Here is a 72,089-nt window from a genome sequence, read left to right on the forward strand (position 1 = left end):
ACTGATTGAGCGTTCGAGGCCCAGATAGCCTTGGAGGAAAGAAAAAATTGAAAGAGCTGTCTGGTAAATAATGTGATCTACACTGGTCCACACAGACACACACTATATGTCCTGTTCAACTAGATTAGCCAAAACCGCAAGTTACAAGGCATTTCAGGGAAAGAGAGACAGCTTAGAGGGAGCTGGAGACAAGAAAATAGAGGAGGGACTGAGATGAGAGGCAGAGAGGGAGAGAGAGTCAGTGAAAACTGCATGCAAAGCTTTGTAAAGCACCAGGGATGAAACATCGCTTTTCTCATAAGATGATTATGTTGTTAAATGAGATATGGCAATACTCTTGTAAGCGCTTAATCCAAGGATCTCCAGCTGCCATGCAAATGTAGCAGATGTCAGCAGGATGACACAAAGCCGAGGAATGAGCAACCAAAATTCCCCCCAGCCACCTCCCCCCCTCTCCTTGACACCTCTGTATAAGCTAACAGGGAGGCTTCTGGTTACTCGAGCTCATTGTACAATTTCTGTCCTCATGTTCAGCGAGAATGTTGGCAAAGCGCACATCTGGTCAAAACTAACGTACTTGAAGACTGTTTTTGTTTTCTTTAACGGAGAGAGAGAAAAAAAAAATCTTTGACAAGTAGCCAAAGATTTGAGGCTTTTCTGAAGTTGCCCAAACTTGGTAATGCTTGGATGTTGGGACTAAGTTCTAAGAAGCTGCTTCTTTATGAAGTTTCTCTAAGCTTTTGCAAGCGCTTTCATGCAGCTCTCTGGGCATTCCCAGGTGGGATTTTAAGGGTGGTTGGACCGAATCAGAGTGGATTTCCTTGGGGGACATTAAAGTAAAATGTTTGACTCGCCCTCTTGGGATTCACGTTGATGACATCATGACTATGGAAGTGCAAGCGAGTGTGCCACTCCAGGCCCATTAAATCAGATAGCATGATCATTTAGTCTAATTTGCCATCAGTCCCACTAATTGCATCTGACTGTCGACTCCAGAGAGTATAATTCCCTTGAACTGGTTAAAGTGACTGGGATTGGCTGTGCTTGAACTTGTTAATGGCAGGTGTTGTGATTTGTATTGCGTATTCTTCATCATATTCTTTTAATGGCAAAGATGTAGAATTGGTGAAAAGCGCTATATCATAATTGTACTCCCTGGGGCCTTAAGGTATGTCTGTGTATCCTCTTTGTTTGGAGCCTTCTCCTGAAAGAACCACTTCTAAAGCTCTCAATGTATCATTTAAACAGGATCACTTCACTCCAAATACGAAACAAAGGTAAGATCTAAAAATTGATGTGACCATATTGTACATAGAGATCAAGCTTGTCAAATCACAGTCGTCGGAAACATTTAAGGTTCAGCCTTCCGGGAGGCGCTTTTTCCCACTCAAAAATGATGTCTCTAACTGCCCCTTTCTCTTATCCTTTCCCTTTTCTTTTATCATTCTTCTTTTTTTTTCTCTACTCCCTTCTGCGGCTCACCGAGCTTTGTGCTCATGTTTGAGTTCTCACTGGCTGACAGGTTGTCACAGATAATAAGTTTTAATTCCCCGTGTGGGACCGAAACTCACTTGCCTTGTAATTTCCTCATAATTTTATTCCCTTTTGAAGCCCTTGAATGTAGATTGGTGAGATGTCAGTTATAAACGCGGTAAGCTGAGATAGTAATTTATTCCGCTGCACTAAGACCGGACTCTTTGTCAAATTAAAGGAAGAAAGTGCATTCTTTCATGCTTTAATTTGAAGGTAACATTGTCATTCCCCAGATCCATGATCATTGCAATTTTTCAGTGTTCAACCTTTTACAAATGAATACTTGATGTATTATTTCTAACCGCTTGGTTGTGACAGACGGCCGGGAAACGAGACAACAACAAGTGATTCTACAGGGCCACAATTTTACCTCCCTGTGACCACGCTGCCATCTGTACAGTGAAACAGGATGCTACAGACTCTTGTGAGTCATATGATCTCACTCCAACCCCTGATCTCCATTTGTCCCAGCGGTAATGTGTCTAAACGCTCCACAGACGTTCTGACGGACACTTTGCCTTGAGCTCCTGTTCACCCCTTCCGCCCCTCAATGCCACTTTCTCCCCAATCCAGAATAATGAGCCTTTTCAGAAATTCAACTCAGGGATCCCAGCCCAGTGGTGTGCTTGCTCGGCAGCCCAGATTTCATTCTTCTTTCCCCTTCGCTAAAGCCCCTGCTAGCCCCCGCAGCTTCCAGGGACGCTGAAAAATCACAGCTCTGTCGACCAAGTGTGGTCGCTGTTTTAGCAGGATAAGTTGGCCGGGGGAACATTGTCTAAGTCCCACTGAATGTAAACGAAGCACCCTTCGCTGTCGCCCTGGAAGCCACTGGCCTGTCTTCTGTCTTGGATGGCTGGTTAGGCATTCTTCACCTCATAAAGGGTGCGACTAAACAAAGGTCGGCTCTTCTGAATTTATGCCCAGGCCTTCCTCATTCCAGCACAGAATTGTCACAGCAAAGTTCAGACTTTCTCATAACCCCAAGGTTGGGTAATGTGCCTTGTTTTACCACCAGCTCGACCAGGAAACCAGCAGAGGAACAATATAATTTAACATCTATACCCAGAATAATCTATCTAGGACATTTTGGTCAGACAGGTGGATTATTCCACTGAGAGCTGATGTGCATGTATCCAGAATCAGTGCCATTTTCCGTTCTCCTTATTTATATGTCATGGGTGTTCCATCGTGATTCCCTATGGATCCCATGTGATGGATGCTCTTAATGAAGGGTGTTAATTTAAAGTCACCTGCAGGCTACAGCAGTTTCATCCATAAGGCTGCATCATCGCCTATCCAATGTTCTCTCTACACTGACAGAGGAAGGCCCAGGGAGAAGTGAGGAGATGGAATTGGATTTGAAGCTCTGAGGCAGGTAATAAAAAGCAACACTCCCACACACCAAGGAATGTGATTTCCCCAAGTACCCCTGGCAGACATGTTGAATTTCTTGCTGTAATGTATAGGCGGCCAAGCTATTCATAACACAGAAAGGCCCTGGCGTGTACACTAGCCCAAGCTTGTTTTCTCATTAAAAGAGCCTTTCCTGGTCAAAAAATGCACCGGGTGAACTTTTATCAAGCAATATGTAATGTACTTTCATACCTTCATTACTTACAGTCCAGCAACCTATAAACCCTGTTGGTTTCCTTGGTAATGGCCTTTTGTATTGAGTAGCCATTTCATTTGATAAGTGACACGGAAGCCTGTTATGTAGGCACATGACTAAATGACAAGGCAGAGGGGTCCTATAAAATCTAAATCCATCATGAATGTAATGTAATTTTTCCCCTGCCATAGGAGGTAAGTATATAATAAAGTACAACATGGCAGGAGGGAGGAAATGCTTTCATGGTTTTGAACTGACATAACAGCAATAAAACTGTCAGTGTAAAACTTAAGCTTAGTCTTGACCAGAGTCACTTGTTCATTGTTACAAACTCGAGTACTGTTAAGTTTTGTTTGTATAATGTGCTCATGAATTGGTTTGATACCAAGAATTTTCCAAACATTGTTTTTTTTTCTTTTGGCTGTTGCTAATGCTAACCTCAAGAACCTTTTAATTGTGTTGTAAAATTCATTTTGTGGTTATTTGTACTAATTTGCTATGGGGTAACTATTATGTAAACCTTGTAGTTGGTCCAATATTTTGGTTCATAACCAAATACCTCCAAAACTAGTAACGATCAACTCTCCCTATGCTGTTCTTAGGTCAACCGCGCTAATTAGCTCATCTTTTAAGCATGCTAACAAACTAAACTTTTAATCATTTAAGCAGTGTCATTTTTTAAGGGACAATGTATAGTATAGTAGTATAGTATTGTAAAGTAGTAGTCTATAGCTGGTTGTTAAAGTAGAATGGGACCCCGACAGGGTGAGCATTGTAATCTTGCTCACCCTGAAGGGGTTCCTTCATGATCCCAAACCACTCACTAAACCATTACCCACTTTTTAATCTAGTCCTTACTTTGGAAACCAATAATTTAAAACAAAATGGTTATTCAAAAATGTTTGTTTTCTTCCAGTAGTAGTCTGTTGAAGTACAGTTAGAGCTTTGTCCATAGCAACGGTTAACTCTGTAGCCTTCTCAAAATGAACTTAACTGACTGTTATTACTCACATTAAACAATGTAAACAGATCTGTATGAATTCAGTACAGCATTTGATTGAGTTTTTCTGACTTGTCACTGTTAGTCTGTTCACATTTTCTCTTCCATACAGCAGTCTTTGAACACCACTTTATCCCAAAGCACATTCCATTAAGTCAATGGTAAATGGAGTTTTGTTAGTGCTTTTACCACTGCAGGTCACCCCTACACATTTATACACAGTGATGGCAGAGGCTGTTATGTAATGTGTCCATAAAGTATAAACTAATCCATTCATACACATGCCATTGACACAGCAGTAATAAGAATGGCTGTGACCATGTAGTACATTTGCTTTATCTTATTTGGGTCAGCATTTAAGGGGGACTTAGGGACTTTCTTTTGTTTTGTTCATTGCCATTTGCATCATCTTTCTTTTCTTGTCTTTAAAAGAACTTTCCCTGGAGGCTCATGGATGTAATGAACTAAAATCAATCAGCTAGACCAGCAAATAGCAAATAGATACCAATCAGTGCTTTTTTTCCCCCGACATTCTTTGTTGTACTGCATGCTAGCCCAGGTCCTGAGTTGAATAGGGAAGTGAGAGGGGAGTTTCTGAGCCTCTGGATGGCATGCTGAACATAGCCGGCAGCAGATGTCTGTCCTGACTAAATCTGACCTTGCGAAAAGGCAGCATATTTCAGTTTCCCCTTCGGTGGCTCCAGAGTTGTGTCCGGGGAGGGTTTTGGAGACCACGCAAACGGGTCCTCAGTAGCTTTCTATTCAGGCCTCTAAAGCAGCATGGATGGCCCTAGGCTGGAAATAAGCTCCATGCCTGTCTTGCTGACACTGATCCGCCTTCCCTTGCATGGCTACACAGTCTAAATAAAGCAACCACGTCAAAACAGGGCACAGAGGTTGGAAAAAGTGTAAGTTTCCACTTTGTGTCATCTCAGAAATGATGGGTTGAATGTAGATGTTCCTGGGAATGACTAAATCACTGACACAGTATGAAATTTCTCTCTCACCACTTTTTAGGGGAAAGTGCAGTAAGTACAGGGCAGCCATTCTCCCACGGCTAATCCTCCATTAGACACTTGGTGAAGAAACATCATTAGTTTATTTTAATGTGCCAGGATGGAGGCTGAGTGACACTAATGGGGGACTGCATTTAAAACTAGTGTCAATCTTGGCACCGTGACGGTTCACTGAACAGCACATTAGCGCTAAAAGTATTCAGCTCTTTAGGTATACCTTATTCTCTTGAGCCTATATGAAAGGGGGGATGGGCCATTGGTGGATTTTAATATTTATAATATGGTGGGGGGGAAACTAGGAGGAGATATTGAGACACAGACATCCTGAAGTAGAGGCAGGGAATGTTTCAATCCTTCCTTGAAACTTCAATCCTAAAGATGCATTAGCAGGAGTGCTGAATGGATTCTCTTCTTTCAATCCAAATATCCACAGTCAGCAAGGAGGATTTGAATCGAAAACGTGACCATCCCTCACTCGATCAAAGGGAAGTACTTATGGGATGCCAGCACAGCAGAATATAGTTGTAGTACAGGGATGTTGCGGAGAAGATTAATGAACAGTTTACAGCATCATCATTATAAATTCCGATCGTTAAAGCAGTGTGATTAAGTTGAAAATAGTAGTGGACAAAGCTATTGTAGATCTCTCATTGGTGGATGGAGTCCTAGATGTTGTAAACCAGCTTTTTATGTGTGAACTGTTTGACCCTTTTTTTTTTTTTTGTATAACCAACTCTCTCCCTTTCAAGAGGCACCAACAAAAGATAGGGTGCGGAGGAAATAAGAGATGGACTTCACTGCCATCACTCCGAAAACATGTAATAACCAGGAGGTGACAGGGGTCAAGTGCCGTCATTCAGTCTTCAGCCCGAGACAATTTGATACAAAAGACAGATAGACAGTGAGTCATTTTACCTCTTGACATTATTGCAAAAGAGGTGGTCTTCACTGCTCCACTTGTCACAAGTCATGCATCAAAGGTCGGGCTTCCCCAGGGTTATAGCCCTCTAAAAAACAGCGGTGACAGGTGATGGTTTTCAATGTGTTATGTAACCGTTATATGAAGGACCCCGGAGAAAAACACCATTCATTTTTGGAAAAACCTTAAGCTGAAGTGCCAGTTTGATATTAACCTTGTTAGGTTTGTTTTCAGCTTTGTTATTTATCTGTTTTGTGAGCAGGGTTATGTAATAACTTCAGGCCATGTTTATGAAAAACTTTTTGGAAGTGTGTTGTCTATGCAAAGTGGGAACCCCTATAAAATGGTAGACCAAATCCAGATAGCACTCATAAACAAAGTGTTTTAGACTGAAACTCTCAGTTCTTTTTAAATCAAGGTGTGCACCTGTATACAGCTGCCTCATTAAACTATTGCTGTTCACTGGCGCATGCTTGGCTGTGCTGGCTTACATATGATTTTTTTGGTCATCTGTGTTTTGCAACCAGGCAGCATATTCAGCATATGCTGATGAAGTGCAAGTGCAATAGTTTGATGAAGTGTAAATGAAAAAACTGCCTTTTTTTGGGATAACACATTCAGTCCATGCTGTTTTCTAGTTGCAATGCAAAGCCTTACTTATTTTTATTTTTCTTAGGCAAATCTTTGAAAGTAACTTTTTTTCATTACGATAGGAGAGGGCACAGTAAGCGGTTAGCTAGCAGGGGTCAGAGGGCTAAGGGTCATGGTTCACTTATTCATTGTTTCGGTATATCTTCACCCCCGGAATGAATAAAGTTAAAATACAGACATTGAATTAAGAGGATGTTCTCAGAAGAATGAAAGGTCCCACATATAATTTGATGAAAGCGACACGCCATACAAATTGAATGCAGAGAGAGAATTAATAATTCAAACCCTCAGAAATCCTTCCTGAGACAGAGGGGGAGAAAACACAGGAATAAGAAATATGATCCCTGGTGTTTGCTCAGTACCCCTTTTCTTTTCTTGTCTTATCTCTTTTGCTTCTCCTTTTTTTTTTTTTTCCAGTTACAGGTTTCATGAAATCTGGGACACTGAGATCTATATATGTTTAGAATTCCTGCAAATGCAACCCCTCCCCCTCCCCAAACCAAAAAAAAAGGATTGTTTCTTCTCGATGAAAAAAGAGGAACACTGAAAATTCATCTTCTCCATTCCTATAGAGACAACCTTTGATGCCGCAAGATGAAATTGCCACGTGAAATAAATAGGGTTCAAGTTAGGGTCAAGTTGAAATTGCTCTTCACCCGTCCAGTATGTATGTACTCAAGAAAACACAACATGCTCTTTGTATTTGCATTGCTTTGAGGATTCCATTGAAGCTGTACCTGTCAGCCGGTCTTCAGGGGTTAATAACCCAATCTCCTGCAATCGAACTCTCATAAGTGATTGAGCAAAGGTGGAGTGACCTTACCTATCTACTAGTGGAATATATCTGATTTGTTTATTGTTTTCATTCTTCCTTGGCATCCTCCATCTGTACTTGTTTTTGATTTGCTTGGCCTCTGGTAAGCTGCTCGGAGATGCCCTTTCCAAAGTGTCCTCAATGGGTGCTGGCACTGGTCTGGGGACTTTTTGCAGGGCCCCCCCGTCTAGGGTCGGAAAACCCTTCGGCTGTGATTGTCCTTGTGATGCCTGAGGATTAGTCTGCGTTTTCCTCTTACCCACCCTATGTCTCTCTTCTTTTCATTCAGACGCGACTGTAAATTGTCACTGTGCCAAAGCTTGCTCATACAACGTCGCACCCTCAAACCCTCAGGACATGCTGTCGGGGAAGGCCCGCATTCACACTCAACACACACTAACGCACGACTGTTTTCCCGCCAAGCAGGATTTGTAGTATTTTCCCCCATGAATCTTGTGGCATTCGCCCGATAAGCTCCATCCTGCCAGTTTCTAGCTGCCTGGCACTGAAATGTGTGTGAAGCCTCTGAGACCTCCTCTATCATTATTCATGAACATCATTATTTTGCAACTGTCTGCGCTCTTTCAATGAATTTTTCCTCGGCGCCAAACTGTAGGCGGCCTCTAGTATCAGCATGTAACACTCAGATTCTTTTGGTTTTCACTCCAGAAAATTAAGTATGTGTGAACCATCCTTAAAACCTGCTGCTGACAAGCATTTGCGTAAAATCTTTCTAACACGTTATCACACCCCTCCCACCCCTCCCCCCCTTCAACCCCTTTAATTGGTTTAATGTACAGTGAAATAGGGCCGGATGTTTTCTTTTCAACTGAAACTGTGGACAGATCCTGCCTCTCTCTCCTCGAATTGCTGTCAGGTTCACTTAGAAGCTTAGGTAGATTGAACAAAAAAGGATCCTTTAAGCTGAAAATCCAATCCGAAGTGGGCTGGTAAAGTATTCTTTGATAGCTAAATGATGCATGAACTGTGGAATAAGTCAAATGCTGAGGTTAAAGCAAGGACAATGTGCTTCTTTTGCAGAGCTAGGCACACATTAAACATTCAATTTTCAGAGAAAATATCCCTCTAACTAAAAATGTTTCCCTGTTTGAATCAAAAGCCCAATGAGGACATCGTATTTCCAGTTGTATTACTCATCTACTTGTGTTGTAGGAAAGCGTGCGGTTCATATTCTTGGGGGAGCCAGGAAATAAAGTCGACCTCGCACATCTCTCAGTTAGAGATTCTAACTAATGAAGCAAGGTCTGCATCAATGAGGAGCTCTGACAGTGTGTCAGCATGAGGTACCTAAGTCTCCTATTATGCAGTAATGCTGTACAAAACATGCCAAGGCAACAAACATTATTATCACTGGCCGGGGGATTCCGAAAAAGGAAGACACAAGAGAGCTACAACATCAACATTTTCAAGTTTTACTTTCAACCAATTTAGTTTTAAAGGTCTTTTGGTCTCACTTGTTTAAAATACATTGCATTAGCAAGCATTTCTTTTTTTACAGTCTCTATTTTTAAGATGTTTCCTACAATGTATTGAAAGCTGAAATCCGTCAGGTTTTTTTGCATTTCAAGTGATCACTATGGTTGTATGGAAGGCAACTTCAAGAGCCCATATTCTGCCCTTTTTGGGGTTCGTATATTTAATCTATGTATCTACTGTTGTACGTTCACAATAGCTAAAGTCTGAAAAAAGTGTCTGTTTTCATGTACTGCTCCTCCTTGCTCCCTCTACGCTCTGAGTCCGTCAGCTGCACTCTGTTGAGCCCACACTGTTAGACCCCACGTGGGCCAAGTCTGCTCTGATTGGTCTGCCGATCCGCTCTGTCGTTATTGGTCAGTTGCTCAGCACGCGTCTCGGAAATTTCAACATGAGCTGCAGGGCTTGCCACAACGAGCCAATGGGCTTAGATCAGTGATATCACACTGACAATGACGTCGGACTGACAATTTTTTATCGAGGGGGGCTAGAACCGAGCGTTACATGCGGCTAATGCTACAGCTAACAGGAGGACGTAGGAGAAGCACATAGATGTGCCTAAACATGCACAGGACACTTGGAAACACACTAAAGAGCATATAAAAACAGAAAAGGCATAATATGGGACCTTTAAGTCACATGGTTGGATGATCATCAACTGAAGTATCTCAACCACTAACGAAGGGATTTCCATGAAATTTGGTACATCCATTCTTCATCCAATGAGTTGCAGTAATTGGTTTTTTTGTTACCACATAAATGTCCATGTTTTATCCGAATCTAAATGTATGTTCAGTACAATTCTTCAAAAAGGATCAGGAATCTTAGTTATACTTTGCTTAGTGATATTTGCTAATGTCAGCATGTTAATATGCTAAAACTGAGATTGCAAACATGGCATACATTAACCCCTCTATACAGATGTATGTTAGCATCGTGATAATGCTCCTAGCCTTCAGAAGCTGTAGGTTTGTGTATAATTGAACCTCTTTTATTTTTTATCAAAGCATTTAAGTTGGTGTTTAAAGTCTGAAATGTATATAAGAAGTAGAACAGTTGTGTAATAAATCCATTTGTTGACTTTGGACGTAGTATTTATTCTACCAATTCATTGTTTAATTTTCTTGCAAAAACTGGGGATACCATCATTTTTGCATACCACACATTTCTCATAACTCACAATGCAACTCAGCCACTGAGTAACGTCTGAGATTCAGGCATTGTATACTAGTTGCAGCTATGTAGCCTTGATCTTCTGGACTCAAGCAGAGAGGAATAGCTGCCTTCATAGGTCTGGTAAGCTTATTTAAACTCAGTTTTCTTGTGACATCACTTGAGGCAATTTTATAAGATCACTCCCACCTTCATTCAAAGCCACAAAAGGTTGTTTTCCCATTTGAATTGACATTTCAGAAGACCATAAAACATGTTGTGATTCATTAAATAAATGGAGTTTCCCCTCAGTATGTCTGAGACCTTCACTTTTCTGATTCTGTACTGCATTTATTTCTTTTTTAAGCACTGACCTTTTCATATTATTATGTTCTATCATGCATTTGAGTATTTGTGATGAGATAAGAAAGACACAAATTACTGTTAATGTGAAGTCTCTGAAGGTTGGGGACTTCATGTCCTTTGGTTTGTCTTCAAAAGATTATTTTTATGTCTCGGGGGCAAAGCTTGACCATGCCACAATCTGGGTAACATAGAAGTTAGTGTCCACTCCAGTCGCCATACACATTATGCCCAGCCTATTCCTCAGTCATCAGCACAGGCTGAGGCAGACATGAAATCCTCTCCAAAGCCTGGAGCCTGGGGCTATACTCTTCATCCAGACAGAATCCGCACACAGCTGAGGGCCCGAACAATTCCTGCCCTGTCCCCTCTGATTGGGCAGAGACGCTCTGGCCTACATAGCCATAATGAGCTGAGCCGTTCACTTGGGTAGCAGGCTAACACAGCAAGACATGTGACTACCTTAATAGAGGAGGCAGCGTTACCCAGGCACAAACCTGTGGATGTGGGGGTGACGTGTGATGGGGTATTGATGAGCTAATCTCCTTTGAGAGGTCTGACAGTGAAAGAATGGGAAGAGATTTAGCGCCCCTGAGGCAGATCCAAGGGTAATAATTAGGGCCTTATGAAATCCATTTTAATCACCAGATTCCTTTGTATTTTTTCCCAAATTCAGTTTTACTCCTTTTAAAATTTTCTGAAGTCTGTGTTATATGATGGTCACAGATCATTTTATATGATGTTATATGTTTCTATCAAACAATAGAAAATTGACAAAAGATAGATTTGCTCTACCTTTTTTTGTATGAAGGTAGTGGCGCCCAGGCCACCCCTGCTCCTCTCTGGTACCGCCCCTGCATCACATCCTTGTATTGTTACTCACCATTAAGTGACCACTTTAAATGAATAATTTCAAATGGCAGTCCTTCTGCTTCCTCCTGTGTTTCTTAATGTGACTGTCTAATTGAATGCATTAATGCAGTGCACGTGGACCAATGCCAATTAGATGTCGACGACCCTGCCCACACAAAGTTGAGAAATTATATGAACCCAAAATAGAGTTCTTTTTTTGTTATAGCTGTTTACTTTAACTCAGATTTAATTAATTCCGAAAGAGAGTCTTAAAGAGGATATATTACAGCCCTTCTCCACCTTTTCAAACAGTCCCCTGTGGTCTAAATGAAACATCTGTGTTGTGCTTTGGTCAAAAAAAGTACCAGAGGAGGTTTGTGACCCTGTATAAACCAGCTCTCTCAGAACGCTCCGTTTTGATGTGTGTGTCTCTTTAAATGCAATGACCCCCTCTGAGTTTTCCCAGTAGACATCGCTCCCTCACTAGCAAGAATAAAAATGGTGGACTTGCGCAAAAGTTTTGCGCTAGGCTGGGGGTGGAGTCCATGGGTGGAGATATCATGGAAGGGGGGGTTATTTTTATTTTTTTTATCAGAATCCCACTGTGACATCACAAGTTGAGCAAATTTGAAACAGAGCTTTTTTCTCTGTGTTTTAAGACTTACTAAGACTACAAACAAAGGACTGGATGGGTTTATTTAACATTTTGTGGGTTGGTAGACACTCAGGTTACCCAAATATATGTTCAAAAACACTGTAAAATGGATTTTTTTCATAAAATGTCCAATTTAACTTTTATACAATTCACTCATATTAACTTTTTTTAAGGCAAATTTACAGTGGCTTTGAGAAACTGATGTTTAAATCAAACAAAAACTTGGGTTCCAATTACGGTATGTAACTGGACAGCAAGAAGCATTTCCCTTCATGTTATTTTATATAGTTTTGTTTGTTCTACGTGTAATACTTAGTTTATACACTGGCTGCTTTATAGACCTTTATCTGAAGTTGAATTGAATGGGTCTGCACTCATCCAAAAGCACACAGGCACTGTGTTGAGCCAGTGTTAATCTGAGCCAATGCATGGCCCATTAGCTGTTTTGCGGCAGTAATAAAACTCCCGTGCATAATTCATGGCTCTGTGCTCTCAGCGACTGTCATGGTGTGGAGGCAGAGCAGCTTGAAGTTAACTGCATATCAAATTTAAAATAAGCTATTAAAACAACCTTACAGGAGAGATTGATTCGTCTCGTCTTTTGAACCCCCGTGTGTTCAGTTGCTACAAGCTAACTGAACTGCATCAAACGTGAAAATTGCTTATTGATACATAATTCATCTGCAAAAAAGGTGTGCTCCTTGATTAAACATCACATTTGCTGTATCCAATTAACACCATCGCACCTCTGGGAAGATGCTTCCTATTTCTGTCCACCTAATTGTTCTGTTTTGCCGTCTATTCCCGCTTTCTTCCTTCCTCTCTTCCTATCAGCATTTGTTGTTATTTGAGGGGTTGTACAGTTTTATGTAAATGGCACGGTGATAAAACGACAGAATCGTCTCCTTCTGAAATGACAAAACTGCCACGATTCCACCCTTTTGTCTGTGGATTTGCTTTATTCTCCGAGCTGCTCCGCAATCCTCTAAAGGTGGCATAACGTCATGTGTTCACCAAATTGAACCTGACAACTGTCTCATTCATTTGTAGCCAATGTTTGTTCCAGAAGTTAGAAAACAACAGCCTCTTGCATTCTTGCATCTCTGGGAAAAAAAAAAAACTGTAAACGCTTGCAAAAAAAATCACCTCAAGGCTTCTCTCTTTCTTTCTCTCTCTCTCTCTTTTTCTGATGTACACCACAGACAACACCATACATAAAGAACCCTTCTTATCTTATTTGAGCAGTTGCTTTAGGTATTTCTGCAAACTCCAAGGGGCTGGAATTATAAATCACCGTGAAACAAGATGGCAATCAGCGAGTATTGTTGCAAAGAAGACTAATGAAACCACCCACCCTGGTAAATGACCTGGAGATCTGGTGCGATACTGATTCCCCACAGTCACAGAGATGTGATACACTGGATCTCGCTCACCCACGCTCTCCCATGATGCGCCTTGAGCTGGCCGAAGCCAGATAAGGCCACAAAGGCAAACCAATGGGGCCTTTTTGTCTGTTTGTTCCATTACGGGAACGCAAGCTTATTTCAGATTTGGCTGGGTTCTGTTTAACCGCCACAGAGGACATTATAATTTTATCTGCGTGAGAGAAGGAATTGTGTGTTAGCTCAGGCTGGTATTCCCCATGGTAATACACATTTAATTGTAAATACATGCTTCAACCTTTTCTTTGGAATAAATTAGCATGTTTACTGTTGTTGGTGTGTACTTCCAAGGACCTCAAAATGATCAAAGGAGTGAGTTTGTTTGAAGAATGAAGCATTCAGCATATTTTAGGTTAACAAGAGCTGAGTTTCTCTCTACAGCGTTTGGCTAGTGTCATCTCCCCAACCATCCTCCCCTCATCACATATGAGACATCATCTATTTTTATCCTTTATTACTGTGTTTGCGTCTTACCATACATAGATATGAAAGCTATGGCTCCCAAATGACACCATTATTATCTCTTACTGCCATGCTAAATCACCTCATTTATCTCTCATTGGTGTGCCACCTCAGAGAAAATCACACTCAAACATGAAATAGTTTTTAAAAAGGGAGGATGAATTCCTGTAATCTGCAATATCTCACTTGTAGCCTCCATACAATTCAACACCAGCTGGGTATTGTACATGGTGCACCTACACAACATATGGCTCCATTTCTACAGGCACAATGTAACCAAGTCATTGGATGGATTCCAATGAGGGTTTAGATTGGGTAAAGATGTTTTCATAAACCCTTTGTGTGTTTCCCATGAATAATTTTAATGAATCAGGAATATCTAACAGGTGTAAACCATGTGTAAAGAAAGTATACATGCATATAGATACATTGGTGGAATTTCCCTTGACAGTAGATGTTGGCTTGAATACTTTTGGTTAAACACACGAAAAGTGACATTCCCCACACATTGGGAAATTATTAAGAGTTGGAAGAGAAAATGCTACAAATTCAATTTCCATTTCTCAAGCATACCATTGGAACTTGAGGCATTGAGCCTAGCTTAGCATTAATAGCACAAGATATAGCTAGCTGATATTTTGGGAAATACTCAATCCCATCTTATTGATTAGTTAGTTGAGTTATGTTGATACCATTTTCATTTAGGCGGCTCAAGCCCATCATTGAAAGTTGAAGGTCTTTAGCCTAGCTTAGCATAAGAAGAAGGGGAAAATACGAGGCCTAAATGTTGGGAAATACTTTATGTCACCTTCTTGCTGAAATTTGGGTGAGAAAATGATCCAATTCCCATTTACATAATTGGAACTTTGAGGCATTTAGCATAGATTAGTATTAACAGCTGGCCTGACTTTGGCTTTAGGAAAGAAAAAGTATGCACACACCAACCTTTGAGTCCCACAAATGGACATTAAATCTCAGTGTGCACTTTTAACACAAAATAGATCAAATATAACTATAAGTGGTTTCGGTTTTAGATACAGTACATACTGTAATTGTCTGAGACTTGCGGCCTGTCTGTACTTCAGAACTCTTCCCCTAGTCTGAGAGCTCAACTATCGTACTGTAGCTAGCAGGAGTGCAAACTCTGCAAAGTGAGAACAGATGGTACTAAAACAGCTACACAGCTGCACAGAAATTGTACGTAACTTCCGGGGCACTTGGAGTCAGCCTCAAGCAGACCCTCAATGAACTGCAGGATTGAACACTTCTGCATTGGCTTCATTTTTAGACACATGGAAAACTAGGAAAATTAGAAAACTAATTGCATGCTATATCATCAATCATATTATGTTTTTGTTTTGTTTTTTTAAAACTGGACTGATAATTTTGTAAGCAAGTTATCTGATCTCATTGTGCTGTTGTGATTAATACAGTAGAATAACTAAATGCCCTTCTAATAACTCTGTCTTCCTACGTTCCATCCTACTTGGTCTTTGCTCAGTTCCCAGTCTGAAGTCCCCCCTTTGAGTCTAAGAGACAATTAACAGGATCATACTTCAAGCAAATGTCTTTTGTGATTTCCTGTGTGTGTGCATGTGTTTGTGCACTCAGAAAGGATTAAGATAGAGTCTGAGTTATGGCAGCTGCCTTAAAAGGGAAATGGAAAGGGCGGGAAAGAAAAAGAGAGACAGTGATGGAGTGAGTAAGGAGAGAGTATAAGGGAGGGAGGCAGACCTGGAGCCCTGCGCTCAGCACTTTCACTGACTTAGCACAACAGTGTGGATGTCACTGACTCTTAAATCACTCCCAACCTTCTTTGAGCTCCATTTATATTTCAGGGAAATCCTTCAGCCTTGAGCCAGAGAGGTTGTTTTATTTAACTGTCTCTGGTTACAAATTTCAATTACTGTAATGTAGCGCCTGCTAAATTGTTTGCAACTTCCGAATAATAGGAAAGTTATTGGAACAAAAGAAATCAAAGCTATTCAGCAGCAATGTAAAATAGGGCTTGGTACTGTATTTTCCACTACCTTACTATACTATACAGTATGTATCACAGTACAGAGGTCGAGATACGATAAGTACCAGGATTTATTTTTGGATAATGACCATGTCCTACACAGAATTCATACAACAGCAGTTGTTCTAGAAAATAACAGTAAACTAGGATATTCTGCTCATAATACCAGAGCTATTAATAAAGGCAAATACAATCCTTTTTTTGGAATCCCTGAATAAAAATCAATTTGTTTAAAGGCATGTTGGCTGAGACTGATCTTGACATCAATGTAACACTCCAATGCATAAAAAAATGTGTTTTGTGTCCTGCTGCCAGATGACAGGAACTGTGAACCAAATAAATGTTTTTTTGGGTTGTGTAAAGAGAGTTTATTGATAAATCGAGGGAAAACCCATTCTTGCTGTTAATTGGAACGTAGAAGAAATTAGCCTAGCTTAGCATTGGAAGCAGAAAGGGTACAGATTGCCAACTAAAACTCACCTTCTTTGAAAGAGTTGTATGGAAAAAACATTTTAGTTTCAGGGCTTCAGGTATATCATTGGAATTTGAAGGGATTTAGCCTAGCTTAGCATCAAAAGCAGGGGGAATTTGATTGAGCTTGTGCTGCTAGGCACACCCAGTTTACCTGGAAAATTTACAGTCCCTTGAAATAAGTAAGCTTTCCTTTCATGAATGAGTTTTACCACCAATAGAACCAATGGTAGGCTAAGTGTTAGTTTTGAAATATGGAAGGAATATATGTATATAAATATATATATATGAATATTGTCAATATGTTGATCTAAAAGCCATGTTTATTAGATTTTTAAACTTGCCTGTTGCCATCTATCAAGTCTGTAGCTGTGAAATGTTGGTTGACTGACATTCAGTTGCAACTGACTGGCGGCAATGAAGCACATTCTCAACCTTAACAGAATATCCCTAATTTTGTTGACTATTGACAATTCCAGTCAAAGCTTGGGACACTTTTTGACAGCAGCCTTTTGTTATATTAAAATGACAACTTCTAAAACTGAAAGACAGCAAGACCATAGCAGAAATTTGCACCAAACATCCAATAGCTAGATAGTTAATCATTCAAGCAGTTAATCAATTGCTTTATATCTTGTGGAAATAACACTTGGTTAAAAAGTTAGGGGCTTCATAAATACACTGTCATCTTGGCTTTATTAGATTTCCGACACTTTTTCCCATCCAAACCACAACGTTACCCATGCTTGTTGTACTGAAGCAGTCATGTCTTTTGGGTGGTTGTTTGATTAATGGTAAATGTTAAATGGAAAACAAAGACCGAAACCTTTTAAATACCATCAGTACTCTAATGGATCGTCAATGGAACATCAATGATTGGAACCAGACACTATTCATGCTCTATGATTGATGGCCTGTGCATATTATAAATCACTCAAGAGTATTAGAATGCTCATTAGCATGATGATGGGGGGAAGGATGGATCTCAGGTTAATTACAGATGAAGAGTCTAATAAGAGGACCTCCTCAATGCCTCTGTAGGGCATTTGTAAGTGTACTTGGAAGTGGTGTTAGGCAGTAGACTGGAGACAAGTTGCAGTCCTCTGGCGAATGTTAACTTCTGGTTCATTGAGTCATGTTAGACACACTTTTTTCAATAAGCAGGCCCTTTCCCCCCATCCTGTGCCCTTCCAGCGCTTGTCGAATGCTCAATGTAAACTCATCAGTGAATGAATGTAAAATCGCTGCAAACTCTTGCTGGTTTGTTTGCTTAGGCAATATCTAAGAGCTATGAGGATGCTGAGGCTGCTGGCTGTTTTATTGCTCTGCATGTGGGCAACATCATAGCGTTAGCTGGATGCTAATTTCTGCCATTGTGCTGCATGTCATCCATCTTTGTGCAGTATTTGTATCCGTGTTAATTTGGAGTTCTTGCTCATCAATGCCACATGACATTTTACAAGCCTGCAAGGCATGAATATTTTAGAGTGTGGTGTGTTTAACACAGCACTACAATTATTGTAAAGCAAGCAGTTTAGGGGGTAAAGAGTCATTCATTTCACTTCAATACATGTTATGTACACTGTATAGGTTACAACATTTTCTGTTAAATATCATCAAAGGTTTATGACTATTATGTCATATTTGCCTTAGACAGTGCATGGAATGTGTTTTTTAACCCTGGAACTGCAATACCAATGAGATTACCAGTGCATATATTGGTGTTTTTCTTTGCTATTTTTGCTCTTGTTTTGTAAATCCTTTGAGTATCTTGAGAATCTTCCAAATCCATAAAGTTAAAGGGCTGTGTGTTGTTTAAGCTATGCTCTTTTTTTATTCTTCATCTTTCTCAGCAGGATTACGTTAAAAGAGCCCCTGTGTTGCCAAAACGCTCCCGCCCCTAACCTGTTTTCACAATGTTTTCCACTGCAATGTAATGACAACATCAACATACAAGCAAAGCCTGAAGCCCTAACTTTATTAGATTAGATTAGATTTACTTTATTGATCCCAAACTGGGAAATTGTGGAAAAGTGTTGTCAGAAATGGGATGCTGCAAAGAGAATGAAAGCTCTGTATGTTTTCTTTTAATTCATTGTGATGTGAGATCATTTAAAAGCCATAAACCAGAAGCTTATTGTGGCTTCCTGTGAGTTTATATGCCTTTACATAACAGAAAATAATGACATATTAAATAGACAGTATGTACAACCTAATGACCAGAACGATTGGAGTCTTTGCTCTTAACTTCCAGAAGAATAAAGTCATGTCAACTATAGCTGGGCGGCTGTGGCTCAGATGGTAGAGATGACTAATCACTCAACTGGAAGGTTGGGGGTTTGATCCCCTGCTGCTGCAGCCACATGTCCAATGTGTACTTGGGCAAGATACTAAGCCCCAAGTTGCTCTAGCTGCTTCATCCACGGTGATGAATAGGATTAGTTAATACTGTACCATCAGTGTGTGAATGGGTGTGAATGGGTAGGTTTAATCTGCTGTGTAAAAGCTCTTTGAGTAGTCCGAAGACTAGAAAAGCACTATACAAGCTCAAGTCCATTTACCACTTTCATTTGGGTTTGTGACAAATAGGACCATAAAAAGGGGCCTGTCCGCATCCTTTTGAAGAAGGCAACATTTTAAAGGGTTAAAGGTGGGGTATTTATATCCCTACCATCATTCTCTGTTCATACCAGAGGGTAGCGACAAAGTCAGTGCCAAGATAAACTCTGTACACACAGAAATACTTTCCCTTTGATTTGGCTGGTTAAACGTGCCTGTTTTCCCAAGAGGCCTTGAACAGAAATGTATTACAATCTGTTCATAAAATATGTTCCCACGTTTATTTTGAACATGTGAGGCCTAAGGGCCAAAAAACCCCTCAAATTCCCATGTATTTTTGCCTCTCAGCGTGCCTTCATGTGAAACACAATACACAATTCCCAAGTTGGTACTGTAAATAAATAACCACTCTCCTCCTCTCGTTTACCAGAGATGGATTGCCCCCATTAATGTGGCTTGTGCTCTTTAATTATTTAACATGGAAGATGAGTGAAATGTGTCAGGTTATGAATACAAGCCAATGGAAGGCCATATGAAAGCTAATAAGATAATGGTAGGCCTGTTTCCTCTTCTCATCAGGGATAAACGTAACTGTTTAAAGCTATAGTCTGTTATATCCTCCTTTGGAAAAAGAAGCATTTTCTTCAGCTTCTTTTCACCTGTAACTAGGTGCCTCTGTGCTGTACGCTCAATATATGCACAAACCCGTCCTTCAAAAGTGACACTACCAAATTGGAACATCTCAACATAGTCCTGTGCACAATGAAAGGATGAAAGTGTTTGAGTTTTTTTTTGTTTTGAATCTGCGTGCTTCTGAACTCCTGATAACCTTCAGGAATATTAAAAAAAAGGAGAACGGAGTTTTGACAGTTTCTTGGGATATTTACTGCAGAAGAGTTTTCCACACCTAAATTTGTAGATTTTGGTTAAGATAAGAAATACAGAAAACATTGCTAAATATGCAAAGTGCTCGCAATTTTGAAAACATTTTCTCACCATGAAAGCTTTTTTTTTTGTAATGTTAGAAATGCCTCGCTCCCCCTTTTTCACTCAGCTGTATTTAACTACCTGTTAACAGTGTCCTCCACATGAAATCACCGGAAGGACAAATTCAGAGATCATTTAAACTGTTCAAACATGTGCATGAGTTAAATGATTGGCTTTGTGTTTCGGTGTATAAAGCCTCTTTTGTAGCTAAAGTTAAACCAAGGTGCCCAGGTTGGATTCCAGTTGGGATACGCAGCGGTACAACAGGTCATTACTTTTGATTTTGTCTTTAACTTTAATGAAATGATTTTACTGTATTTCATGATTTTTGTAAAAGCTTGAACTATGCACTCTGCACTCTTGTCAGGCATCTTTAAGAGAGAAGCTTTATTAAAGGGCCACATACCCTTTCATCCTTATAGACTAAAAACTACACTTTTTGCAAGCGGTTTTCCCACCTGGCTCTACTAAGACACAGTAATGCTTTAAGCACAGGTGTAAAACTCAAGGCCTGCGGGCCACATCAGGCCAGTGTTGGACTAATTCTCCACTGTAACCCCCTGCCCCCCCTCGGTGGTGGAAAGAACTACTAAACTCCATTCGATCTGCAGAGTCCATTTGCACCTTTAAGAAAAAGCTAAAGACCCAGCTCTTTCATGAACTCCTATGCACCTAATGATATTGATGATGATGTTGATATTTAGAATTATTTTGATGGCGATTAGAACTTTGTTCTGTTGCTTTGTACCAAAAGATCAAATTACGTAGCAAACAGGTCACTTAACTGACATTGCTTATCATGGAGCCAAGCTTGTAATTCAGAAATCGCTGAATAAATCAGATATTAAATGCATTCATTAATCCAAAATTCTACAAATTGGAAATCACTTTGTTTTCATTGTAACTGAGTCCAAATGGAATATCATGTTCCTTTTCTTTGTTGCAAACTCAGCAGGAATGACACCCCCGAAACACACACACACACACACACACACACACACACACACACACACACACACACACACACACACACACACACACACACACACACACACACACAGAGTAGGGAAGACCACACAATTTTATCAAAACTAAGACATCAAACTTACAAAAATTGTGTTGCATTCTGGGTATGAAACGACTACGTTGGCTGGGTTGTGGCCGGTGAGTTTGCCAATAGGATTCTATCTACACAGATGGTGAATGTTGTATGAGCCAGCCTCGATGAAGGTTGTTACACTTTTATGTTTCCTCTGATACATATTGGCAGGTTTTTTGTGTCAGGCATCACATCCAGGCATGAAATAAATGTTCCCTTTATTACTCATCCATTTATGTTCCAAAGGAAGCATCTTTGAAAGGCTAAAATACACAAATAAGACAGACAATGGCCACTGTTTCATGTCTTGAGTTACCGATGTTGATTTTTAAACAGAGCATGGTCCAACAGTTGGGTTACAGATTTGAAGATTTGAAAACACAAAATTGAATAGTTCATTTTCTTTCTTAATTTTTTCTTGCATGCTCATTGGGTTAATTGGAGACTCTAAAATCACCTGTAGGTGAATGTGAGTGTGGCTGGTTGTCTGTTTCTGTGTGTCAGCCCTGTGAATGACTGGCGAACAGTCCAGGTCGACCCCAACTCTCGCTCAATGACAGCTGGGATCGGCTCCAACCCCCTCGCGACCCAGAACGGGGAAACTTACAAAGGACTTTGTGTTTGACTCCCACAATGCCAACATTTTCCCTCATGTTTGACCACAAAAAAACAGATCAGTTTGTTCAACAGACGACTTCATCTGCCAATAAAAAGCCTATTTTCTGAATCAGTCCTGAGGTGTTCTAGACACCAGCATTAAATTGATTTAAAAAAAACAATTACACATCGGCTATTGACATCGGTTCACGCCACATCATTTTCTGATGTGCTGTTGCCTCTGTCAACAGGGCTGATATCAGCTGATACTGATGTCAAACCAATGCATCCTTAATACTACCACTACTACTACTAATAATAATGTATTTGTATAGCACTATTCAATACAGGTAACAAAGGGCTTCACAGCAGAATAAATGAAAGCAGGCAATAAAAGGTAACAGACGAATAGAATGAAAAGATTAGAAAATAAAATAACATCACAGAGTAAAAGCATTTTGTATCAAAGAATGTCTTAGTAGATAAATAAAACAAGTGCCTGCCAGATCTCCTCTAGCAGGCATATATCGATGTTGAATTCGGTTTAGAAACTCTGCATGAAAGTGTCAGTGGCTTGAGATAGATAAGAACAGTTACAGACAATGTTTTAAAAATGCAGCTTATAGGAAGCATTTCATCCGGGGAATCTAATTTTAAAGAACTTAATGACTCTTTGATATCACTGATCTGTCTCAAAGCTGGGTCAATTACCCAAGCTTGTAGGACAGCTGACAAGCAGCATTTTACATCGCCCACAACAGTGCTGCGCTGGTTTTATCACACTAGTTTCCCATGAGCATGCATTGACCCCACCTTCTAAAGCGCAGCTCATCTTAATTGCCTGGAAAATTATCATCTGTGCTGGGAAAAGCAAGGCTCAAAGTTTGTCTTAATTTATTCTGTTCAGGCTGTGATGACTTTGTCCAAGACATAAAGTGCCAGGCTAGAGGAAATTTTGGGATAATTGGTGTACTCTGAGTCGGGGGGGTCTTAAGCTTTGCCTGTGGCAAAGGACTCTCTATCATCTTGTTCAAAATGTTGCAAAATCATATTGTACTGCATCCCGTTTATACGCGGTCTACAGGCTCCATTGATATAAATGTAAGTAAAGTACAATGAAAGACCGCAGATAATCTATGATGAAACTTAAAAAATAAAGGATACTTAAGTTTGTTCAAAGAGAATCACACACGTCTCAGGATTTTATAGCTTACCACATATACTGGCGAGCAGCCTTGACATAAACTAATCTTTCATTGTTCCATCTATGGTTAATAATATAATCATTTGCCAAGAACCATAGTCTTTATTATATCCATTGCAAATTGGCATTGACTACATCAATAATATAATCACCCCCTGTGACCAGATGTGAATTAATCATAATATGAAGACATCAAGTCATTGGTCACGGATCTCGCATGGTTGTATTTTTATTAATGGAGGGAAATGTGCTCCTCTGACATGATAAATGTAATAGCAGGGACTTTATATCAGGCAGGTTTTGTTCTTGTGTTAATATGTGAATATAGCATCAACATGGAGAAGAAGTTTGGAATGGTTTTCATGCTTAATGTTGTGGCTGCAGGCATGCCAATATCAAGCGGTATCTTGTTATGTATCAAATTTACATTGTTACAGCAGCAAAGAGCAAAGATTGCAAACAAAAAGTGAACACAGTACAATTTAAATAAAAAAAGAAGAATTAAAAATGTACAAAAAAATAGATAGATACCACAATAAAAATAGATAGATACCAAAATAGTGGTTATATGTTTTCAAATAATAGTAAAGCAACTACTTAACTCTAAAATGAACATCTGTTTGTTGTTATTGAATTCTATTTACGAACCTCCAGTCGCGCTAGCTTGGTGCTAGCTTATCCAACATAGCTCAGACCAGAAATTTGAGTTTGATGGAGACACATGACCCGTAGATTAAAATGGCATACAAAAAGAATCATAGGGTGTGTTTTCTTTAAACTATTGCTGCTAAATGTTTTGAAGCACTAGCTAATTCATGAAAAGGACACATTGGATTATTCATCACTGTCTGCGCATATGCGTGAACAGTGTCATTGAATGATTGTTTGGCTTGCCTGTGGTGAGCATTCATCTGCAACAAGGCTTGACAAATGAAGAGAGCTGAAGTCTGAACAACCCTTGTTTAGTACTTCTTTACCCTGCAGTCATCCACTAATCTGCTAATTTGTAACTTGGATAGTTGTCTGTGTAGTGCTTACAGGAGAGATATATGTAAGGTGTACAGTGAAGCTGCTGAAACGTCCCATTTCACATTTTGTGTGGTTTAATATCTGATGGGTAGTTGTGGTATGAAGTTATGACAGAGTCCAGGTCATGTTTGTTTGATCTCCTCTGTATGGGGAAATAAACAATGAGCGGAGATGTGTGTGTTGATTGAGGCTCAGGCAGCCAAAAGTAGAAGCTGATGTCTGATCCAGTGTCAACCCACACAAGACACACTGAATTCCCTTTGGGTTGGGATGCTGTTAGATTGTGTCCTTGGGAACAAGACACGGAGGGATAAGAGGAGTAGGTGGGAGTTTAAAACAATTCATGTTATATTATAGCTATATGATGTGACAGTAGCTTCATATTCAGAGTCCTACTGTGTAAAAATTAGCTGAGGGTGGGCTCTGTTTTGAGGTAGTTTGATGTTTTAAGACAACTCTCAAGTAGCTTTAAAATTATGTTGGGTTATTGTTTTCCATTGTTGTATTAGAATGGATATTTGTGATTTTACAACAGCATTACTGTTCATTCCAATGTGGTGGCTTATTTTGTGGTATCTGGTTTATATTGTTTGTATAGCCCATGGAAAATATAATATCCTATCTTGACCAGGGAAAGCTTGAATAATAACATTCTAATCTTAATAGAAAAATGTATAACAGATACAGTTTAGTGAATAAAAAATACCCCATTAAAAAACTGGGTAAAAAAAATCAGTAAGAATCAGTAATAAAAACAACCCAATATGATAAAAACCCATTGGGATTGACTAACACTAAGTACATTTTGAGCCCAGTAGTTTTTAGAGTGTATGTTATTACATGTGCAAAGGTCATTGTGATAGTTAGTTATCAGCAAGCTCAAGTGTAAATTGCCACACAAACCGCAGGTACAAATGAAAGTATGAAATGCCTGATTTCTGTTCTATAGCTTGTTTATTATCTTGGTTTCTTTTCTGATAACATTGCCTGTGACTTTAATGCTATTCGATGATAATTCTGTAATATTGGTTGCCAATATTTTTACTTTGACCATGACGACAGTCAGTAAGATTGGGACATTGCTCTCACATGCTGATTGCCCCACTTTCCTTCATCATACTAAGAAAAAACACAAAATTATTTGCCTTTATTTGGCAAGTTAAATTAAAAGAGGCAAAAAGTCTGATACAGCACTTCACAACAGAAACGTCCCTTAACTTATCATTATCAGGCAGGTCTTTGAATTGTTATGGTCCTTTGAGCTAATACACAATGTAGACATTTAGAGCTTGACACCATCTGTGGTGTTTACACACTCGTAATGCATTATCACTTTAAACTCACTCCATTTACCTTTTGTAAAGCCCAGCTCAATAAAGTCTGAAAATTTCCCAACCGCCTACTGTCAGAGGTCTCTCCCATAACCACTCAATGACAATAACAATCCACCAGGGGAGTGATGTTGGGGGACCAATTGCAAGTCCGCTCAATAGGTTTGCCAGCAAATTGCTTTTTAATGTTTTGCACAATCGGCCAAAACAAGGTGGATTGTTGTCCATAAGCCGTGTGAGGCCATTTAAGCGAGTGTGATACATGACTCACAGAGGACTCCAGGTGTCATTGCCACTGTGGGAAGAAAGAGGAGACGAGCTCAGTGATAGGGGAAGGTGAGGATGAATTACGTGTATGAGTTTTCAGTATCTTTGTGTTAAATTGGCTGACTGCTGGATAAATGCTGAGGGAGCAGCTGCACTGATAGAAAATGTTCTTTAACCGAGGCTTTGCTGAGACCTGTGAAAACACTCTGAGTCAAATTAGACCATCGTCAGCCTCATAAGTGTGGCCATTGCTTTCCAGTGGCATAAGTGTCTCTGTATGAGATTTTATTTAACTAGAGTGGCTGGGTGCCTGCTATCACTTTGCCCTAGACTGTTATATCTCAACCACTATACAACTGATTTCACTCTCATTTTGTACTAAAACTCATGCTCTCTGGAGGATAAATCTTGGTCATCCCCAGACATTTTCTTTAGCGCTGCCTCAAGATCAAAATCTTAGCTTTCCAGTGAAATTTTACTTCAAATATTAAAAAAATATATTAAAAAATTGGTACAGTCTTTTGCGGACCCATGACGATGAATCCTAATAATTTTGGTGATCCTTCGTTTTTTTATTAAACATCACAAGGTTCTCAACTCACCTATTTAGTAATGTTTTTCACCACTTATTGGATGGAATACCAGAAAATGATGTAAAGACATTAATTACCAAAGAGAATAAATCCTCCCGGTCCATTGACTCTTCCTTTAGCACCGCTGTTAGGTTGACATCTAAAACATAGCCAAATTGGTCTCACCAAATTTTGGATACATTGCCAGAAAAGTGAGAAGAACCTTCCCATGGACCACCATAATATTTGGTCTCTGCTTTGGCTCAACCTGGTGAGAGAAGTTTCTCACCAGCAATTACATTGGATTGCTGTTCAATTTGGTACAGACCTTTATGCTCCTCAGAGTATGAATGCTACAGACTTTTTTGAAACCAGTGATTTTTCCTTTGACATTACCATGGGATCAATATTCTTGTTGGATGGCCATCACTTTATTTCCTAAACATTTCTGTTCTAAGGAGGATGACGAATGTTTTGAGGTAAATATCTCACCAGTTATTGGATTGTCGCTTTCAGATTTTGTACAGATATTCATGGTACGCAGGGAATTAAATGTCATACATGAATTGGCGATCCCTGATGCTTCATGGAGCACCTCAAAGAAGAGTTCTTCGCCAGATCTTGGATGGCAATTTAATGGTTCTGACATTTATGGGCCCCATAAGGATGTATGATTAGGGTATTGTAGGTGTCTTGACTTTTCATTTGGTACCACCAGCAGGTCAAAACTATGCTAGCATGCTAAGCTAAGATGATGTACACATTGCATATTAAACTGCTATTGTCAGTTTTTAGCTTAAACCAATGTGACCTTAGTATAGCATCACAAACAGCAGCTGCAGACTCCTCTATGACGCACTTTGGGATACTTTTTTATCAAACTGTTTTCCAAACAGTAATTGCAAGTAGATGAAACTGATTAAAGAACACATCTACATGATATTCTAAGCATAGAGTATGCCAGAGGGACATGTTTTTGTCCTCTTTTTTCATTTGTTACCACTGAGGGTTACAACTCCAACCACGGACCCCTGTTGTACGCATTAACCACTCTGCCTAAAGCTCCCAGTGCCACATCTGCTGTGTCTGTTCAACAGAGTGGCAGCACGCTGTAGGACGCATCTAAAAGCAAGGACCTCGCCTGAATAATATTAATTAAACCTCCCTAACTAATTGTGTGTTACTTTTTGCTGTCAACCAATTATGTTTTACACTCTTGGGGAGAGGCAAGATCCCCTGCTCACTGTGAAATTCCAGCTGTCATTGAATTTCAATAAGCATGTATTTAATTAACATACTAGGCCACTGGAGCATATCAATATTTATTCCTCTTACAGACAAGACAGCAGAGCGTTTGTTCTGCCCACAGTCAGCTAAAGACGCATGGCGATTTGATACAATGTGCAAAGGGGAAAACACTTGATTGAAGACCTCTAATAATGTTTACCTCGCAAGTGCGACTGCGAGCCTCGAGCTTAATGTTGTGTGTGGTTGTAAAGAATATGACACTTTGGAACTGTAAACAAACTGCCATTCATAACGGAAAAAAAACCTCATAATGCCACATATAGGCACCGACTGAATTTGCTTCGGTGTTATAAATTTTGCAAGGGCAGATATTGATGTGAGTTTTTCTTTCCTTCCACCATTCGTTTGTCTTGTGCGTCCGTCCCGGGTTGTTCTTTTATCAAGCACTGCATTTGACAGCACAACAGAAATCATCCATCATCTAGATTTACCCCCACAACCTTAATATCTAGCAGACAGTCCAATGCCATAACACCACAGGCGTCAAATGCATTCCACAGTAAGAGGAGGGTGTATGGGAGAGTGTGTGTAGGCAGAGATTTTCCTCAGTGCTTGCAGTAGCAAGATGCATGGAGATGGGGGGTATAATGGTGACAGAGTGAGCTAAGCTCAAACTCTGGCTGCCATGCCATAGGCAACTGGCCGAATACCCCTCTCCCTTTTCTCGCTTGGTCAGCAGAAAAAGTGCACAAAACAGCATCAATTGATTCATCCATGATAACAGGAGGAGGAGAGAGGCCTATGTCTGTACAGCTAGCCTCCTCCCTCCCTCTTTTCCTTCCTTCCTTCCGTCCCTGCCTCTACCTGCTTCCTCAGAGCGCTGTCACACATAATGAGGCCACAGCGAAACCAAGAAGCCAAGACAGCGACCGCGGCACAAACAATAGACGCGGAGGCCCAGCGGACCACAGTGGAAATGGTACATATTTTAGCATAATGCTCGGCTGCTCCCTCCCCTTGCCATCCCCTGTGCTTCACACAGCAAAAGAGCTGCGTATTTTTCAATGATGTGTCTACCGATCCAGTGCTCCCACAAGGCTTGCAAGGTCACAGATTCAAATGATGACACGCATGTCTCAACTAATGATTCCCTGTAGGGAGAGGGTTTTTAGAAAGTGTGGTGACTTGTTCTCAAGCACAGGGCACGGAAGGTCTGAGCAGAAACAGACCAGAGAATGTAGGGCTTTTTTAAAATGTATTTCTTACATGACTTGAATACACAATATGCTCTGCAGTGAACTTTGGGGTTTGGCATTCAAGTTGTAGCCATCTTGTTATTTTGTGGCCATATTTGGAAGAGAGCTTTGAGCTGACTGGTCACCACCAGCCTAAGCTAATGCTACTACTAGCCAGCTAGCTAGGTTAGCAAATTAGATCTATTATTCACATTACCTTTGACATTCAATGGGATGCTAATCTTTACATAGGACAGGCTTAAAACCAAATGTACTAACCGCTACAACAAACATGTCCTTAGAATAACTTTAAGTAGAACTGAATGCTAAAGAACAATTTTTGAAAATAACGTTTTATGTCACGACATGAAAACACACATTCAAATAGTCAGAGTTCTAAGATAAAACCTAAGACCGGAGGTAGTGCTATCAGTATCTAGCCAGGCCCTTAATCGTACCATGTTTATCTTTCATTTTTCTCTTAATGGGACCATATTTTACAAGACACGCATTGTGCAGGTTTGAAAGACTTTTAACAATCAGTTTAGGGGGTTTGCAGATGGCCTAGCGGTTTGGTCGCACCACATGTATGGAGGCTACAGTCCTCCAGAGCCCGACCTGTGTCTCTTTTTCTGCATGTCATTCTCCACCCTTTCTCCCTGGTTTCCTAATCTATCCACTGACCTCATGAATGAAGCCAAAAAGCCCCATAACCCATCAGGGGAATGTTCCCTTAAGTAATACAATGAGCAAGAAGTAGATTAATTTCCCCTCACTCTTCTGTGCAGTCAGTGGAGTAGCCTCCTACTGGCCATGTGAAAGAAAGCAGATTCAAGGTAATTCCACAATGAAACAAACTGGGTCCTCTTCTTTATTTTTTGGTAAAAAAATGGTATTCCCCAAGATTTTTTAGCCTTTGGATATTGTTAATGCCAAGGAGGAGTTTTGAACATTTCTCCCTGCCTCGTTTTCACACTTTTAACGCTCCTATTTACTCAACCTACTGAAGATATAGATACGCTCTCTGAAATATGTTAACATGAAAATGCTTGAATCAATTTTGCAGGCAAAGATGGGATGAAAAATGAACCCCTCTCCAAGTCCCTGTGTCCTGGGAACTGTGTTGAGCTTCAGCTGGCTGTTTAATAATTCCCCTTTTTTAATTTCACATATAACCAGCTCAGTTGGTAGAAGTTCAGGAAGGCAGGGATATCGAGCAAAGCCGCCTAAAAGGTGTGCACACAGATAAGTGCAGACTTGCCAGTGTCGAGACTCTGTTCGTCCGCGTAAATACAGCACACACCTCTCAATTTTATGCACTGGAGATGATAAAATGTGGAGATTTCTTTTTTTTTACACATTAGGGTGCCTGGGGGCTTGAAAGTGGAGTCTAGAGGCAGCCATTCCCTGCTTTTTTAAATATCCTCTCCTTTTAGCCAGTAAGCTCCAAATACATTTAAAGAGGTTCATTTCAGCGGCAAGCGCTATCATGTCAACCTAAGATGAGCGGAGTGATTGTTAAAGTGAAGTAATTACTAGAAACACGAGATTAGAATGTCATTTGGCTGACATGGGCTAATTAGAGACGTCCCTTCTCGTCATCCGTGCTCCATTGGCGGTCGATAATGGCAGGGGACCGAAACCCTGTTGTGAACTTTGCCTACATTGGATGTGATGGCCCTCTTTTAATAATTTGTGTCACCTCAGTCATATTAATTTTTTTTTTTCTTTTTTTAACAGACCTTAGATAATGCTTCATCTGCACATCAGCTTGTCTTTCCCTTGACCTCCACTCTTTTTTTGTCAAATTTGCTTCGATGAACAATGAATCTGCAAGCTCCGAGCTGGCAGTGACAGAGTCCCTTTAGATGTCTGCCCAAGGGCGCTGTGACTTTTGTTCTCATGCTGTCTCAGTTCAGAAAAACCACAGAATGCAGTGAAAAGATGTTGAAGTCAGACACAAAAAGAGAGAGCAGAGGTTTGAAGGAATGATGTTGGGGAAACCTTGAACATTCACACAAATTCAGATTTTTTTTTCTCCCCATTTGCTCATAGATATGGAGGTATTACACATGGAATAGATAAAAGACACCTATTGAATAACAAGCATTTGTACGGTCATATTTTACTACCTTTGGAGATGATACTTTTTGCCTCAGGACAGCAGAAGTGGTGGACACCTGCGTTATTTGTGAAGGAGTACAGAGAGACAGTTTTGAAATTCGGGAGGCTCAAGCGGCTTTTAAATCTGACAAGTGGAAGCATTTCTGTTTCCCCATGTCAACAAATGAGAAAAGAGAAGGTGATGGACAAACAAAAAATAGAATGCGGACACTGCCAGACTGCAGTAGCCTACCTACACGCCGGGGACCATTAGAAGCCACTTGGTAAATCGTCAAACCAAAAAGATCATAGAAGATGCGAGGGAAAAAGCCCTGCCAAGTTAAGCATTTGCTTAAACTACAAGGTAGGTAGGTACTTACATAGAGGATGTTAGGAAAAATGATAGACGTTATACTGTGAGTATGACTTGTTTGGTTTGCAAGGTTAAGCTGGTGCAGTTATTACATTTTTTAAAGGGACTTTTTGGTCATTTGACCCATCTCAGTGTTCAATCATTGTTTAATAAATTGCCTTTTTTGCAAGTTTTACTAGTTTTCCGTCAGATAAATACCTAACTGTTGGTCCATCTCTATGCCCGGGCGAGGTAACATCATAGACATGTTTGGGGTTCCTAACCAACCCCACCACAATCATTCCTCAAATAGTTTTCCCAAGTATTCTTTTTCGATGTGTTTTGCTGGTTGTTCTTGAAACGTTGACTACACAACACTGCCCCCACAATTTCCAGTGGTATTGCAACATTTGCTTCATATCTGTAAACTTCTAGAAAATGGGCAGAAATACAAAGGAATGCACAATATGGGTGGAAGGCTTCTTCCTATGGGTATCGGATGTAGATCATAATTGAGTCTCAACCATCGACTGTAAATATAAATGGAAGAAGCCTTAGTGACGTCACCCATATGTTACTGCATGGGGCTCTAAAGTCCCATTGGCGGCAGCTGCCATGCTGGAAATCTTGTTTCAGCCTCACTGTCAGTCAACCTAACAACAGTCTGAGAGCTGCAGCTGAGGAGAGTTTTAACCCTCCAAACAAACGGCAACACCGCTCACACCTGTCAATCAGGTCAGCTACGAACATAACTATGAATAACTCTTGTGTTCATAAATTAAATATGGATGAATGATAAAAAAAAAAATCACCCTTCGTACATTGTGCCCCCTGATAACTAATCAGACCAATATCTTTTTTTTTTTGTACCAGGGTGTAAACATGATTAATTTTTACTGTAAAAACAGGCTTTTTAAGATTTGGAGTGTATGTGACTTTCAAGGCTCTTGGAGCCAGCCTCAAGCGGACCCTCGGCAAACTGCAGGATTTTGCACTTCAGTATTGGCTTCATTTTCCAACAATAGAGGAGGGTTTGATGGCTTCTTTTATTTCACAGCTGCCTCTATTGTCCTCCAAAACCAAATGTAATGATCGCCGAGTATTGTTATTGTTTCACAATAGAAAAAAGTCCTCATATCATCCATGTAATTAAAATATTCAAGTGAGAAACTCACTGTCAAGTAGAAATACTTGTGTTGATATAGGCAGTTATTTATTTATTCCAAGGATTCCTTGATTGGAGTCATCTAGGTGGACCTTTTAGGCGACAGCAGCATCTGTTAGCATGACACCACGTATCACGGAAACCGCAATGAGCCGGTAGGTGACACAAAGGAGTCACTGAACTATTGAACACACAACAGCAGAACAATTAATTACAGCCAGTGTGGTATGATGTGTAAAGGAAATAAATTTCCCATCAAATTATCCTGGGAGATTTCAAGCTGCTGAACTGCGGAGAGGAGTGCTGAGCATCAGTAGACAAGGAGAGAGAGAGTTGATGCTTTGAATAATCTCAGCTACTTGCTGTTATGAAAATAAAACGTTGATGAAAATATTATAGAAGTGAAATGTGGCTTTCACAGAGTTCCTGCTCCTCTCTTTTATAATTTATGCTACATCCTACACACTTTTATTTTGAAATTGTTTAGACATTAAAGGGGCTTTAATAGATATATTTGATTACAATATATCATGTAACAATATCTAGAAGAGGCACAAACACTGTACCATTCATGCCAACCAGGTGTAGATACATTTGGCAACTAGATGGATACCATAACGTAGCAGTTGGCAGCTGAAATCTGTTTCTATTGTAGATGGTTGGGCCCAAAATCAGGCATAAAATCATCTAGTGTGTTGTAGGGCTGACCCCGCCCATAGAGTCGAGTACTCGATGATTCGTTTGTCAGAGCATCAGTCAACTGCCAGTCTCACAGTCAAGTATAACTCCATTCCAGCTCTACTGGGGTGTTTAATGTCTAATTTTACATAGATTTGTCTGTTTTCTCCAAATAAATCATGACTCATAGCCTATCTTGGTAAAAAATATCCCCCTATTAATACTTTTAATGCAGTTCTGAAAAAAAACATTGTTCAACAAAGGCTCTCATTTGCTATCAAGTGTCAAAAAAAGGTCAGCGGAATAGCGGGGTTTTTCTAAACAGTTTCTTAGAATCGTTATGGATGTAATGTATTTAGATGAAATCGTTTACTGGATTTAAACCAGGGGACTCATTTTTGGTGGATTATTATGATCAGGAGTGGTCAATAAATCTTCACTGGACCTGCAGTGTGCCTACTGTATTGGACATTTGTTATATGGTTAAAAGGTCACATTAATGCAGACTTAAATGAGTGAGAAAAACATAGTTTAACGATGTGATTAAACTGAAATGAGAATGTGGATCAATGAGCGCGACAAACACAAGAAAAAATTAATCTGACTCTCGTCGACTATGGAAAAAATCTGATGAATCAGGCTCGACTAGTCGATCCTTAGTCGGGGAAAGGCCTAGTGTGTAGCCAGCTTTAACTTCATTTTTATTAACTCATAAGGCGGCAGTAGCTCAGCCTACTGGAACTTGGCTATGGAACCAGAAGTTCATCGGTTCAAGTCCCGATGTGGACCAATGTATGGAAGATGGTCTGGTGGCTGGAGAGGTGTTAGATCACCTTTTGAGTACTGCCGAGCATAGGGGCCGTGGGTGCTCGGCTTTCTCCTTGGGTGCTCGGGCCCCGAAGCACCCACGGAGAAAGCCGAGCACCCACGGGTGCCAACCAGTGCCAGCATACACTAATCACTGATTCGCTCTCCCTCACCATACGTAAGCAAGGTTGTGACGTCAGGTTTACCACCAAAAGGGCTTGAAGTTTGAAACTCCTTAACCTTTACATTGTCTTAGAATCTTAGAACATCGCCTACAGAAATCGGAATGGACAAATTTGTGATTAAAAAAAAAAAACCATCAAGCAATGTTACAGTTCCCAGTGCCAATGCTTCCAATGTGTCAGCTAACACAAGTGAGGAAAACTGCAGCGAAGATGGACAGAAGAAGGGCCAGACGTTTCAAGCTAGCTGGAAAGTACATTTCCCATGGATAGGGTATGATGCGGCTAAAAACAAGGTGTTTCGTGAGGTTTGCACTACAGCTAAATCAACTGGTGCTCCTCTACCATCCACAACACATGATCAGGAGTTTCTGAAAGGGGATCAGGGAGAGTAGCCTACTTGAGAAACATGCTGCCAGAGATCACTAAACTTGTGAAACTCACACTGACTGTCCCTGTAACATCCTGCACTTTTTTCCTGTAATTTTCCGGCCTGCGGCGCCTGAAGACCTATCTTCGATCCACAATGGGGCAAGCGTGACTGAATCATGTTGCTATACTGAACTGTCACAAGACTTTGACACGAAATAGGAACTTGGACATAATCGCAGACCAATTCATTAAGCGCACGGTTACAAGGGGCAACACTTTCCTGATCAGGAATTAACAGCATTGGTGAGTGACAAAAATGTACGGCCTTTGTGTTGATGTAACCGGCTGTGTATGACTGCATGTGCTTTGATCTTTTGCAATGTCGTGCTTATTATAATGTGTTTGACTTGTTAATAGTGGGCCTCTTACCTTTACTGTTAGGTTATTGTTTTAATGGATTTATACTGTAGTGCTTTGTAATATAGTTGATGTCGGATTTGTATCCTCAGGTGAGCCTTTTTACTGCAGTTTTGGTGGTGTCGTTTGTTAAAGTTTTTATTTTTCTGATTAAGAGCTTTGTAGTGATCATTTGCATTAGCATAGTGAATAAAGATCAGGTGGAGCAGGTGCTGAAAAGTGTGTGCTTTATAGTTGAATGGACTTTCAGCACCATGGGCAGCGCCACGTTCAGGTCAATTATAGGCCTATTTTCCGGCTTGGAATAGTCTATATGTCTGTGGATCTTGTGTTTTTGTTCATGTGAGCCATTGGCTTTATTGGGTAGCATTGAGTATTACTTTCTGTGTAGTGCAGTGTATGTGTGTGTGTGTGTGTATTTGATCTTCGAGGCTTAAATAAAGGTTGATGATGATTTGTGTGTGCGTATGTCCGTGTGTGTGTGCGCGTTCATGTCGGTCGCTGCTGCAGCCTATGTGGAGGTTTTGAAATGCATGCGTTTAATTGCTTAAATACATTTTTTTGGAAAACGTCACGTTTGGTATTGGGCACCCACCAGCATGAACATAAATCGGCGCCTTTCCATCCAATTAGAAAGCGTATGGTGGAATAATAGAGACAAATTGTCCTGACTGTCGAGGAAGATTGAGCAAGGCACCAAACCCCCAAACAGCTTTGGCACGCTCCCTGTATAGCAGTGTGTAGCAGCCCCATATGGACATTAACGCACAGCCACAGGTCCTGTTTGTGCATGAGTGTAATTCAGGCCTATGTGTGTGAGGAGCATGTCTCTCAATAAAAGATTGTAAAACCAGAATTTCCCCTTCGGGATTAATAAAGTATGTAAAGTAGAAAATGCTTGAAACATGTTCAAAAAACAGAAATGCTCTAAGAGCAACACTGGATCCAACTTGTCATTTTTCTCAAATGCAGCCAAGCAAAAAAAGAAGCGGGTGTTTCCCTCCCGCAGACAGGAGCCCCTCAGAGGCTCACGTCCCACAGGGCCTATCTAAGGAGCGTTTTGAGACGAGCCGCACTAGGATTTATCCCGAGGGAAAAGGTAGCTGGCAGCCCAGTGGACCCACCATACTGCACTTTTTCCTTGAGCCGTGCAGGAAAAAAAAATAAAAAATCGCAAGAGCCGTGCAACCCATTTAAATTGGTTTACTTACAGCATAGCAGGGTGTATTTACAACAAGCTGCTACAATGTGAGACAGGTTGTCATGTATCACACAGATGTGGCATAATTTATGGGAGCTTACATTTTTTTATCTGGGTCTTAGCATGTAGTTTCATTTTACAGAATTTGATGGGATTTTTCACAGGTGTTGGTGTACACAGCATGTTGTTTCGTAGGCATGCTAAACCCTAGTTTTGCTACTAGTGTCATGGAAGAATAATGTATCTATGTCTCAAGGGAATCAATCACATGCACTTCAAAGTCACTTTAAGTTGCCTGGATGCATCCAGGCAACCTTGGAGACTCAATATACTACAATGAAAATAAGAAGAAAAGGGGTCACTATGGTAATCTTTGGAAAATGAATAAAGTGTTAAAGAGCCATTGACTGTTTGTTTGAATGTGTGGTATTGTGTGACTTAGTTTAGTACGAGAAAAGCAAAAAAATATGGAGAAGTTGGACGGGTAATAAAATTTTTCATCCCTTGTCTTGTCGTGAAATTGAACACTGGCAGATTACAGTTTTCATTTAATTCACAAAGAGCTCAATTCAAACTTCTCTAAAGCTTCCAGAAAAGGCTAATACAGAAACTGTACTATTACAGCCCGTGTCCTTTTTATTCATGCCATTACTGATTTTCAAAAGCCTTCCATTTCAAACCACAAAGAGAAATCACTGATTGATTTGGTGACTCACATTTACAACTGAGTCCTTGTTGCTAGCTTTCTGAGCTAATATTAATTTTGCAACTCACGCTTGTCCTTTTTTTTTTTTTCCTTTTTTTTTTCTCCCTTTTAGAAAGTTTCAGCGTTCAACTTCAGGGTTAACACTAATTGAAAACCGTTTATTATCATATTAAAGGACGTTCATTTCTTTCATCTTGAGGTTTCTGAATCTCTGACCTTATCAGTGGCAACAATAAAGTAAGCGCTCTATGATACGTTGCTTTTCATCTGTCGTTAGCACCTTTTTCAGTGGAGATCAAGAGCGGATAATGTTGCTAAGCGAGAACCGTCTCCGGTGTAGTGTGGCACAAGACCTTATAATAAACTCTTTATGATGAAGTATCCATTCTACACTTCAATCAACAGAAGCTTAGAATTTAGTTTGATATAATAAGTGATGTATCTGCGCACTAATATTCATTTATAGGGGTTAGGGTAAGCCAATATTGAGATTTGCCTCTTTGTAACCGTTTACTTTCAATCTTTCTGTGTCACCTTATCTCATTTACCAAGGACATGTATTTCCTTACCTGTAATGACAGCCACATGATTGTTGAATTTCCGTGCTTGGCATACATATTCCTCTTGGTCCATGGGATGTGATCAGCTGTGTATTCTCCGAGCTAGCCAACATAGCGCCTGGAGCCATTCAGTATGCAAACAAACAATTGACATGGCTGCTCAACAAGGTGCCACTGGGGATTCCCCTTCAGCTAGCGTAGCGGGATCAGGTATGATGTCGGCCTCGCCTGCGCCTTTAAAAATACACTCGGGTGGATTGACACTACATCTTCCTCCTTAAAAAATGACTTCCCCACAGGCCTGTCAGGGGGCAACAACACAGTATTTCATAAAAAAAAAAACAAAAAAAAAAACATTTTTTTAAAATAAGCAGGCTGAAAAAGACTTGTGTTAAAGAAATTGAGAGACCTGTTCTTTGTTTGGTGATGCAGCCTTCACTGATATGATGCGGAGGAGAACATAATGCCGAATGATGCTCCCCTGACGTGCCGTTGTCTGTCTGTCGTTGATAAAAGTTGGAACCTCAGATATTTAAATGCGGTGTTTTTCTCCTATCAGGATAACTGTCTGATCGGGATTTGCTGGTTGGAATCACATGAAAACAAATCTGAAGGCTTGGGGTGCTCACAAATTACAGCAACCATTTCTCTTCTTTTTTTTTTGCTTTGCTTTCTCTGAGATGCTGCAGATCATAGCCTAATCCCTCTGTGCCGTCTATGCAAATCACATGTCGCTGGGTTGTTATCCATTCTCTGACGAGGCTCCGGCTGGACAAGAAGCTCTCTTGTTGTTTACATCAACTCTGACTCATAGGACTATCGGGTTTATGCAGTGATGCGGCGTGGGCGTGAGGGAGATACAGTAACAAAGCCGGCTGAGTAAACGGGACTCAATCAAATATACTGTATGAGAGCTGAATCTGACATTCTCATTACATCATGCCCTCTGTTTGCACTCCGGGATAATCAAAGCCAAGTGATAACTTATTTTTTTTAAAAACAAAAAAAGCAGCATCACTCAACAAGTTGCATTCATTAAGACTTGTCGTCTTATTTGGAAACACTTACAGGGGTCGCCAATTCAAATAACCCATTGGAAAGCCTCAAAGATATCAACTGTGAAAGTCGAAAGGCTGAAATGAAGGAACGCGTCAACAAATCATATTTGACAAGTTTTGTTCTTCTTCCAGAGGAAAATGGAAAAGTGCCCTTTTGAGGAGAAACGAAACGGATAAAAATACAGATATTTATTTCCTCCGAGGAATTAAGAGCTCTGATCTTCTTCCTCTTTCAAGTCAAATGCAATCTATTTCCATTCAGATATTATTCATTCCATTTTGAGGGAATTTCAGAAAACTAGATTGACCCCTGTGTCAGCGTCATTGTGTTTTTCTCGCCTGTTTCTTTACTGGATATAAAGCGTACTAAAAGGAAATGATCATACCAACAAATTGTGTATAACCATGATTTTACTACAGTGTATTTCAGCTGTCTCACATTGAGCCAGTAACTGACTCCTTTGCACCGTGCGAGTCTTTCACTGTGAGAGACAAACATGATCCCAATGCCACCGCAAATGTTTCCTCTACAGATACTGCAAATATGGCACACATTTCAAGGATGCAGTGATAAATATTATCGGACTGTTATTTACTTGCTGTAGCAGTAAGCCAAGTTTGTTTGTCTCTTTCTTGTTGCCAGGTTTCATCTTACCTGTGTCACATACAGTCCCTGTGAAAGTAAATATTGGCTGCGTCTGTGTACTTGCGCAAATAGAAAAGAAAATTCACACATAAGTGGAATTTGGAGGCAGTTTTGAACCTTTGATTTTCTCAACAAATTTTCTCAATCAACTATATTTGAAGAAACTGTTTGATCTATCAAGTATTTCTTAACATAATCAGATTTTAGTTTTGTTTCTTTAATACTGAGCCTTAGTACATGTTGATGAACTTTTAAATGGTAAATGGACTTGAGCTTGTTTAGCACTTTTCTAGTCTTTGGACTACTCACTTTACTTTAAACTGCAGGTCACACCTACCCATTCACACACTAATGGCGAGAGGTTGCTATGTAAAGTATCCATTAGAAGTAACTCATACCATTCACACACATTCATATGCTGGTGCCAAAACACCAAAACAGCGGGAGCAACTTGGAGTTAAGTGTCTTTCCCTCGGTATCAGGAGCTGACCTTCAGGTTGAGAGACTCTTATCAACTGAGCCACAGCCGCCCCAACTTTTAATATCTTTGTATTCATGCTGGGTCAATGCAACCACTGTACCAGTATAAAGTGCTGAGAGAAGTATTTTCTGTTGCTTTTATCAAACTTAAGCTTCATCACAGATATCAACCGCCATGACCGCAAGTGCAGCCGCCACTATCACAGACTGAAGGTGACCTTACATGAGTGTAAACTTGTCCAGATTAATTGTGTATGGCAAACAGCAGCTTTGCTTGCTGACCAGGCTGACAGTGCCGTTTTTAAGCAGCTTTTCTCATTTATTAGGTCATAATCATGCATTTAAATACAATGGTGCTAGTGTAAATTAAGTAAATAAACTGTGTGGAGTGCTTGTTGGATTGAAAAAAAACTCCTCAATTAAAGACAAGTGACCAACATAGTGTGCAGCGTGACTGTGGGCTAATTGGTCGCAGGCTTTTGATCCTATCAACAATAATGGAGGCTGAGAGCTTAACTACATACTCGGTAGCTGGAACTATTGCAAAATCCACATGGCAGACAGAAAGAGCTACATAGCTTTACTTAGAAATAAACTCCATAAGTCTAAGATAAAGTAAAACGGCATCTGGCTGACTACAATGGGGAAGTCTCCATGCAGGGTTGAGTTTGAACCCTTTTTTCCTCTGTCAGACCCCCGATTACAAACTATATTCTGTATTTTTATCCAGGATTTACTTATAATTTTAAAAATCTTTGGGAAATTACAGTTTTAAACTACACCAATACCCATGCATGCTTAAAGGCCTTGATAGGGTTGTCAATAACTGCCACCTAAGACATCATCATGTACTTGCTTAGTTTTAAGTTAGCTGCTTCACCAAGTGCAATTGTATTCAAAATAATAGAGCGTTCTTGGTACAAAATTCAGTTCTTCAAACTACAATCAGAAGTTGATGATGCATTTGAGGTCACCAGATGATGAAACATTCCTCATTTACCTGTATGATGGCATAATCCCATTCTACAGAAAAGTGTCGAGACTCTACCCAAGCATAAACAAAACTGTTGTTGTGTGAGAAGAGGTTTCTCAGAGACACATGGCTGCCTCTGATACTGGGCAAACTCTTAGCTGCTTCACTGAGCACCAGCTTGAAATCTCATATTTCTGCAAGACAAACAACCCAGCAGTCAGTGGGATCAGCGGAAAGAGAGAGGGAAATATAGGGATAAATAAAATAAGGAAAAAGAAATCCCAGGGTCCAACTTCTGAAGCGTTGACTTGTGCTCATGCTGGTACAGTTAAATGGTGAGAGTTTCAGGGCAAGTAAACTCCAAGAAAACCAACCGAGGAGATACAGTATATTGAAAGAAAAGTGTGTGGCTATATGTGTTTTTGTTTTGTCTGTTTTTTAAAAAGACTGATACCAATAAGCCTTGGCCAACAGCCAATCAGAAAAGAGCTAACCTGGCTCTAACCCATAAACCCAACTTCTTACCCTAAACCTACCCCTAACCTCAACCCAAGAGAAACACAATTTCACAGCAATTTTTAGGCATTAGCTTATCCCTTGTGTTTTCAGTCTTTGGGCTAAGCTAACAAGCCGCCTAGTTGCAGTTCAACATTTGGTCTGCTGCCTATCTAAACCTATTTCCCAAATATAAACTAATTAAGGAACTGGAACAAATGAGCTCCATTGTTTGAATTATTTAACTTAAGAGCTGCCATTAAGTGGGTTTTGTTACATTTAAGATGAGCTATGTTTTTTATTTTATTTTTTATAAATGTATATGGGTAATATTGGACTATCCCTGCAAGTTTCAAACGCTATGCCTCTTTATCAAATTGCTAATGGGATGTATCTTAAAATAACTAACTATAGTCTCCAAAACAAGAGTCTAGTGCTTTGAATTTTGTCTCTTTATAATTCTTGTCAGTGTATGGTTGGTTCAGAAGAAGAAAAGCAGATTTTTGATTTGTGTAACACAACCAAGATGTAGGAGTTGGGCTGCTACACAGGGAGGGTTCTAGATCTATTGGGGGTTATGGGCCTTGCTCAAGGGCACCTCAGCAGTTATCTGGAAGTGACCCAGCACCTTTCCAGCAACCACACCAACTTCCATACTTTTGTTCCATACCGGGACTTGAACCGGCGACCCTTTGGTTCCCAACTCAAGTCCCTACAGACTTAGAAACTGACTGTTACTACCTCATGAGCCAGATTTGTTAGAAAGCAATATGCTTTGCCAAACGGCCTAAAAATTGCTTGTGTTTTGGAATGGGGTCGCTAATATGCTTTTGGAACACAGTGTCACACAAACTTCATGCTTGCATGCATGGATGATTTGTGGCGATGGGTGCAAAGTCACGTCTTTTTATTGATCTTGTGAGCACTCAAACACACCTTTACTAGTACCATGTAAGGGTTATTTATTTGAATATAGTCCGAGTGCAGCTTCCTGTCCCATGGGGAATGTGAAGAAGGTATTTTCATGGTTCTGCTGAAAGCCCTCTGGTATAGAGAATAACACATACCTCCTGCTGGAGAGTGCTTCCTGCTTTAATATGAATAAATATTACAACCCCAGAGGCCTCTATTACTGCCACATTGTGAAGCTGTCAAGTCAACATCACTCTTCTATGTGCAACCTGAATTTAATGTTTAATGTATACCATGTTATACAGGAGCCATATGTGTTCCATCTGAACTGTTACATTAGCATAATTCTTATACTTTAAAAAAACAGTAGAGGAAGAACAATCAAATGTCCACCCACAGACAGAAATGGTGACTTAATGACTTGATTTGCTTGTGCAGTGCAGGAGTTGTCAGGCATTTTAAGATGAAAATGAACATGTTTTCCCTTTCCGTTGAATCTCTGATTTGTTGTAAATGCATCTGATGTTTATTTCTTTGGAAATGAGTTATTGGCATATTTTCAAATCTGAGCTTTTCCAATCCCCTTTCCTCAGTGCAGCTCGACAGCTCAGCGATCAATCACTGGCAGCTCTCCTCCTTCCTCTCCTTCCTTTATCCCTCTATAGTGTGTGTGAGTCAACCCAGATTTTCAAGAATTAGAAACTCATATTATCTGGGCTGTCGACACAGAAAATGTTTACTTTGCCTCCACTGCTTACTTTAGAAAAAACCTTTAGAAAGTGGTCAACTTTTGGAAGTGGTCCAAAAAGCTGCATTTACGTCTTTTGAGTCATTATCAGCAACGGGCAGAGATCTGCATTTTGGATACTTTAATTTACTTTTAGATTGTTTCTTATTTCATATGCATGGCTTGAAAAAATAATATTGGAATGTGATGAAAAATGATGCAAGGATTGCAATTATTTTCCTTGATTCCACAAGCCATTGGAGGATTTCTGTCTGCTGAGGAGCTAGACTTAAATCTAATAGAGAAGTCCCCAGTCTAATACCCGATTGGTCTGAAACTGCTGAATAGGAGGGAAAATAATTTGTAAGACTGTGCCTCCCTCACCCTCTTCTCACTTTTATGACTTCAAATGGTCAGCATTTTACTTCAAGTGTGTCAGATTTGAATGAGGACATTATTCCTCTTCCTGAGCCCTGCTTTCTTTCTGAGGGTGACCGGAGCAGCTTAAATGCCTTGTTAAGCATCGGGGGAAATTTCTCTAAGGATAACAATCATATCCGGCTGCTGGGATTGGCGGCCAGCTCAGATGAGATTTATACCTGCCCACATTTTTATAAGCACTGGTAATGAAGTCACTGATGATGCACACTGAACAAGAAAGGGTGCTTTGTGATCAAGGAAGCTGGGATAACACATTCAACCAAGACTAGACCACTTTTATATGAGATACCATAAGTACAGACAAATTAAATTGAACCAAAAAAAAAAGGAAAAAAAGATCCAAAATATTTGTAATATATGAAATACTAGAGCAATCATTTTAGTTTTCTTAACCTCTGCCACATACTGTAAAATCTGGAATATAAATCGCACCAGTATACAAGATGTAGTCTGTATGTGGTGGATTCCCAAAGGGATAAAATGTTTCAATTGCCATCCTGCATGACGATTTCCATTGTGTTCAGCAAAGTCCACAACGTGTAGTCACAGAGCAGCTCTGTAGCTCTTTCTAGTACCATATCTTTATATCATGCAGGTTTTCCAATCCTGCTGGCTACCAGTACGGTAGTTGAGCTCTTAGACTCCGGTAACCTTGATAGATGTGAAGTTAGGACCCAGACACTGTGAACAATTTTGAATTGAATAGGTGTGGTGAGTGTTGAAGAACTCGAAATCGGTCTTAGTCTCAAGACTGGTCTCCAAGACAACTTATTGGAGGTCACGTCTCAGAATCAAAAGCATTTTTTTACTCAGTCCTGGCTCAATCTCGGACCGGGCGGACTCCGGCTTTTAAATCAAGACCACCACTGATCGTCTCTTTTAACATCATTACTGTGTTTGGAAGGAAAAAGCTCCTCTCTAAAAGAACAAATAACTTCAATACATTTGAAGTTTGATTCTTTTCCCCGGTAATGGCTGCAACCTTCCACTGTAACACGCTAAGTGCCCATGCCCGCTGCACACAAGATGATTCATTTTCAGTGATGTTTATGGTCTTGGTCTTGACTTTATCTTGCCCTGCCTTGGTCTTGGTCTTGACTCGGTCTTGATCCCTAAATGTCTCGGTCTTGGAGCACTTTGGTCTCGGTTAGTGTGGTCTTGACTACACCACTGTAGTCACCCAGGTGCTGTTACACTAGTGTACAGACTAGAGACTGACCCGCCTGCAGATAATATCGGCCTATTTTAGTATATCCTGTTTATATCTGCATCAGCTAATTTGATCTCCAATTTGCACCGATATTACTAGATTTATTCACCAGTCAAATAGCATTTCAATGTATTACAAATATACCGGCATCAGATTTTTCTCTCCCAAATATTGGTATCGGTATTAGCCCAAAAAAGCCCATATCGATCAGATCCTAATACAGACCATATATTTCCTCTGTTGTTTTTTTTTCCTGTAAGACTACTGTATAGTTATCCTGTGATACTGTTATTTCAGAAAGGCTGAATAGGAAGAGTAATCCAAAAGACCTTAATCTATATTTATATTCTCCTTGCATGTCCTCGTGGTATTTTACAAAAATGAAAGGTCAACACAATTTACATTTGCTTTGCTTCTAATAAATAACCTCTTAAAGTTTAGAAGTGTAGCACCTCTCCTTATTAGACATTGACCTTTGTTTAAAGCTTGTATGTTATTCTAAAGGCCACAAGTTGATCAAAGCATGCCTATTTACTGCCCATCAATAGAATGGCAATGCGTCTGCCATTTCAAACTAAGTCGGTTTTATTCTTTATTTCTGCCAACTGCCGCGATTTGGGTATTTCTAAACTCAGTGGAATAATGGGTAAAATCCCAATTTAACTAAGGGTCTCATTTGAGATCATTTGTTGGCCATCAGCAAAACAGAACTGCTTTCAAACTGTTATAGGAAAGTAAATTATAGTATCGGGTGAGGGGCTATGTAGTCTTTTATAAATGGAGTCCCGAGTGAAGATCTGCCAGTCCATCTTTCTAGGGCACAGCAAGGACGGAGAGGCAGGCACCAGGAGTGAGGGCGATCCTCAAACAAACGCCTTCACCGGTGAGGGGATTAAGCCTCAGGCTTTGAAAGTGAGAGTGGGATTGAACTGTGCAGCCTTGGTGAAAATACAGCGGTTGCACCATTTTTTTTCCTGGACGGTGTAGACTCCTCAGATTGGATCTGACATACAGTATGTTGAAGAATACCTCTGTATTGATGTTTCTTGCAAGCATTATCTGGTCGTCTATTGAGGTGCAAAGTATCAAAATGAAGGAATCTGCCAGACCGTTTTAAACATTGTGAGGAAACAAAGGAGCTCCCATTGATCACTACGTTGAGTTAGCCTTGAAATGAAGCTATCCCAAGAAGAAGCTAAGAGTTCAGCAGGTATGAGACTCTCATGAGACTCAACATTCCTTACATTTTGCGCAGAATGTCCATGAAGATCCTCGATATTGGATGACCTTGTTTTCCAAGATACTCCTCTCAACACAACGACCAGATTAGCACAAGCTGTGCTTTTGCACTGTCTTCAATTTCTCCCTTCTTTCCTCTCCAGTCTGAAGGACCTTACTACATTGCAATGTGAGGAAAATTGAATGAACAACCTTCCCTGGGAGACTAATAATACGGATCCTGAGTGCTTGCTCTCCGTGATGAGGCCTAACAGAAGGCTTGACAAGAGAAAATGATGTGTTGTTCTCTGCTGGGATAACAGTCCAGGTTCTCCCCCTCAGACGATTGCAGCTGAGATATGAAGTGTACATAAACCACAGGTTTGTTGGATCCTCGAGGGTCCGCAAGGGAAGAGAGACTTCGCCGAGCAAAGGGAAATGACTGACACCGACGGGGCCATTGAGAGACCCTCAAGGACAATGTGTGCGCTGTCGCTTTCACAACACATACAAATAGAAAAAAAAAAGCACTCACATCAAAGCAGCTGGAAATTCAAGACACACTTGACATGAAGCATAAAAATTACTCCATAAGTCTGATCCTTAACATTTCTATGAATATTTCATTACTGAGCAAATTTTCCTCTAGAAGGAAGGACAGTGGGTGGGCGACACTGATGACATTACCAGTTGAAACCACTTACTTAACACTAATACACTTCTTTATATTGGAAATATACATAATTCTGAATGCTTTCCCCCCATTTTGGTATATGTAAGAAGTCATAAAAGAATGTTAAAGTAAGCCATTGTACAGTAACAATCAGTACTGTATGTTTAATCATAATAATTAGACATGCCATAAAGTGTCAGATTAATGCTTTTTATTATAGTGGCAACACTTTCAGTTTCAAGCACTGCATTTAAGAGCCATCAACAGTGTATTTAGTGCTGTGCTAATGTCACTAAATTGACAACAACTCTCAAACCAGCAGGCCTGGACTGGCATTCTGAGGCTACAGTAAGGACTACAATGAAAGTGTCATGGCAACACTTTGAATTGATGTTAACCAGATCGGCCTGTTCAAAATGTAAACTGCTGCAACCCTCTTTGAATTACCAATTACTCGAGGGCCTCTAATGATGTTAATTAAATCATAGATAGTGATCTTACAGTGATGAAAAAAGACACCTAGTTAACTTGATTAGACGGCAAATATACTTGGATGGCCATAAATATACCCAACTACGTATGGTCTGTTTAGGAAACAATGATATATGTAATTTCCTAATCATTATGAAATGACTCTAGGGTTGGCTCTAGCTAATGAAGTGTTACCCATCTTTATTCACAGAAGTTGTAAAGCAACAAAATAATAACAAATACTCATCAAATAGAGAGGATCTCTTGTGGCCTACCAGCAATACCCTCACGGCCCTCTATGGGGCCCGCAGCCCACACTTTAGGAATCAGTGGCTTAGTAGACATTCATTCACATAGTTAGGGTTAACAAAAATATCATGTGTTTAACTCATTAATGGTGACAGCCCTAATTGTGATCAAGAGTTATGTAACCGTGGTAACTGTTGCCTTTTTTTAATTTAACAATTTGACTCATTTCTATGCAATTTTGTAGTCATTGTAACTTCTCCAACCTTTTCTGTCTTTTAAACTCTACCTTTTATGAGCTTTGATAGCTACCCTGCTTTATCATATTTGACAGTGCACATCAGTAGATGAGTGATCCCATCCCTACATGTGTGACAAATTCTATTGCTTTTGTTGATCATAGTGGAATTAAAAGTAACAGCGGAAGCTCTGTTCCCACCAAGCACTCGAAAATTGCAAAGATGTAGTCCTTAGAGAGGTTGGTTAAAACTGTTAAAGCTCCCAGGTAAAAAATAAAAATTTGTGGGTTTGGAGATGTTCACATTTTGCACGATTGTGAATCTGCAGTTTCATATTTCAAAGCAGATGGAGTAAGGTAAGTCAATAATAAATCCAAGATGCATTTGCTGCTACTGAAAAATGTGCTGAAAAAAATGTGCTCAAAAATACACATTTCAATGCTGTTTTTGCCTTTTATGTTCCATTAAGGGAAGTTTTGGAACGAGCAAGAGCAAGGAGATAAATAAAAGTTTGAGCTCTGGCTCATTGGTGTATACAAATCTCCCAACTAGTAAATTGGGTGACATGGGAAAACCCTTGGCAATACATTAGAAAAGTGTTGAAAGCCAAAGCATCCCATCGATTTGACCTGTGTGGGCCTCGCAAGCATGAGCCATTAGTATATTCTCAGATGCTGTTTTCAGATATGTTTGAGTAAACGAGATCCCATGATGATTGCGCTGTAAGCAGATCCAGGATTTTACAGCTATCAATCTCCACAACAGCAGGGACATTATAACCCGTCCTTGGGCGTTCTTAGTACTGCTCCACGGTGAAAGAATGGTATTTATTTCGACTCGATTTTCTCAGTAAAATCTCCCAAACAATCACCGTGAATTTCTTCAACAATCAAACGTTGAACAGCCTTGTTCTTGGGAGTTTTTTCAGAAGGCTGCTACAAACACAAGAGTTGCTTATCCAACAAACCTACCATTGTTTTAGAGAAAGAACTGCATATTTATTCTACAATAGGCCACTGACATGTGCAGTAAGGCATCTTTATTCTTAAGGGATTCATTATTTGTTTGATGTTGTTAAGACATTGAGTGGAATATTGGCTTTCATGTTTTTTTACGGGAGCAGGAACTAAACATAAATATTCATCATATTGTACAATATGAAAAGATTATTTGGAATATGTCTCCTTGAAAATAAAGTTGTTCAGTATTTACAGTAAAGTAAGAGTTACTGTAAGCTCAAGCACAGCACACTAATACAGCCAAGTTTCAGTCACACTTTGAAGCTTTTTTTAGACTTTCACTTTGATGTAATTGATCAGAATATAATTATATCTATAGAGGTAAATACAAATGAGACATCATCAGTCTTTTGCAGCGAATTGGGACTGCTGTAGTGCTGTAGTACTAGACCGTTCTTGAGACGACTTTTTCTCGGTCTCGAATCGACTTGGTCTCGAATTTCTGCATACCGCGGTTATTCCCGGGTGATTTTGTACTTTTCATGTGATGTGTGTCCGGTTGATCATGGCTGTGCTCAGGCTCCAGAAACGGATCCGGTGGGTCAGGGCACCCGCCGTCCGACAGAGCAAAACCGTGGTGCTGACGGACTGCGGCGCGTTGGTGGGGATTGGGAGTTACTCGGCCTTGTCTCGGCCTCAGACTGGAGAGACTTCACATTTTAATTCAAGACCGGTCAAGACCACCCCTGATTGGCTATTTTTCCACGTCATTACTGTGATTAGAAGGAAAACACCCCTCCCTAAAACTGACTTCTATTTATCTGTAGTAGTAGTACACAAGATGATGATTTGTCATTGATATTTATGGTCTTGGTCTTGAATGTCTCGATTCCTAAATGCCTTGGTCTTGTCTCGGCCCCTGAGCACTCTGGGTATGTCCAGGTCTCTGTTAGTTTGGTCTTGACTTGACACTAGTCTGCTGTATAAAAAAACTCCAAACCCTGAGAACTAAAGGGAAAACCGTTTGGAAGTTAGAAACTGTTCCAAACTTTTGATTCATTCCTTTTATGAAGCAGAGGCATAATAGTCTAGTTTTCACATGTACAAATGTGTATGGTGCTTTATTCTTTACTTTTCAGAGAAAGCAAGACAATTTAATCACAAATGTTGGGCCACTGGTTTAGCTGAGTGTTTAGAGCTTGTGTGTGCTGTCTCTTCAGTCGATTTGATGTTCTCGTCACTCAAGTTGCTGCTATACTTTCCATCCACAGAGCACTTTGGTGGATGCAACAGTGGGATTTTTTGTTTTTAATTTAAGCCTTGGAGGCTACAGTCCTTGTTGCAGTTGCCCTGGGTTCAAATCTGACCTTCAGAAATCGATTAAGTATTATGTACAGCGTAGGCGTAAAAAATGATGTAATGTGTTAAAGGCATAATGTAGTGTATCCTAAAATAGATTTTAACAGACAACCAAAGTCAGTACAACCAAGTATTAAAAGAAGAAATTACAGGAAAAAATGGTATGCCAATAACATAGCAGGATAGTCCTTATAATATTTAAATACACGTGTCAGTTGTGCAGTTGCTATAAGCCAATTCGGAGCCTGCGGTGTATTTTTAATTACCCTTATGAAGTCAAGCCTTCCATCTTTTTTTGTGTAATTGCATGTTTTCAGTCAGTTTCACTGCAAATTGGTTCAATGAAGAAATTCCATCTACACGTCACCATTATGTTATGTGTATTTTGTGGGTCGGAGGTTTATGGCCACCTTAAATCTAAAATTTTGATATTAAAGTCGTACATTTATGAGGATAAATTCATTAATTAACGATATCAAATTCATAAAACAATTTAAATTAGACTATGGTTAACATTTTAATTATGAAATGCTGCTGCTCTCCTTATATAACTATATACTAAAACTTTCTTCTCCTACCACTTTTTTCTCATAAATGTGAATAGTGAAGACTGGTTTTCTAATAATCATCTTTACTGTTCCTTTGGGGTGTTTTTTGAGTGTTTCATCTTAGCTTGTTTTTAATTCTGGATTGTCTATTGACCCTAAAGGTCGGACTGTGATGAAAGAGTTACACTGTAAGAAAAAAAAAAAAAAAAGCAGACTTTGATTAGAGTCAAATATAATGGAAAGTAGGAGGGCATGTATTACCCCTGACTGTTAAAGATCGATTACAATGTCAAACAATAACCCTGGCTAATAAATAGAAAACTGCTGGGTTGTGCATTGGTTGCTACTGTGGGATTTACTTGAATATTAATAGTGTTATATGTTGGAGAACACCCAGTGAGACCATATATTTGAAGAAGTGAGTTTATTGGATTTTATATAGGAAACCTGCCTGCAGCGTATGCATTTGTCTCCACATTCTGCTAGTTTCGGCGACTGGATAACAAGGTATAACAGCACAAAGTGGATAGAAACTGTGCAACAACAAACCTGCATGAATACAAGCTAAGGGATTACATTTTAATATCCATTTTGTTCTCATTATACTTAAATGAAGATCTTTGATACACTAACAGCCCTGTTACAGACGCTGCTTCAGATGTTTTTGCTTTGGCCATTTCCTCACCAATTTTCAAAGCAGTTGGCATCCATCAGCATTCTAACAATGTGCCTTGGCAACAAAAAAAACATTTGCAACTATTTCAGAGCAGGGAAAAAATAACAAAATTAAAAACAACAAGCATCTGCTGTTTTGTGTTTCATTCTGTCCTTAGCATCTGGAGTTTTTTTATAGGATATGCAAAAGCAAATAGACTGTGAGGGCTCTTCAGTTTCAGCAGGTCTCATAGAGCTGTCCTCTTTCTTTTTCTTCCTCTCAATTCTGAAAGTACAGGAGCTTGGTCAGTGGCCAAAAGCATCAAAACATGAAGCTCTGGGTACTTCTCTATAGGTTCATTTCATGTCATCAAATTTAGTAGTTTAATATAGGGCCTGACCGATATGGGATTTATTGGACCTATATCAATATTAGGGAGTGAAAAAAAAAACAGATAACAATATATCGGCCGATATCTTTCTATGTTCAATCTGTAGATATAGATAGATATCAATTTACACATCTATTGCGTTGATCCCTTGAATGCAGTTATCAAACACTTGTGGAGAAGATATACAGTATAACGAAGTCAAGATGGTCACTCAACTGGAGGGCAGAAAAATACTCTCCCTTGTACCTACTTTTTAAATTTAACCTCTTAATTTCCATCCCTTAGAACCATCACTTAGGAATGCTAATGCTACCCCAAGTAAAGTCTAAGTGACACAGGAATCACTTGAATAATACACCTGAGCTTACATCCTCCCACCCACTTCCACCAACTTTCCACAATAAGAGCAGTTATGCCTAAATGGGCCCCCGTGGGAGTAGATGTTCACACAGAAACACTCCTCTGAAACCGGCTTGTCTTGATCTTTCAGCAGGATAATCAGGGATGTGATTGCCATGAAAAGTGAGCAAACTTCAGTTTTTTTAAAAGTAGGCGACCCTTTTTCAACTAAGTTCAACATGAAGGTAAAAAAAATAGTCTCTCCATGAAAATATTTTTGCAAAGATGAGTAAAAAACAAGTTCCTAGAAGACAAAGGGATTAGCTGATTTTCATGCTACACCTTGTCACCTTGCAGTTACGCTCACGAAACATTTTAAAATCGACTTGTACTTTCCATTTTACTCCCTGGTGAGATAACAAAAAAGCAGTTTTCTACCTCTAATTCTTAACACTGCAATTGCTTGTTTTTCCAGTCTGACTGCCCGCTTATCACCTAAAACCAATCACAGGGTGGCCTGATAAAGGGATATAATTAGAGTAGAAAAATAACACTCCTTGCTCAGAGTTTAAAATGAATGCTGAGGGGACTTTTTTTTGGGGACGAGGGCAGCATGCCTCGGAAACCGAAGTGGGCCAAAAAAAAATACACCTTCAAGCAATGTTGGCGCAGTAAGGAGCCAGATGTTCCCTTTATATGCCATATTTAGCTGAAAAATGTGTCTAGGTTTTTAGAGCTTGTAATAGGACAAGACTTCACTTTCAATCAATCAGGCTAATTTGTCACTATAATCATAAAAGGCATGATAATAAATGAAGTGTAATTTCTCTTTATCTACGTTAAATAGTCTTGAGCTTGTATAGCACTTTTTTATTCTTCTACTACTCAAAAAACGCTTTTATACCGCATATCATACCTACCCATTCACACACTGATGGCAGTGGTTGCTATGTAGTGAGACCATCAGAAGTAAGGAAATGTATCACTTTTTCACATCTTTCATGCAGATAGTTGCCAGATATTAGCTGTAGGTAAAATATTCTCCATACAACTAATCTGCGATAAGTTCAATCAAGTCTTATTAGGACCAACGATTTCCTTATCTTTTTGGTATTTCAACCTTTACGAAAGAGGAGCATCTTTGGGCATTTTGTTATGTTTTTAACCTTTATTAATGCAGGCAACCTAGAGCTTCCAACAGATATGTGTGTATTGCGTGGAATAACACACATTGAATAAATTAAAAACCTATCTGCTCCGCTGCCGTGACAGAGCGGAGAAGGCCCAAACACGCATCTTCTGGAATTTAGGCTTTGGTCCCATTGAGATCAGAGATATCTTTTTCAAGGGAGACCTAGATAAGAGTAGAAGCAACACACAGTTTAACAACAAAAACACTCAAAGTCTTACAGTATACATTTCTGAGTGGTTAACAGAGTATGGAAGAATATAAAATAGCTATTTTCTTAACAATGTATCATAGAATCCCTAATCACTCTCCTTTGGTCAACTGCATTTAACTGAGACTTAGTATACAAATACCTACGACCAGCATTAGCCATTTTGGTGCCCAATGGCATGTTAGCGTTTGGTTCCCAAAAAGCCCCAGTTTGAGCCATTGCTTTATCTCGAACCAGTTCATCACAATTCCACATCCAAGTAAAAAAAGATCTCAGTCAAGAATATTGTTCCAAAGCTGCACCAAAAATTGGCTGGTCTGCAATCTAAAAACTGCTTAGGTCAGGGGCTGGTGGCAGGATTGATGTGACAATAAGATGGACTAAAACTTTTCTTTTTTAAGAAACACATTTTCAGAAGATCTGGGACGGTATTTCTACCGGTCCCTTTTAATTGTGGTCCCTGAACCAAAGCTCACAATAAACTTGTGGGAGCTTCAGGGATGGAATTAGGGTTTGGAAAAAACTCCACATGAGGAACATGGTATAGCTAAAATGTTGAAGAAAGGGTTATGGTAAGCCCAAAATAAGGATGTCAGGTGAGGCTGCAATGGTCATAGTAAACTACATTATAACACTCTTTTCTGGTCATCAACAGCAGCCCAGCATGACAGGTTATACTTGCTTAAACTAGTTCCACCAAAAAAGTGATCTAACCTACATGTTAGTCACAGACCAATTTTCTGCAAGGTTTGCTTTTCATTAATAGATTTTTTTACATTTTCTTTCAGAAGACTGTTCCCTGGAAAATGTTGTACATCATTTCATAAACAAGTATTTTTTCATTGCTGTGTTGGTCCTTAATGCAAAGATAAAATATATGAGTATCTTTTGGGTACAGTAGTCCCACTTTCATGCAAATTAATGCAGGAAAAGGCCTCTTTCAATATCATGGTAAAATCCTATGTATCCCCATGTGCTTCTGACCAGTTCCATGTCCATCTCAGCCTTATGAATAAGTCACATCCATAGATTTCAGTATGGAAATAAGTGAACCAAGGGTGACAGTGGCTCGCTGCCAAGTGAAATAGGCTGTACAGTGCTTAAGCGTGATGGATTGGTGGCACTAGCTTGGCATAATAGCCCTATAGTGGACCAGACCCCTGTTCAAAGAGCAAGCTTATACATCATGATACTGCAGACACCCAGCTAATACTCAGCCCCCACATGCTACTGAGGTACCGCTTTCTACATCCACAAACTTGATGGATTAAGACAAACTGGTTATTTATGGACTGAGTAAAGCTTTGTGAGCTTGTTTGTGCATTGCCCACACATCTGTTTGCTGAAGGGGGAAAAGGCTGGACAGTGAGGACCTCTGAATTCTAACATCAACCAGCTAGCGGCTGGCCTGAAACGGATCCAAATCAAACACCAAAGTGTAGTTATGTAAACAAGGTTGATATGGAACTAAGCTTCCTGTCCTTTTCTGAACTCATTTCTTGTAGTGTGTGGGCTAGATTTGAACAGTTAAAAGCAAACTTGTTTCAGTTTATGTGAAAGACATGTTTTCACTTTTTTTGTACTGGTCAAATGTTTTGAACAACTGTGCTGCCTCTTTGAAGGAGAGACCATGTGTTTGTAGCATTTCAACCTTTCCAAAAAACTATATCTAGGGGATCATTTGTGCCTTTATTCGGAAAGGACAGTGAAGAGTAGCTGAAATGTTGGTAGAAGGGAGTTGGGGGATGACATGCAGCAAATGTCTAAGTCTGACTTGAACCCAGGACAGCCATAAGGACAATAGCTGCTGCACATGGGGTGCATGCTATAACTAAAGTATTAGGCCAAACTGGCACCCCCACTTTCCTTTTTTGAGTTTAAAAAGTGAATTTGCTTAAAATTGGCTTGGGATGAGTTGTTGTAAATTTGAACACTATATATTTCACTGTTTGAATTGATAGCCATGGAACCTTATCCATCCCTAGAAAAGCATACAAACTAAGGTGATCACATAATTTCCTGCTTTAGGCCTACTTGAGGTTAGAATCTTGTGGGTCTAAGTGAAACGCTTCCACAAGTATTAGATAGATTACATCTGGCACAGACATCCCTATTTACCCAAGGTGACTCCTTGAACCTTAGCTGGTAGATTTTCGCTAAGCACGCCCAGAAAGTCAAAAAACATTTGATTATAAAGGGAAAAATTAAACACATATTTGACTGATTGGCCCTACATTTGGTACAGATACTCTTGGCACCCAGAGGATGAATTCTAATGACTAAGGTGACCCTTTTGCATTCCCCTAAGTGCTACCATGAGGTTAACATTAATGGTTTATGCCAAATGTCATGACAACCCTTGGATGCATTGCCATTGAACTGAGTATTTAAATGTATGTACTCCTCAGGAGGATTTTTCTTTTTTTCCAGTGTGGGTTTCTCTTTTTCCAGTGTGGATCAAAGTTTTACTTGACAAACACTATGGTAGCTCTACCTTGTTTTTAGAGCCAACTGAAATGCATATGCTAACACTCAAAAACTGTGATTTTGTGATACCATATCCTAGACAAAAAATTAGCATATTTACATTGTCATTTGAGCATGTCATCCTGTTAACATTACCATTTACAGTAGTTGTACTGTGCCTGACAGAGCTGCAACCACTGCTGTACACTCTTCCAAGTAATGTCCTCAGGACCAGAACAACCGAGGATGTGTTTTATTTTTGGAACTATTCTTGTTCCACTCTGAATGTTTTGCAGGCAGCAAAAAATCCCAGGACACTGGTTTTAGGGGGATGCTGCATGGTTTATGACACGTTCCACCACTCATGCTTTACACTCATGCATTATTTAAAAGTAACCCCTCAGATCTGTAACACTGTGAATACATCTGTCTGAAGGAACAAGCTGTTTATACAAAGAGAGATGTGATTTATCAAGCACAGGTACATCTGCAAAGCTTTCCCTATGACTGATTCGTAAAGCTAATGAGAGTATATTAATATGTCAGAGGAAGTGTGATTATTGAAATTGATGGGTCACGCTCGAAATTCTTCATCATGATAGCTGTATGAGACTTGCGACGGTGTGTTAACTCTGTGTAATCCTTGATCATAGATCTGGGCTCATTTGCGTCATATTTAGGGCATATTACATTCTGGTGCTTCACGTGGAAATTGGGATTGCTCCACTAAGCACCTTCAAAACCTTGCCATGAAATTCTCAATTTTGGTTGTTTTTGTTTCATATCAAGGCTCAAAATCGCATGAAACCATAGCACGAAAACGTCAAGCTTACAAGGGAGAAGAGTAAACCTGGGATTTCTTTTAGAGGTGCATGGCTTTTCCTGGAGTCACGTATTTGATTAAAATTGTAGCTGCATTGCTAATTTTATCTGCACACACATTTCAATGGTTTGAAGTGAGGAGGAAAATCTCCAGTTCAGTGTAAATCTCTTCGCCTGGTAAACCCTTTTGTTTTCTAATAATTTCCACACCAGAGAAGGTGGGTTGAATACTCTAATCTTATAAGCGGCTTAATTCAGATACTGTGACTTCATTACATTCTCTGCTGTTGGTAAACTGTTCTCCTGAAAACTGTGAGTTGCTAAGGGTTGACTGGAAGTCGGTGTAAAAAAAAAAAAAGAAAAAAAAGGAAAGGGAAAGCCTTTGTTTCTTAGACAAAGCTTGATGCGCTGGAACACCATACTCCAGAGGCTCAAGGTATATTAAAAGTTTGACCAGAGCCTGTAATAAAAAACCTTTGGGCTCCCGATGTGCAATTAAGCGGTGGCTGAAACTATTGATTTGATCTTTTTTTTTTCCGTCCATCCACCCACCTGTTACATTGCTCGCCAGGGATTCATCACAGAACACAAACACAGACGTCCAGAGAGAGAAAAGTGGTGGTTGCACACTGCGAGAAACTCTCACTTATTCCATTTTCTGACATGCAATACAATCTGTATTCAGTTGCTTGTTTATCGCCAATGCAATGCAACAGCACAATTTAAATATTTCTTAATCAAAACATAATCAGTGTAACCTTCATTATTTTAGGTCATGATTTAGGATTGATTGCTTTAGTTTTTTTTTTTACTTAATTAACTGGCCTGATGTTATTTATATTTCTGGTTAAAAATTACAAATGTATATATATATATATATATATATATATATATATACACCATACACAAACCCAAAGTTTATTGTTACAAACTACATTTGATTCCTTAAGATTTTTAAACTTTGTAAAATAATGTAATTGTTCAGATACAGACATTGATGCACTTGGTTTTAAGACTACCTACCTACCTACCTATAGCTAGATTAAAAAAGTAGCTAGCTATCGAGCTACAATGTTTCCATTTCCTTTTTAACACTGGTAAATCATTTATTGTTATCATGGGTGAAAAGGTTTTTCTCTCATCTATTCTGTAAATCATTTATTTGTATTGTTCTCACCAGTTTTATTATGAGCATGTCTGTTTGCATGTCTGCTATCACAATGTAACTAGAACTGTAGATATCAGACTTCATAAATGTCACAGTGTCACATTGCTAGCTAAATCCACACGTCTTTTTCCATCATTAGCTGTGATCACAGGTACCTTTTAAAAAAAAAAGAAAATCCAACAATATAAGTTGTGTTATTAATCGTTTGTCATAATGAAACTGAAAATAATGAAGACTGACTTTTTGGATGAGCTTAAGGAAATGTTTGAGGATCCTCCAAAATCTATTTGAATATCTCCTTGAACAAAGAATATCGGCACCAATTTATTTCAGGTCTTCATTCTCTACTTGTGGAGCTGTATCTGAATAATAAGTGGTTCAATTAAACATTGGTCATTATGGGCCCCAACTCTCCAAGTTTTATGTCATGATGCAGCTCTATTTCAGATGTACTGTAATATTGTCATTATTTGGATACAGGAGTTGTGCACCACTTCTCAGAGCACTTCTTCTTTTAACAGCTGAAGGCCTTTCAAGTAAGCCACATAGTTAGACTGACAAAACCTAAAAAGGTATTATGGGCCACCCATGTTGGTTTGTGTCTGAAGCTTGAATCAAGGAAATGAGCTGTAATGAATAAGAATTGAAAATACCTTGAGCGGTATAATAATCTTAATTTCCACCTACTGAGTTGTGAATGTTTTGTCTCTCAAAGTCCCACCAGCACATCACCTAAGGCTTTTTATCCGACAAGAATTAAAGCAGCTAAAGAGACTCCTGTAGAACAAACAGCGTACTCCAATATAAAATATGAAAGGGCTTCGAGTGTCTGCAAAAGCAACCAAACAATCATAAGGCCGTCTCCGAGCAGCTGCGCCTGATGAGGACAGATGTCTGCGTCAGGTTGTAAACGTCTTCTTTACTGTTTACAACGAGAGCCTGCTGCCTCCTTGCCTGCCCCAGTCATGCATTTTGATTAACTCCGAATGTGAATTGAGTCCTGCCAGGATCGCTGCGACAGCCCCAGCGAAGACCTCATGAAAGAGCAAATTGACAGTACCGCGACAATCACTCCACTTTAATTTGTCGCAATGGCAAAGGTCATCACTCAGACAAATATAGCTCGTCTCCGGCTCGGCCTCCCACACACACACACACATACAGACAAATCGGCCCCACTGAGCTAGAGGAGATACTAAAACATTATATAAAGAGAGTCCAAGATGCATAATTGAACAGTTTGCACCCAGCTTGATAGCTGGAAATCTGCTTCATTAATCAACTCCCACAGAGCTATGAAAGCATGAGATGGAGAGGTTTATGCTGGCAGAGAGCAAACATATTCGGGTGGTACTGGATGCTCCAGAGCTCACAGGCTTCATCCAAACCTCAGTAGAAAGTCATAAATGACACCTGTAAGTTTACCTATACAACAAAGATTATGCGCATGACCGTCTGTCGGCTGTGTATCAGTTGGTAGAGTATGTCGTCTCTCAGCCGGAAGGTAGGGATTCAATCCCTAGCTCCTGCAGGACACGTGCCTGCAGGAGCTAGGGATTGAATCCTTGTCCTTGGGCGAGACACTAAACCCCAACGTTGCTTCCACTGCTTTGATTGTGGTGTATGAATGTGTAGGAAAGGGATTAGTTAATTCTGATGGTCACTTTACACACTCTGCCATCAGTGTGTGAATGGGTAGTCGTGACCTGCGGTGTAAAAGCACTTTGAGGAGTCAGAAGACTAGAAAAGCGCTATGCAAACTCAAGTCCATTTACCATTAATCTTACTTCTGCAGTTTCTTTTGTAGTTCTCAAGGCTGATGCTTCATCATGTTGACTAAATAATAGCATTAGTCAAGCATGGCAATTATAATTTGTTAGCAAAATAGGAATTTGGCTGTTAATTGCTGAGTGGGTTGCCATTCAAATAGGCATTTTTAATACAGAGCCAGTCCTTAATCAATTAAATTAAATGGGGTGTTCAGATCCCAAGCATAAAAGAAAGCTAAATCAACCTCTCTTTTACTCTTTAGCACTTTTGGATGGATATAAGTCAGCAAATTGTGGCTGCCGAAGCCAGGTGATATATATTTCAGTTGGCTAGCTTGTAGCCAGTTACTTTGAGTCAGAGGTTATGAATAGTGAAGGTGTTCCTGTTGCCAAGTGTTAATAGAGGTCTTGAAGGAAACAAACAAGCATAAACAGATTTTTAAACAAGAGCAGTGACACTATGAGAGGAAAATAAAACAACTTGTGTCACTAGCCGAGGCTGGATAAAAGGCACTCCAAGCATAGTCAGAGCCAAGAGAAACAGGTTTTTCATAAGGCCCATTATCTTCTTATCAAGGCTGGAAATAAAGTACCGGTAATGGAGCCAACATGCGTTCACCGCCTATTTAAAACTTGAAAAACTTGAAAAACAGAAAGTAAGTTGCTCATCAACATGTAAAGTCCAAATTAAATGGAAATCAATTTTACTAAGAGGACATATCGATTTTTATTTACTTATTTGCAGAATAAAACCATCTTAATTCTCATGAGGACTTGAATGTCTGGTTCCATTTGGTTATATCTATAAATGAATTGTATTCATATATTTTGGGCTAAAATTGTTAGGCGTAATGTTCCACTACATATCTGTGATCTCACCACTCCCTATTACTGCATGTTTATCAGACGCAATGCTTTGAAAGTGGTAAATTCTAAAACCCACAATTTACCAGAAATGAAAGTGAGGTTTTTCCATTATTTTTTGCCTGAGGAACATTCATACTTACTGCTAAGTTTCAAGGTTACTTACTTTCTAACTGATTTTTCTGGATCTACCTACCCGTGAACCCCAGATGTAAATTAGCTCTATAGCTAAGTCTGGTCAAATTGTTGTGTTGTGAATTGTCCCTGTCTAATAAATTAATACACTACACTTCTTACTTCAAACATAAATGCATATGTTACTTTGAACATTACTTAGAATGCTACCTTGTTTGCTTGAATTCTACCTTTTACACAACAGTGTATGCTACCATGTATGCTACCTTGTTTGCTTCCTTAAGATTTACTTTTATTGATCCCAGCAAGGGCAAATTTCAGTTCTTACACTCTGTAGTCATGCAACACACACATAGGCTGAAGTATATACACACATGATACTAAAAATAGTATAGCCTAGCCTTTAGTTGATAATAACTTATCTTAACTTAATAATAGAGAAGATTGATTTTCCACCAACACATTTAAAATCTGTTTAGCCCTTTTTTTTAAATTACAAATGTGCCAAATAGCTACAGAATTACCTCTCTTACAAGTAAGAGGAGTTAAAATTCAAGTTTGTCTGAAAAAGACGCATATTATTAGTGTTTGGAAAAGAAAAGTGTCATTGACAATACAATTATTTCAGAAAGTAAGCTAGTATAAGGAACATCATGTTTTGACTGTAGTAACCTGTTTCCTTGTCAGGTGCAGAACTGAGGTTAACGAGGCAAAGCTTTGGTTCATGTGTGTCTATGCTTGTTGCCATGGAAGCCAATCTGTGCCAATGGAAAAAATTCCCCAGGAACTCCACCATTTAGAGGAACCAATAATAGATACACTCAGTGTGTTTTCTTAGTATTTGTAAAAAGGGTGTATTTTCTCCAAAAATTGTTTTTTTATAGAGATTGAAAACATGTTGAGTGCTCGTTTTTCAGTAATATCTTGGAAACATTTAGGAAAGACTATACTATACAGCTTCCTAACTGATCAGCAACTGAAAAGACATTATTTAAACAATAATATAAAAAAAATGTAAAGGGACATTAGTAATGTTTCTTTTTAAAACACCATATTTGATAACCCATTAGCTTGTGTAAATAATTAGCATTAGCATCCAGCCACTTCTTTTCAAGTTAATTAGCTAGGAAACGCCTAAGAAATCATATTAAAGTTTGAAAGTTATTCAAAATGATAAGATGGACCTAAAGCAAGTCCTAGCTAAAAAAAAACGTTAGCTTGGGTGTGTTCAAATTCTAACTTCCTTGCATCTACTGGTTGTGAAGCATGTTTTTGTCATAAAATGAGCAATAATTGGCCACGATAGGCAATTTGAAAATTCTTAGCGAACAATCATGTAAGCTAGGGTGGTTTGAATGCTAACTTTTTCTTTCGTCTTTGTAGCTAAGCTATCAATAATGTTTTTTAATGTGAAATACAACCGTTTTTTATATGATAGGTGCAAATTCCTAGCAAATGATAGTGTAAATTACTTGGTTTTTGGTTTGGTTTGGTAGTCAGTCTGTATTTACAAGCATGTCTGTGTCCCACCTTGTTGCATCTATAACCACACACAGCAGCCATCTCCTTTACATAAAAGCTGCTTTCCTGTGGGAACTTTTTATCTCTCACCCTCCAGTTGAGATTTATAATTTGTATCGCAGAACAGGAGATGTTGAGGAGAGGAACAGAAGAAGGAGTGTGGGTGTTTAAAGACAGATAATCCATTTCAAGGCTTCCCCATAGGGAGATTCTGTTGTTTTGCGCTGCTTATTTGTTTTCCGGAAAGAAGCTGCCTCGCACCTCTTGCGGTTCCTACTATAGACTGTGTGGAAATGACACTGACACAGACAGCTTTTGACTCAAGAAAGGATGGAGCGTATAAATTCTACAGGAGAACTGGGGGGTTTCCTAAGTGAAAGTACCCCATGTTCAAATGGTCTTGCTGACCTCACAGAGGGGGCTATCTATCATTGGGGTCACTCTCATTGACAGCTGTTCTCTTTGACTTCTATCAAGGAGAAAAAAAGACCACTACAACTCCGGGGTTTTTTTTGTGCTTCTCTGTGCCAACATATCCAGTGTATAGTAATCTTAGCATTTATAATGAGTTCCTCGTAAAGTACAGCTCAGGGTGACTTAATTGCAGTAGATTTGTGTAAATTCATCTCATACTAAGGAATAAATATTCAAATATAGCTCCCATATCTCATACATCATTCATTTTTTCCAATAAAAAATGTTTACATTTGCACATTTGTGTGAAAAGGTCTCATTTTAACAAATGTATATTAACCACAACAGAAGATGAGCGAGGATTTACACACAGAACACTACCAAGTATATGAGGTGAGTAATGAGAGCTCTCTTGGGTTGTTCTTTCTGCTTGAGAAGTCAAATCATAGTAAAGATTGTATTATAGACACAAATTTATCTTAGTGTTAAGTCAATTTCTGGCTCCGAAATATGCCCTTCATCTTAATTCTGATGGTTTTACTGGAATATTTAAGTACACATTGCTACATACTAAATGAAAAAAGTGGAATTAATGCAAATGGACATTTTTGGAGGTTGTAATTCTCAATTGAATGTTTGATACTCTTTATGGATTGCATTTATTGTATTTCTGATGAATGTATAACAACCTTCAGTTTCCTCCCCCATACAGGGGTCTGCAAAGTCCTGCACTAATCCAATATTTGTTTGTCAAATGCACAAAAGAACAAGACAAAGTTTTTGGTTTAAAGAGATCAAGAACAAAAATGAGGGGAAAGAAAAATTGTGAACTAATTAAAGCATGTTGCCTTGTCTGCACATTATTCAAATCAAAATTGTGAAATTAGTATTACTAAGAGGTTTATCACTTTATCACCACTGGTAACTAAAGATGCTGCCTTATTTACCAGAATGGAAAGACCTATAGGACACTAGTTTTTTGTCAGCTAGTTTTTTGTACCTTTATAATTTTTCATCAAATATTTTTTTTACTTGAAGAGTTTTTGTAATGATTGGTAAGATTTGATTTAGCAACCAATCCCATTACTTTAATAGGATTTTTGATCAAAATCAGAAAATTATTAATCCCATGGGGGAAATTGGTCATTACAGTAGCTCTCAAACACAATATAGAAGTGGGACATATAGAATATAGAATAAAATTGAAATAGAATAAGCAGAAATAAGTTCTAAAGCGCAGAGTATCCGAAGAAACAAAAAGATGTGTACAATCACAGGCAATTGAATATATGAACCATATTTACAGGGTTGAACAGTGTAGCTATTGCACGGAGAATTGCACATAAGGCTCAGTAAAGACAGTGTTATCCTGCTTATATTAGTTATACACATGGGTGACCGAGAACATGTATTGACTGGTTAAAAGACAGATTGCACAATTGTAGTTACATTATACAATTGCAGCAAATCTGATTGGTACATGTATGTTTGTGACTTCTCCATTCCAACATAGACACGCCGACTTTTATCTAGCATAGGACAAGAAAACACTTAAATACATAAATCACTCATTAAATAACCAGAAATGTTTTATAAAATGTTGATTTTCTTTGATGTTTAACTACACCATAGAACAAGGTGACACTTTAAAGGTCACATATTATACTCCTTTTCAACAAGTATAAATTAGTGTCAGAGTTCCCCAAAACATGTCTGTGAAGTTTCTTGTTAATTGATCATGCCTATAAACCCTTCTATTGAAGCCCTGCTTATAACAGGCTGTTTTGTGCCTGTAGCTTTAAATGTAAGTGAGCTGTGGCTCGGGCTTTCTCGCACTATGCCCAATTATTATCAGTGAAAAGGCAGCCTCAGAGGGCAGAACAAACAGCTGTGGGAGTGTCACCCACCTGAGGGTGGGGTTACTGCCCTTTGTGATGTCACAAAGGGAAAATCTCCAAACAGCCTGTTTGAGCACACATTTTCTGAAAAGTGGAGCAGGTAAAAGAGGATGGACTTTTCTCATAATGGGGGAAGTTACAGGCTAGCGACACATACTAGTGTTAGAAAAACATGGTAGAGTGTGTTTTTGCATAATGTGTGGCCTATGAAATTCACAAGTGCGTCTTTAATACTATACTTAATGAAAAAAACTGACCCCAACTTGTTATTGATTTGATATATGTAAACAACAGTGCACATGTGTATGAATGCTACTCCTGGGTTAAACCCATGTTCTGCATTGTGTTAGCTTTGTATGTAATTACAGGCAATCAATAATTATTGTAGGTGTGTCAATATGGCAACGAGCCCCCCTGATTTACCAATCAATTTATAGAGTGAAACAATTACACAACCATGTATTTGTTTTGCTCTTCGAGATTCTTTTCATTTTCTTATACCGGAGCCCTCCAAGGGTTGCAAATAAATCACGGGTGCAATGATTGCAGGGCTGTCACTTGATTTGGATTTGTAAATTGGCTCCTCACACCTGTCATTTCAGGTTCACTTGTTTGTTTAAAAAAAAAAAAAAAGCCAATCAACGGTGTCGCTATATGGTAATTTGTCAACAAAAGAGAACAGGCTTTCTTTGACACCAGAGGCTACTCTGATTGATCACGACTTGACCAAAACCTGCAATTTCATAAACAAATACTCACATGCGTACGAGCCTCTCAGCGTGATAGTTTTCTCTTTTGAACGCTACCTTATTTTTATCTTGTCTGTTCTCACGAAAATGCGAACTGCCTCTTTAAATTCACAAAAAAAAACATTTAAAGAACTAATGGCCTGAGAGGTTGTGAGAGTGATTTTCCTATCAAAATACACCATGCTGGCCTACATATCTTGGGATGAAAAGCATTGTGTGAACCTTCAGGGTGTTAAGAAATCACAATGGCTTCAGAAAGTTCCAGCAAATCTCATGGGGAAGATTGACACTCCGGATCTGTCTGAGCACCGCCCACGTGGCACATTTGCAGGACAACAAATCAAGTGGCACTCGCAAGGACAAGCGCTGTGAAAATGAAAGGGACACATAAAGCCCCGTTCCACCAGACCTGTCAGCATCCACCAACGGAGGTTTCTCTTCTTGGTAAGCCTCCCTGAGATAAAGTTATTACTTTTTGGAAGGGAATTACAGTAACAGAAAAAAAAGAAGAAGAAAACACAGAGCCCGCAGGCAGTAAGGAGTTGTTTGTCTCAACTGAGCATTTGTCTAAATTCCTTCTATTTGTTTCGTCTAAATGTGGCCCTGAAGCTATACAGTTTGTGTGACTGAGCCCTACAGACAGGTTCAGATAAAAGACAGAGGAGGAGTTAGAGGAGGAATAGGACAGGGCTGATTGATTTGGGATTACCTGGTCAACCTGGTGTCAGAACTTCATTAGGTGAGATAAAAAGGCTGGGGATCGTTTTGCCTTTAATACAATATATTTGTCAAATAAAAAAAGTTTGGCTCAGTTCAGTTCAGACGTTTATTGCCCCTGAAAGGGAAAAAGGCAAACCACTACTGCTAGCTGCAACTCACACAGCGTCATGACAGATCTCTATTGATGTGTTAGAAACTCAGTTTTAGAACTCAATACCTTCTACTTCTGGTGTTAGTCTAATCTTGCACAGTTGATGGACTACAACTCTGCCAGAAAACCTTCAATATAACCTTAATGTGTCTTATTTCTTCTTAAAAGAGGAGTTTAACTTACCAACAATTCCAAAACAACTGCTAAAGTTTCAGTCACAGATTGTGATCGGTCAAGCTAGCAGCAGCTAATGTAGCTAGTTGTTAGCCTCAAGCAGAGATGAAGAGCAAGGGACAGAAGTCTTTAAAACTAACTCCTTTCTGATTCTGTTTTTATTGTTATTCATTTTAAACTTTTTTAAAGCTCTAACTTGAGGAAATTTACAATTCTCATAATTTTAAGTATTTTTTAAGAAACAAGGGCCTTCATACAAATTTTTCCGATCCAGCACTACTCCATGATTGGTAAACAAACTGAGCTATAAAATTGGAGTTACATCTAATCTACTGGGTTTTTGTCATGGTTATGAATGGAAACTTGCTCAAATAAAAGTACCATCCTAAATTTAAGCAATGATAACACAATTTTGGTTTACACCTAAATACTCACCTGTTCTTATTAACAAAATGAAAACAGATATTGTAGGTGTATATTTCCAAACGTACAACCCCCCCTCCCTTCCCTCCTTTCTTTTCTGCCATTACTGGTCTGACCTTTAAGTTCAATGAGCCCTTCCATGACGTGAAATACACAGAGGCAAGGTGCATTATTGTTCAGTGTACATCAAAAACAAAAACTAAACTTTTGAGAGAGGCTTAGGGAATTACACCACATGGCAACTATGGCTAGCGCTATCGCTGATGATTTAATATGCATGCAAAGATATGATTAAATAGCAAGTTCAGAGGGCCCAGTCATTTCTTTAGGTGGGCCTGACTGCAGTTATCAAGTAGTGACCATATGGATAAAAATATATTTATAATGTCGGCCAGTTTTTGAACGTTTTATCGGGATTCTAAGAAATACAAGGCCATTAAACCACCAAGGTGGGTCATTAGTGTCATCATTTACCATCCAGTACACTATATCAAAAACTTAAGGTGAGATAATTCCATTGCAGTAGGTAGCCAAGCCATACATGTAATGCTCTAAAGGGTGTAAAATATACTAAGAGTAAGATGAATATGCTTTTATGATATTCAGTATTTCTTCCATGACACTTCCCCCGTTGTGCAAGCTGAAAAGTGGTTGAAAACTTTTCTTCATCCCTCATCTTCCCGGGAGAGATTTACACTGAGAAAAGCCTGTCCTGGCCCTGGGGCACACACTACCTGGTAACTAATGAAAATGAAACATTTGTTCTTTAGGGCAGCTCAGAGGCACACAGCCCGGCCCCGCTGTGAGGCTCACACTGAAGCCTGCGCGCCCCTTTGATAGATTGGCGGGAGGGTGGGTGAGAGCTAACTTTAGCCCTTAATGGTTTGAAATATGCTTGCGCTACAGTTTTTTCGCTGTGAGGCCAAATGATATCCCCTCTCCTGATGATTTATCAAGCCCATTCAGAGCCTTCTCGTTGGGGATAAATTGGCCTGCTGCCTCATGTAATGCCCTTGATGGATAATCGTCTCATTTTTCTTGATTATTCTATCTATATGGCTGTTGCTTAAAATCAAAACGAATTTCACAAACATAATGCCTCTGCCTTTCTCGCCTCATACATCTTGGATTATGTGATGGCGCTAATAATGGTCTGTGATTATGACTCTCCAGGAGCCAAATTAAGTGAGAGCTTATGGAGCCTCTAGTGCAATTTGACCCTTGACCTCACTGGCTTCGCTCTGATCTAATTTAGCAGCTAGATTTATACCGACGGCCACAAATGTGATATCGGCTCTAATTCTATCCTGGTAGGATCAATTTTGGTGGAAGTTGCGGTATCTCTGGAATCTGGATTTTCTTTTGTAATTTATGTTTTTAAAACTTAAAAAGCAAAAAAAAATATGCACATTCAAACTCCATAAAAAGAAACCAAAAAGCTATCATTCGTAAATATTGTTAGGGCACGATGTTGGCTAATTTTTTGGAAGGAAATGTTAAACACTTTTCCTTGTATTAAAAAATTGTTAATGACAAATGTGCATTAAAATGCAACTCTGAAACAGTACAAAGTAAAGATTTCACCTGACATAACCTTTGAGTTAAATTTCACTGTAAAGCATGCATTCATTTGTTTTGTTTTAAGCATCATCATAAAATACGATTTATTTGTGATATAATACTGTTTTTTACTATTCTGTCAACAAACTACATGAACATGTAGTTGGGGAAAATGCACAAAAGGATTGTGCGTTGTGTTTTGTGGCTGCAAAAGCTTCAGGAATAAGACAATAAGGAAACTATGTTATCCTCAAGGCACCTACAAAGGGTTTAAATGCACATCTAAATGTGCAGTCAAGCAAATAGCATCTCTGTGCTCTGGTACGATGTGCATGTGTTTCAATGAGATAATACATTTACATTAGGGGGCAAAGTGGTCCCTTTCTATGCAAATGAGCCAATAAATGCAAAAATAAAAAGGTCCAATTCCCAAACACATACGCTAATAGTCACGCACGGTAAGATTGGGGTTATTACTGTAGCAACTTAAGAGAGTTGTTGACATATTTCAAATGGATATCAAGCCCAGACATACAACTATTTAATTCTTTGACCTCAATATATTAAAATATTTGGGTTTTTTTTTAAACTTTTTTTGATTATTTTGACACAGTCTAAAATACCAATCATTGAAATCTGCCCATTATTATATCACTATGAAACAGACTGAAATCAATATGGAGGACTCTATTGCCTACAAAAGCCAATGAGACTTTTAGCAACAAAATGAACTATTACTATATTGTTACTTTGTATGCCTGTAACTTCTGCCACAGGGTAGGTATCACACCACACAAAAGTACCTTTTTAAACATTTGTCCACTGCAAATATCCTAGTGGGTGAAACATTTGACTTTTAAAATAAAAGCAGATTGAGATATTTTGTCAGAAAACACTACCTACACATGCACAGGACAAGATTATGAAATATATGTAACATATGGCTTTGTCCAGAGGGGGCGACACAAACCTTAAGTTCATCACAGGAGCTTTAAGTGAACCTGTGCGGTCTTTTGTAATCCAATATAAGTGTTAGTATCCTTTTTTATTTTATTTTTGATTGACACTGTGATGGAGATGTAAATTGAGTCATATCTAATAGCCCTGAACAAGGTTAACATAGTTTAGGTTTTGTCATTTGTTTTATTTCTATTTCTATTTTATTTTATTAAGCAAAAGGTTTTATTGTATAACGACAACAGAAATCTCTATCATCATCTCATCAAACTGATGAGATGATGATAGTTTCTGAATCAATTATGGTCACAATCATTGTGCTTTTTCCCCTTCCATTGACCGTCATTAATGCACGACCGTGATCTCCCTCATTGAAAAACATCATTATATTCCACCACAGGAGGCTTCCAGGTACATCATATCAAAAGTAATAATAACCGATATATCAAGAAAAGTGATGAAAGTGACATGGGTTTACTTTATTTGCAAAGTCATAACGCAATGTCTTTCAATTTAGAACACATTAATATCTTATTTCATGCTCCCTGTCTGTTCCAGTGGGCTGCTTTGTCCTTTCATATATTTGTGTTTTTCGTCTCAGGGATATTCTTATTCAAAATAGGCAATTTTATTTTGACAGCTATTTGTATGTAAAGTGTGAGAGGGAGGAGGGAAGTGTGTGTGTCTGTGTGGGTGGGGGGGCACCTTGTCATTGCTCCTGTACTTTGCTATTTGCTGAAGCAGCGTTTCTTTTTCTTTTTTTTCTCCTGGAATAGTCCAAGACGTCCTCTCAGTGGATTAGATGTTCTCCCTCACAATACATTCTCAGCAAGGTACAGTTGAGCAATAGAAAAAGAGAAGGGGAAGCATTTCTTTGCCACTGACTCTCTTTGAGAGACTTGTTTTTTTGTCTCTTGCCTTTTTTTTCTTTTGTATATTTTGGACTTTGCGTTCTATTCTTGCACTTGTAAACACAGACATATTCACCCTTTACTTAGAATTGTTGGCCTGAAAAATTCAGGCCAACAATTCCCTTATGTCATTGGACTCCATTGCCTCTCAGTCATTGAACCGAGGAAAGTTTACATTAAAGTGCTCACAACTTCTTTTTAATGCAATCTTTGGGTCAAAAAAAAGTTTAATTTCAACTTTAATACATGCATTTGGGAAGATTCAATTGTCTAGAATTTAAAAGATTTGTGTGTAATCCAGCGCAGAGTTCAAATGGGGCTGGATGAACTAAAAACAACTTAAATGGACGACCTCCACAGAGTTCTAGGATTGGTTTTAGCCCTAGATCCCTTTAGCCTACACCCATTGTCCCATTCTTGTAAAATTCAAACTTGGATTACAGACTGTATGGGGATTCCAGATGCTGTAAACAAGGTTTAGGGGTGGCTGTGGCTCAGTTGGTAGAGTTGTCGTCATAGTATGAACAGGATCGGTTACTTCTGATGGTCTCACAGCATAGCAACCTCTGCCATCAGTGTGTAAATTGGTATGAATGGGTAGATGTTACATTTGGTGTAAAAGCACTTTGAGTAGTCAGAAGACAAGAAAAACGCTATACAAGCTCAACCATATCCCACCCCAACATCAAAAAACCATCGAAGAACATAAAACTGAAGCCTATGCTATGCAAAGGTGGGATATATTGTTCTGTTGGAGATGTCAACCCACACTTGGCACTGTGTGTTCTGAAGTTTTAAGACTTGAAACCAATGACTATGTCTTAACATGATTTACTTAATCAACCTCACAACATCTAGCTGATTAGCTACTTCATGCTCCCTTATTTCAATAGTTGCTGACTTTGTCTATTGAGCAGGAAGGTAATGTACAGTCGGGTCTACAGAGCATTCTAGCAGGAAAAGAAATGGATGACAATAGTGACTCCACACTAAAACAGTATATTTGTTGGCAACAACGCCAACACAATGAACTAACAGATGTTAACATGCTTGAAGGATGTAGAAGGAAACTCCAGTATTTGGTGATGATTATCTGATGGTTCATCACTACAAAGGACTCTTATTGTTTTACAATAAAGTAAGAATGATGTATTGGTAATCACTTTGACATTTTGTATTGTCTTTGTATATAAGAAAAGTTGAGTTAAAGTCACACAAACTGTAATCATTTATCAGTGTTCTATCAATGATCAGCTGTTCTCAACCTGAATCTTTTGTATTTGCAAAGAAGCGCAAAAATGTAACATATGCTTGTATAGCTGAAACAACAATGGCCATACTGTTTGAATCAGGTGAAGAGTTAAATATTCTCTCATTAAATTCACTAATAATGTAATCAATCATTATATCCTGTCAGCAATGTCGGTAAGCAGGAGGTTGTCCTCTGTGGTTACTGAACAGATGGCAGCCATCTTTGGTACAAACAACCTGCCACCAAGGAGAGACAAAACCATGAGAGTGGCAGAACAAAGAGAAAGTGGCCGCCAGTATAAAGAGTTTTATTTTTTTTTACAATCCCTCCAATACGCTTTGCTTGTGACCGGCATTTCACCACAGCAATTATAAGTTCATTAATATTGCAAAGGAACAAACAAGAGAAGCTGGCAAAGCAGATCAGAGGCAATCTGAAATACACTTGAACTGATTCTGAGAAAAGTAGATTATCATTCATTAATTTGTATAATAAGTCACACATTTTAGGAAACACAATTATTAGTTTTCTTGCCAAGTGTTGGATGAAAAGATTGATGCAATGCCCACATTTGCAGGATGTTGCCGAAAGCAGCATTTGGTAAGCTAGGCTTTGCTTAGCATACACACTGGAAACAGGTGAAAAGGCAGTAGTGTTAAATCTAAAGGTTGCAGACAGCTGCTTGCAATATGTGGATTTAACACTACTGCTTCTAGCGGGATTACTATTGCCACAACACATCATCAGTAGGGTTAGCGCTTTACAAGCTCATGTCCATTCACCATTTAATATGTATCTGTCTCACGACGGTCTAATCCCAGCTCATGTTCCCTATTAATGGGTGAACCTTTTAGTAGCTGAAGCTTGGAGAATTCTGTTTCACAATGATATGAAGAGCGGACATTGAAGGATCAAGATGCGACATTGCAATGAATGCATGGCCGTCACATACCAGTTATCCTTGTGGTAACTTTTTTGACAACTCCAGCTCAAAACCCCAAAAGTCAGAATGTTGACCCCTGTATCAACCCTTTGAGCGATATCAAGCTAACCGGCGGCTAACTCAAGCTGCATCTTCAAATATGTAACTATTGACTGAATTCCCTAGATGTATAATAATGTAAATGTATTTCCCAATAAACCCTAAAACACATATTTGAAGTTCATTTCTGCAAGCTGGACAGTTACCATTCCACAAATAATTTTGAGTAAAATTGTAAAATTACATTAATTCACTTGAGACACCAACACACAGGACTGCAAAGATGGTTGTTGTTTGATTGATTGCAGTTGCCGAAAATGCCAAGACAGATATCTTCACCCAAGTCCAGCCCTGCTGAGACCCAACACTCTTTCAGCATTTGTATTTCACCAGACAATTGCCTTTTTTTTTTCTCTCAGTCTTACATCTGTAGTTCATCGCATTTACCTTGTTTGACTCGGGAACAAATCTCTATTCAGCAAGAAAACCCTTTGATCGTATTCAGCTCACATGCTACAATGTGGTCCTCACCCGAGACCAAAAAAATTATTTAAACCATTCAACAGCCATTCAGCCAAGCGCAACTAAA

The sequence above is a fragment of the Labrus bergylta genome, chromosome 22 (assembly GCF_963930695.1).
Source record: "Labrus bergylta chromosome 22, fLabBer1.1, whole genome shotgun sequence".
In the NCBI taxonomy this organism is placed as follows: Eukaryota; Metazoa; Chordata; class Actinopteri; order Labriformes; family Labridae; genus Labrus; species Labrus bergylta.